The sequence below is a fragment of the Aquarana catesbeiana genome, linkage group LG10 (genome assembly GCF_042186555.1).
Source record: "Aquarana catesbeiana isolate 2022-GZ linkage group LG10, ASM4218655v1, whole genome shotgun sequence".
NCBI classification, from domain to species: domain Eukaryota; kingdom Metazoa; phylum Chordata; class Amphibia; order Anura; family Ranidae; genus Aquarana; species Aquarana catesbeiana.
In genome coordinates, this window is record NC_133333.1 from 207492710 (window position 1) to 207563034 (window position 70325).

A 70325-nucleotide genomic window follows, 5' to 3' on the forward strand; every position below is an offset into this window, starting at 1 on the left:
TGGGGCGGGTGCCTTCTCATCAATTTATAGCTATGTGGTCCTATCAGGTTGTGGGGGCGGAGTCACAACCCAAAGTGTATGCTGCCATGAAGATGCGACAGGAAAGGAAAATTACGGAAAGGTGAGTATACAATTTTCCGTTTTTGGTTACTTTATTGCCATCACAAGGAGGCTAAAAAGCCCCCCATGTAATAGAAGGAAAAAGTGACAGGTACTCTTTATGAAAACTTTGATTATCTATTAGATGTCCTCCAATTCTACACTAGCTATGAAATGACAGCTGTGACTGCGGAAGTAATTTAATATACATTGCTTCTGTGGTTATTGCTTGCAGGAGGTCTCCGGGAATACTGTATATGTTCAGTGAGTTCCATTATACATACTGCTACCTACACTCCCAGGCACACTGGTGGCATAGGGGAGCCTGGGAAAAACTGCGGGAGCCACCTGATCACTTTTATTGGAAATCTGTTTACCAGCTTTTAAAGCCAGTATCAAGGACAGAGATGCAGAAGCAGCTGTGAGCTTGATTTAACCACTTGTCTACCATGGTGTTCATAAATGCACCTTGGTAGACACGTGGTTAATGTGTGGCACTTCATTGGATAAAGTCCCACATGGAGAATTCTGAGTGGGATGATCTCTCCATTATTTCCCAGAAGGGTCCCACCACCAATGGCTAAAAAATGTAGTTTGTACAAAATAAAGGGACTTCCAAGCAGTGTTCAGCTGTTAGGAAAGGGTTAAAATGCTGTGTATATTGTCTGTCCTAGAGATCAGCTTCACCGTGTATATCTGATCTATATATACAATATATACATTGTTCTAATCTCCATCATGTGTGCTCAGTATACGGCTATATACACTCATCTTCTTTCTATCACAGATATATCTCAGAATTCTCCAGCAATCTCCAGCACAGAGTACAGAGTTCCAGCTGTCACTCAGAAGTTCCTGGCCCCGCCTCGTATTATTCATGATGTGTCCCCCAGGCCCCTCCCCCTGGCTCCATATATGGAGAGCACATGGAGGGGTCCAGAAGTGACTCAGGCAGTATAAAAGGAGCCGGGCTGGGAGAGGTTGCAGTAGAGCGAGCAGCAGAGAGCAGACGCTGACACACAGGCAGACGGCCTCCAGCTGAACTGTGACAAGAAGCTCCAGGAAAAGCAGCAGCAGAGCGACATGTTCCCTCTCAGCCTCCTCCAGTCCTCGCACAGTCCTGTGTATGTCTACCACCAGCCCGAGCTCCCCCACTGGACCGCCACACACCTCATCCTCCGCCAGCTGGAAGACGACATGCTGAGCGTGAGCAGCGACATGGAGAGGAGAATGCAGCGCCTCCACCAGACTTACCATCTCCTGGCCAATGACCCGGACATGAGGAGGGGGAGGGGGGCTCAGAGCGGACACCCCACCGCCCCCCAAGACAAATCCCCCACCGAGGGCAAGGACGGGAAGGAGAACTTTGAGCTCTCCCTGGACGTGAGTCCGTTTTCTCCAGAAGAACTGACAGTGAGGACGGAAGGAAGGAGACTGATCGTGGCGGGAAAATCCGACAAGAAAAGGGAGACGGAGAATGGCGGCTTCTTCCAGGAATACAGAGAGTGGCGCAGAGAAGCCGAGCTCCCGGAAGACGTGAATCCCAAGGACGTGCTGTGCTCCATGTCCAAGGACGGGCGGCTCCACTTCTGGGCACCTCGCCTGGCACTGCCCGCTGCCCAACAGAGATCCATCACCAATGAGCAGAGCCCAGGAGAAGGTCAGGAGTCCAACCCGGAGAACCAGAACCACCGGGGACAGCAGGAGCAAGACCTCCCCCAGAATTCATCCTGATGACATGATGGGACTGAGATTTGGTACAATATTAATAGATTTTCTGTCACTATTTCTATCAGGATGAGAAGATGTCAGGAAGATCACTTCTACTTTCCCATGTTAGAATTTATGTTATTGTTCCAGTTTCCTGATTTTTATATTGCTTGAATCACTGTTTCTATATACTGTATATATAGTTTTCTAAATAAATAATGTCATTTTATAACTATCTTCTGTTTTGTTTGCATGGACCAGGAAATGTTTTCTGAAATAAGAAATCTCTTAATATTTGGTTTATAGAATGAATAGGAATGTTTTATATAAACTGAAGCTGAGTCCTTATCATCCAATCAGATTTTTGGATTCCTTTGTAATGTTAACACAAAAATATCCAATACTGTATGATGCAGTCTGATAATAGCACAGGGGTGCTTACAATGATCAGCTTTTATTCATTTATGTAAAACCTTTATCCCAAACATAAAAAAGAAGCTGTAACTGTTCAAATAGTGTTATCTGGAGTTCTGCTTTAATTAGTTAGTTGCTTATGTAAAGTCCATTAAATCTACTCATCTATAAATTACTACCCAGCCTTCTATTCCAGACTGAACAGGGTTAACATCAATGAAGCTAAGATCCGCCCTCCAGCCATGTGCTCTCGGTGTATCTCTAGTGAAGGGGAGGAGCCTGTATATACATCATGAATAATACAGGAGGAGGGAGGAACAAGCAGGTTGGCAAAGTTGGATTTGGCGGAGGAACGTCCCAGTGGGCGTGACCAAGGGCCAGCTAGAGTCTTCCTGGATTTTTCTGTTTTGCTTTTAATAGTCATGTTATGGAAGAGTCCCGCAGTCAATAAACAGACAAAAATGAATAGGGAGATCTCTCCGAATGATGAGCAATTATTGTTAAATGTGTGTATTAAGGATGAGCCTGAAATACGGCTCCCACTGTGGAACTACAAGTCTCAGCATGCCCTACAAACTTGTCTTTGTAGTGCCCTGGATTTAACCCCTTCATCTCCCCTTATCCTATGCATTAACCCCTTCATCTCCATCCTCACACTGTATGGGACCTGAACATTAACCCCTTCACCTCCTTCTGTGTATGTACTTGTACATTCATGATACGCTGTATCCAGTGCACCCCTCATTAAGCTCTGTATTTTAACCCTCTCATAGTCATTACCAGGATGTATTTAGATTTCAATTATAGCAAAAAATTTAGATCACTTTGTGGTGCCTACTTTCCAAAAAGCCATCATTTGGGGTGTCTGTACTGTCCTGCCAATTTTATATAAGGGTAACCAAAAATAAACCTTTTTTTTTCAAAAATGTATACAGTAAAAAATTTTTTAAAAGTTTATTACGTATCACCAAAAGAAATCTCTATGTTTCTAAAAATATATATAAAATATTCCTTTTGGTACAGTCCTGCATCACCTAGTAATTGTGAGTCAAACTATCACAACACTGAAAACCGAAAAGTGGCCTGGCAATAAAGAGGTGTATACAGGCTGCTACACACATGATTAAAGTGGAACTCTAGATAAAACCTTTTTATTATTTTGAGGAAGGTTTGGAAATTTTCAGGTATTTTCAGCTGTCTGTGTCCCCTCACTTTCTATCCTGGAGACAGATGTCCCTAGGGAGGAAAGAGAGGAGAAACTTGACTAATATAATCAAATGAGGCAACAAAAACCTTACATATTTTCCCCATTACACAACATAAAAGATATGGCTGGAGTTCCTCTTTAATATTTACCATTTGTATTCATAGTCAGTACTATCCTCCTCTAGTCAGGACCATTTCCCTAACACCTCTACATAGAATACAAACATCTCATATCCCATCATATGGCTTCATTCAAATCAAAACAGACAATGTCATTAGAATCTAAATATTTATTTAAAAAAATAATATGTTACACAACAAAAGCTGAGATTGTATTAAATAAATAAGAGATCAAAATAAGTGTAAATCATGAAGTTACATCTCAGGGTGGGAATAGATAGTAATAGAATAGAAAGAGATCGAAGAATGTGATCTGTGATGAAGCCAAATCTCAGTCCCATCATGTCATCAGGATGAATTCTGGGGGAGGTCTTGCTCCTGCTGTCCCCGGTGGTTCTGGTTCTCTGGGTTGGACTCCTGACCTTCTCCTGGGCTCTGCTCCATGGTGATGGTGATGGTTCTCTGTTGGGCAGCGGGCAGTGCCAGGCGAGGTGCCCAGAAGTGGAGCCGCCCGTCCTTGGACATGGAGCACAGCACGTCCTCGGGATTCACATCTTCCGGGAGCTCGGCTTCTCTGCGCCACTCTCTGTATTCCTGGAAGAAGCCGCCATTCTCCGTCTCCCTTTTCTTGTCGGATTTTCCCGCCACGATCAGTCTCCTTCCTTCCGTCCTCACTGTCAGTTCTTCTGGAGAAAACGGACTCACGTCCAGGGAGAGCTCAAAGTTCTCCTTCCCGTCTTTGCCCTCGGTGGGGGATTTGTCTTGGGGGGCGGTGGGGTGTCCGCTCTGAGCCCCCCTCCCCCTCCTCATGTCCGGGTCATTGGCCAGGAGATGGTAAGCCTGGTGGAGGCGCTGCATTCTCCTCTCCATGTCGCTGCTCACGCTCAGCATGTCGTCTTCCAGCTGGCGGAGGATGAGGTGTGTGGTGGTCCAGTGGGGGAGCTCGGGCTGGCGGTAGACATACACAGGACTGTGCGAGGACTGGAGGAGGCTGAGAGGGAACATGTCGCTCTGCTGCTGCTTTTCCTGGAGCTTCTTGTCACAGTTCAGCTGGAGGCCGTCTGCCTGTGTGTCAGCGTCTGCTCTCTGCTGCTCGCTCTACTGCAACCTCTCCCAGCCCGACTCCTTTTATACTGCCTGAGACACTTCTGGACCCCTCCATGTTCTCTCCATATATGGAGCCAGGGGGAGGGGCCTGGGGGACACATCATGAATAATACGAGGCGGAGCCAGGAACTTCTGAGTGACGGCTGGAACTCTGTACTCTGTGCTGGAGATTGCTGGAGAATTCTGAGATAGGAGGAGGAGGGGGAGGGGCCAACCTAAACCTGGAGGATTACAACACTAGTGGGCGGGAGCAAGGTGACAGCTGGAGATTGCCAGAAAATTCTTTATACTACCTAGATCTTCTCTCTATTCATCCGTACTTTATGGTTTTCTTATATCATCCCAGTCTCCTCTGTAGTTGTATATTTCTGGAAGACACACTCAACCAAACATTATATAACTACCATATCAAAATGTAGTTTTACTTTGCTACCTTTGAATTTGTGTTTAATTAAAAGTGTCTGAATCAAAAAAAAACAAAAAACAGTAACATATTGCAGTTTACCTAATAATGCGGACAGGGGAATTGGATCCTTTTTTTTTTCATTCAACCTGCTGGTTGAACAAAAAAATGATTAATGTGTGGCCAGCTTTATAGCGTACATACTGGTAGTTGGAGCGCTTCTGTGTTCTTTTGGTTGTGGACAGTGAGAGTGAACAATAGTGCCTGACAGCCACAGACCAGCATAGGATCAGCCTAAAGTTATTTTCACAATTATACTTTAACCACTTGTCTATTCAGGCAATTTTTCAAATTTTCTGCACAGATTAAAATCTGCATTTTTTGGCTAGAATTTACCCTCAAGAAGTATATATTTTCTGAAAGCAGAGACCCTGGAGAATAAAATGGTGACAGTTACAATTTTTATATTACATGAAATTTGTGCAGTTATTTATCAAACTTTTATCTTGAGAAAATAATATGCTAAAATAAATAAATATTATACCAACTTTTTGGCAAGATATAAAAGATGGGGTTCTGTCAAGTAAATGGATACCAAACGTGTCAAGTCTTGCGTATGCTTGTTGAATCACAAAAAACGATTGTACTGAAAATTCTCTATAGGTGACGCTGACTTGCAGTAAAATGCAGGGAAAATGAATACACATTTCCATCCATTTTATGTGCATGTTAATGTGTGTTGATGTACATTGATGTGTGTTTTGACGTGCATTGATGCATGTTTTAACGTGCATTAAAATGCTATGCGTTTTAGACGTTAATTTTTGGAGTGTTTTTTTGGTAACAGGTTATCCAGCACAACTCAGTCATTGTGATTGCTCTAGCTACAGACCCTGCTTACACTTATCTTTGTAATCCTTTTGTTGGGGGTCGTACAGGATTTGCAACAAATTCATCAACGGTATTAAATGCTGACATGGCTGGTATAGGAGCTTGTAAGGGTCAAAATAAATCACAAAGCGAACTTATTTTACTTTACTTGCATTGCATTGACCATTTTACATGTGTTGACCTGTGTTGCGTTGTGCTAAAATGCTAAAATATAAGTTGCATTTTAACACAATGCAATGCAGGTCAATGCCATGTTGTAGTGCGAACAGGACACATATAAACAATTGTTTCAAATCAGGGACAGTCCCTCAAAATCAGGGACAGTTGGGAGCTATGTTACAGCTGTGCTAAAATGCAGATGAATGCACTAGTGTGAATTAGCCCTTACAAATTACATAAGTTTAGAGTGAACTATGACTCCAGAATTTTTGCTCTCACTCTGATTCCCAACAATAACTCTCATTTAATGAAATTGACATTTACAAACACATGCTCACCCTACGTTGTGTTTTTTATATGGGGTGTGTGCAGAGGTGACAAGGGTGCTCTCATTTTTTAATAGTTTTTATTTATTTTATATCATTTTTTCATTATATATTTTTTTGTTACTTTATTGCCATCACAAGGAGGCTAAAAAGCCCACCATATAATAGAAGGAAAAAGTGACAGGTACTCTTTATGAAAACTTTGAGTATCTATTATATGTCCTCCAATGCTACACTAGCTATGAAATGACAGCTGTGACTGCGGAAGTAATTTAATATACATTGCTTCTGTGATTATTGCTTGCAGGAGGTCTCCGGGAATACTGTATATGTTCAGTGAGCTCCATTATACATACTGCTACCTACACTCCCAGGCACACTGGTGGCATAGGGGAGCCTGGGAAAAACTGCGGGAGCCACCTGATCACTTTTATTGGAAATCTGTTTGCCAGCTTTTAAAGTCAGTATCAAGGACAGAGATGCAGAAGCAGCTGTGAGCTTGATTTAACCACTTGTCTACCATGGTGTTCATAAATGCACCTTGGTAGACACGTGGTTAATGTGTGGCACTTCATTGGATAAAGTCCCACATGGAGAATTCTGAGTGGGATGATCTCTCCATTATTTCCCAGGATGGTCTCACCATCAATGGCTAAAAAATGTTGTTTGTACAAAATAAATGGACTTCCCAGCAGTGTTCAGCTGTTAGGAAAGGGTTAAAATGCTGTGTATATTGTCTGTCCTAGAGATCAGCTTCACCGTGTGTATCTGATCTATATATAATATATACATTGTTCTAATCTCCATGATGGGTGCTCAGTATACGGCTATGTACACTCCTCTAGTACATTCTTTTCTTCTTTCTATCACAGATATTTCTCAGAATTCTCCAGCAATCTCCAGCACAGAGTACAGAGTTCCAGCCGTCACTCAGAAGTTCCTGGCCCCGCCTCGTATTATTCATGATGTGTCCCCCAGGCCCCTCCCCCTGGCTCCATATATGGAGAGCACATGGAGGGGTCCAGAAGTGGCTCAGGCAGTATAAAAGGAGTCGGGCTGGGAGAGGTTGCAGTAGAGCGAGCAGCAGAGAGCAGACGCTGACACACAGGCAGACGGCCTCCAGCTGAACTGTGACAAGAAGCTCCAGGAAAAGCAGCAGCAGAGCGACATGTTCCCTCTCAGCCTCCTCCAGTCCTCGCACAGTCCTGTGTATGTCTACCGCCAGCCCGAGCTCCCCCACTGGACCGCCACACACCTCATCCTCCGCCAGCTGGAAGACGACATGCTGAGCGTGAGCAGCGACATGGAGAGGAGAATGCAGCGCCTCCACCAGACTTACTATCTCCTGGCCAATGACCCGGACATGAGGAGGGGGAGGGGGGCTCAGAGCGGACACCCCACCGCCCCCCAAGACAAATCCCCCACCGAGGGCAAAGACGGGAAGGAGAACTTTGATCTCTCCCTGGACGTGAGTCCGTTTTCTCCAGAAGAACTGACAGTGAGGACGGAAGGAAGGAGACTGATCGTGGCGGGAAAATCCGACAAGAAAAGGGAGACGGAGAATGGCGGCTTCTTCCAGGAATACAGAGAGTGGCGCAGAGAAGCCGAGCTCCCGGAAGACGTGAATCCCGAGGACGTGCTGTGCTCCATGTCCAAGGACGGGCGGCTCCACTTCCGGGCACCTCGCCTGGCACTGCCCACTGCCCAACAGAGAACCATCACCATCACCATGGAGCAGAGCCCAGGAGAAGGTCAGGAGTCCAACCCGGAGAACCAGAACCACCGGGGACAGCAGGAGCAAGACCTCCCCCAGAATTCATCCTGATGACATGATGGGACTGAGATTTGGTACAATATTAATAGATTTTCTGTCACTATTTCTATCAGGATGAGAAGATGTCAGGAAGATCACTTCTACTTTCCCATGTTAGAATTTATGTTATTGTTCCAGTTTCCTGATTTTTATATTGCTTGAATCACTGTTTCTATATACTGTATATATAGTTTTCTAAATAAATAATTTCATTTTATAACCATCTTCTGTTTTGTTTGCATGGACCAGGAAATGTTTTCTGAAATAAGAAATCTCTTAATATTTGGTTTATAGAATGAATAGGAATGTTTTATATAAACTGAAGCTGAGCCCTTATCATCCGGTCAGATTTTTGGATTCCTTTGTAATGTTAACACAAAAATATCCAATACTGTATGATGCAGTCTGATAATAGCACAGGGGTGCTTACAATGATCAGCTTTTATTCATTTATGTAAAACCTTTATCCCAAACATAAAAAAGAAGCTGTAACTGTTCAAATAGTGTTATCTGGAGTTCTGCTTTAATTAGTTAGTTGCTTATGTAAAGTCCATTAAATCTACTCATCTATAAATTACTACCCAGCCTTCTATTCCAGACTGAACTGGGTTAACATCAATGAAGCTAAGATCCGCCCTCCAGCCATGTGCTCTCTGTGTATCTCTAGTGAAGGGGAGGAGCCTGTATATACATCATGAATAATACAGGAGGAGGGAGGAACAAGCAGGTTGGCAAAGTTGGATTTGGCGGAGGAACTTCCCAGTGGGCGTGACCAAGGGCCAGCTAGAGTCTTCCTGGATTTTTCTGTTTTGCTTTTAATAGTAATGTTATGGAAGAGTCCCGCATTCAATAAACAGACAAAAATGAATAGGGAGATCTCTCCGAATGATGAGCAATTATTGTTAAATGTGTGTATTAAGGATGAGCCTGAAATACGGCTCCCACTGTGGAACTACAAGTCTCAGCATGCCCTACAAACTTGTCTTTGTAGTGCCCTGGATTTAACCCCTTCATCTCCCCTTATCCTATGCATTAACCCCTTCATCTCCATCCTCACACTGTATGTGACCTGAACATTAACCCCTTCACCTCCTTCTGTGTATGTACTTGTACATTCATGATACGCTGTATCCAGTGCACCCCTCATTAAGCTCTGTATTTTAACCCTCTCATAGTCATTACCAGGATGTATTTAGATTTCAATTATAGCAAAAAATTGAGATCACTTTGTGGTGTCTCCTTTCCAAAAAGCCATCATTTGGGGTGTCTGTACTGTCCTGCCAATTTTATATAAGGGTAACCAAAAATAAACCTTTTTTTTTTCAAAAATGTATACAGTAAAAAATTTTTTAAAAGTTTATTACGTATCACCAAAAGAAATCTCTATGTTTCTAAAAATATATATAAAATATTCCTTTTGGTACAGTCCTGCATCACCTAGTAATTGTGAGTCAAACTATCACAACACTGAAAACCGAAAAGTGGCCTGGCAATAAAGAGGTGTATACAGGCTGCTACACACATGATTAAAGTGGAACTCTAGATAAAACCTTTTTATTATTTTGAGGAAGGTTTGGAAATTTTCAGGTATTTTCAGCTGTCTGTGTCCCCTCACTTTCTATCCTGGAGACAGATGTCCCTAGGGAGGAAAGAGAGGAGAAACTTGACTAATATAATCAAATGAGGCAACAAAAACCTTACATATTTTCCCCATTACACAACATAAAAGATATGGCTGGAGTTCCTCTTTAATATTTACCATTTGTATTCATAGTCAGTACTATCCTCCTCTAGTCAGGACCATTTCCCTAACACCTCTACATAGAATACAAACATCTCATATCCCATCATATGGCTTCATTCAAATCAAAACAGACAATGTCATTAGAATCTAAATATTTATTTAAAAAAATAATATGTTACACAACAAAAGCTGAGATTGTATTAAATAAATAAGAGATCAAAATAAGTGTAAATCATGAAGTTACATCTCAGGGTGGGAATAGATAGTAATAGAATAGAAAGAGATCGAAGAATGTGATCTGTGATGAAGCCAAATCTCAGTCCCATCATGTCATCAGGATGAATTCTGGGGGAGGTCTTGCTCCTGCTGTCCCCGGTGGTTCTGGTTCTCCGGGTTGGACTCCTGACCTTCTCCTGGGCTCTGCTCATTGGTGATGGTGATGGATCTCTGTTGGGCAGCGGGCAGTGCCAGGCGAGGTGCCCGGAAGTGGAGCCGCCCGTCCTTGGACATGGAGCACAGCACATCCTCGGGATTCACGTCTTCCGGGAGCTCGGCTTCTCTGCGCCACTCTCTGTATTCCTGGAAGAAGTCGCCATTCTCCGTCTCCCTTTTCTTGTCGGATTTTCCCGCCACGATCAGTCTCCTTCCTTCCGTCCTCACTGTCAGTTCTTCTGGAGAAAATGGACTCACATCCAGGGAGAGCTCAAAGTTCTCCTTCCCGTCTTTGCCCTTGGTGGGGGATTTGTCTTGGGGGGTGGTGGGGTGTCCGCTCTGAGCCCCCCTCCCCCTCCTCATGTCCGGGTCATTGGCCAGGAGATGGTAAGCCTGGTGGAGGCGCTGCATTCTCCTCTCCATGTCGCTGCTCACGCTCAGCATGTCGTCTTCCAGCTGGCGGAGGATGAGGTGTGTGGCGGTCCAGTGGGGGAGCTCGGGCTGGCGGTAGACATACACAGGACTGTGCGAGGACTGGAGGAGGCTGAGAGGGAACATGTCGCTCTGCTGCTGCTTTTCCTGGAGCTTCTTGTCACAGTTCAGCTGGAGGCCGTCTGCCTGTGTGTCAGCGTCTGCTCTCTGCTGCTCGCTCTACTGCAACCTCTCCCAGCCCGGCTCCTTTTATACTGCCTGAGCCACTTCTGGACCCCTCCATGTGCTCTCCATATATGGAGCCAGGGGGAGGGGCCTGGGGGACACATCATGAATAATACGAGGCGGGGCCAGGAACTTCTGAGTGACGGCTGGAACTCTGTACTCTGTGCTGGAGATTGCTGGAGAATTCTGAGATAGGAGGGGGAGGGGCCAACCTAAACCTGGAGGATTACAACACTAGTGGGCGGGAGCAAGGTGACAGCTGGAGATTGCCAGAGAATTCTTTATACTACCTAGATCTTCTCTCTATTCATCCGTACTTTATGGTTTTCTTATATCATCCCAGTCTCCTCTGTAGTTGTATATTTCTGGAAGACACACTCAACCAAACATTATATAACTACCATATCAAAATGTAGTTTTACTTTGCTACCTTTGAATTTGTGTTTAATTAAAAGTGTCTGAATCAAAAAAAAAACAAAAAACAGTAACATATTGCAGTTTACCTAATAATGCGGACAGGGGAATTAGATCCTTTTTTTTTTCATTCAACCTGCTGGTTGAACAAAAAATCATTAATGTATGGCCAGCTTTATAGCGTACATACTGGTAGTTGGAGCGCTTCTGTGTTCTTTTGGTTGTGGACAGTGAGAGTGAACAATAGTGCCTGACAGCCACAGACCAGCATAGGATCAGCCTAAAGTTATTTTCACAATTATACTTTAACCACTTGTCTACTCAGGCAATTTTTTAAATTTTCTGCACAGATTAAAATCTGCATTTTTTGGCTAGAATTTACCCTCAAGAAGTATATATTTTCTGAAAGCAGAGACCCTGGAGAATAAAATGGTGACAGTTACAATTTTTATATTACATGAAATTTGTGCAGTTATTTATCAAACTTTTATCTTGAGAAAATAATATGCTAAAATAAATAAATATTATACCAACTTTTTGGCAAGATATAAAAGATGGGGTTCTGTCAAGTAAATGGATACCAAACGTGTCAAGTCTTGCGTATGCTTGTTGAATCACAAAAAACGATTGTACTGAAAATTCTCTATAGGTGACGCTGACTTGCAGTAAAATGCAGGGAAAATGAATACACATTTCCATCCATTTTATGTGCATGTTAATGTGTGTTGATGTACATTGATGTGTGTTTTGACGTGCGTTGATGCATGTTTTAACGTGCATTAAAATGCTATGCGTTTTAGACGTTAATTTTTGGAGTGTTTTTTTGGTAACAGGTTGTCCAGCACAACTCGATCATTGTGATTGCTCTAGCTACAGACCCTGCTTACACATATCTTTGTAATCCTTTTGTTGGGGGTCGTACAGGATTTGCAACAAATTCATCAACGGTATTAAATGCTGACATGGCTGGTATAGGAGCTTGTAAGGGTCAAAATAAATCACAAAGCAAACTTATTTTACTTTACTTGCATTGCATTGACCATTTTACATGTGTTGACCTGTGTTGCGTTGTGCTAAAATGCTAAAATATAAGTTGCATTTTAACACAATGCAATGCAGGTCAATGCAGTGTTGTAGTGCGAACAGGACACATATAAACAATTGTTTCAAATCAGGGACAGTCCCTCAAAATCAGGGACAGTTGGGAGCTATGTTACAGCTGTGCTAAAATGCAGATGAATGCACTAGTGTGAATTAGCCCTTATAAATTACATAAGTTTAGAGTGAACTATGACTCCAGAATTTTTGCTCTCACTCTGATTCCCAACAATAACTCTCATTTAATGAAATTGACATTTACAAACACATGCTCACGCTACGTTGTGTTTTTTATATGGGGTGTGTGCAGAGGTGACAAGGGTGCTCTCATTTTTTAATAGTTTTTATTTATTTTATATCGTTTTTTCACTATATATTTTTTTGTTACTTTATTGCCATCACAAGGAGGCTAAAAAGCCCCCCATATAATAGAAGGAAAAAGTGACAGGTACTCTTTATGAAAACTTTGATTACGGTATCTATTAGATGTCCTCCAATGCTACACTAGCTATGAAATGACAGCTGTGACTGCGGAAGTAATTTAATATACATTGCTTCTGTGGTTATTGCTTGCAGGAGGTCTCCGGGAATACTGTATATGTTCAGTGAGTTCCATTATACATACAGCTACCTACACTCCCAGGCACACTGGTGGCATAGGGGAGCCTGGGAAAAACTGCGGGAGCCACCTGATCACTTTTATTGGAAATCTGTTTACCAGCTTTTAAAGTCAGTATCAAGGACAGAGATGCAGAAGCAGCTGTGAGCTTGATTTAACCACTTGTCTACCATGGTGTTCATAAATGCACCTTGGTAGACACGTGGTTAATGTGTGGCACTTCATTGGATAAAGTCCCACATGGAGAATTCTGGTGGGATGATCTCTCCATTATTTCCCAGAAGGGTCCCACCATCAATGGCTAAAAAATGTAGTTTGTACAAAATAAAGGGACTTCCAAGCAGTGTTCAGCTGTTAGGAAAGGGTTAAAATGCTGTGTATATTGTCTGTCCTAGAGATCAGCTTCACCGTGTGTATCTGATCTATATATAATATATACATTGTTCTAATCTCCATGATGGGTGCTCAGTATACGGCTATGTACACTCCTCTAGTACATTCTTTTCTTCTTTCTATCACAGATATATCTCAGAATTCTCCAGCAATCTCCAGCACAGAGTACAGAGTTCCAGCCGTCACTCAGAAGTTCCTGGCCCCGCCTCGTATTATTCATGATGTGTCCCCCAGGCCCCTCCCCCTGGCTCCATATATGGAGAGCACATGGAGGGGTGCAGAAGTGGCTCAGGCAGTATAAAAGGAGTCGGGCTGGGAGAGGTTGCAGTAGAGCGAGCAGCAGAGAGCAGACGCTGACACACAGGCAGACGGCCTCCAGCTGAACTGTGACAAGAAGCTCCAGGAAAAGCAGCAGCAGAGCGACATGTTCCCTCTCAGCCTCCTCCAGTCCTCGCACAGTCCTGTGTATGTCTACCGCCAGCCCGAGCTTCCCCACTGGACCGCCACACACCTCATCCTCCGCCAGCTGGAAGACGACATGCTGAGCGTGAGCAGTGACATGGAGAGGAGAATGCAGCGCCTCCACCAGGCTTACCATCTCCTGGCCAATGACCCGGACATGAGGAGGGGGAGGGGGGCTCAGAGCGGACACCCCACCGCCCCCCAAGACAAATCCCCCACCGAGGGCAAAGACGGGAAGGAGAACTTTGAGCTCTCCCTGGACGTGAGTCCGTTTTCTCCAGAAGAACTGACAGTGAGGACGGAAGGAAGGAGACTGATCGTGGCGGGAAAATCCGACAAGAAAAGGGAGACGGAGAATGGCGGCTTCTTCCAGGAATACAGAGAGTGGCGCAGAGAAGCCGAGCTCCCGGAAGACGTGAATCCCGAGGACGTGCTGTGCTCCATGTCCAAGGACGGGCGGCTCCACTTCTGGGCACCTCGCCTGGCACTGCCCGCTGCCCAACAGAGATCCATCACCATCACCATGGAGCAGAGCCCAGGAGAAGGTCAGGAGTCCAACCCAGAGAACCAGAACCACCGGGGACAGCAGGAGCAAGACCTCCCCCAGAATTCATCCTGATGACATGATGGGACTGAGATTTGGTACAATATTAATAGATTTTCTGTCACTATTTCTATCAGGATGAGAAGATGTCAGGAAGATCACTTCTACTTTCCCATGTTAGAATTTATCTTATTGTTCCAGTTTCCTGATTTTTATATTGCTTGAATCACTGTTTCTATATACTGTATATATAGTTTTCTAAATAAATAATTTCATTTTATAACCATCTTCTGTTTTGTTTGCATGGACCAGGAAATGTTTTCTGAAATAAGAAATCTCTTAATATTTGGTTTATAGAATGAACAGAAATGTTTTATATAAACCGAAGCCGAGTCCTTATCATCCAATCAGATTTTTGGATTCCTTTGTAATGTTAACACAAAAATATCCAATACTGTATGATGCAGTCTGATAATAGCACAGGGGTGCTTACAATGATCAGCTTTTATTCATTTATGTAAAACCTTTATCCCAAACATAAAAAAGAAGCTGTAACTGTTCAAATAGTGTTATCTGGAGTTCTGCTTTAATTAGTTAGTTGCTTATGTAAAGTCCATTAAATCTACTCATCTATAAATTACTACCCAGCCTTCTATTCCAGACTGAACAGGGTTAACATCAATGAAGCTAAGATCCGCCCTCCAGCCATGTGCTCTCGGTGTATCTCTAGTGAAGGGGAGGAGCCTGTATATACATCATGAATAATGCAGGAGGAGGGAGGAACAAGCAGGTTGGCAAAGTTGGATTTGGCGGAGGAACTTCCCAGTGGGCGTGACCAAGGGCCAGCTAGAGTCTTCCTGGATTTTTCTGTTTTGCTTTTAATAGTAATGTTATGGAAGAGTCCCGCAGTCAATAAACAGACAAAAATGAATAGTGAGATCTCTCCGAATGATGAGCAATTATTGTTAAATGTGTGTATTAAGGATGAGCCTTAAATACGGCTCCCCACTGTGGAACTACAAGTCTCAGCATGCCCTACAAACTTGTCTTTGTAGTGCCCTGGATTTAACCCCTTCATCTCCCCTTATCCTATGCATTAACCCCTTCATCTCCATCCTCACACTGTATGTGACCTGAACATTAACCCCTTCACCTCCTTCTGTGTATGTACTTGTACATTCATGATACGCTGTATCCAGTGCACCCCTCATTAAGCTCTGTATTTTAACCCCCTCATAGTCATTACCAGGATGTATTTTGATTTCAATTATAGCAAAAAATTGAGATCACTTTGTGGTGTCTACTTTCCAAAAAGCCATCATTTGGGGTGTCTGTACTGTCCTGCCAATTTTATATAAGGGTAACCAAAAATAAACCTTTTTTTTTCAAAAATGTATACAGTAAAAAAATTTTTAAAAGTTTATTACGTATCACCAAAAGAAATCTCTATGTTTCTAAAAATATATATAAAATATTCCTTTTGGTACAGTCCTGCATCACCTAGTAATTGTGAGTCAAACTATCACAACACTGAAAACCGAAAAGTGGCCTGGCAATAAAGAGGTGTATACAGGCTGCTACACACATGATTAAAGTGGAACTCTAGATAAAACCTTTTTATTATTTTGAGGAAGGTTTGGACATTTTCAGGTATTTTCAGCTGTCTGTGTCCCCTCACTTTCTATCCTGGAGACAGATGTTCCTAGGGAGGAAAGAGAGGAGAAACTTGACTAATATAATCAAATGAGGCAACAAAAACCTTACATATTTTCCCCATTACACAACATAAAATATATGGCTGGAGTTCCTCTTTAATATTTACCATTTGTATTCATAGTCAGTACTATCCTCCTCTAGTCAGGACCATTTCCCTAACAACTCTACCTAGAATACAAACATCTCATATCCCATCATTCAAATCAAATCAAAACATCATTCAAATCAAAACAGACAATGTCATTAGAATCTAAATATTTATTTAAAAAAATAATATGTTACACAACAAAAGCTGAGATTGTATTAAATAAATAAGAGATCAAAATAAGTGTAAATCATGAAGTTACATCTCAGGGTGGGAATAGATAGTAATAGAATAGAAAGAGATCGAAGAATGTGATCTGTGATGAAGCCAAATCTCAGTCCCATCATGTCATCAGGATGAATTCTGGGGGAGGTCTTGCTCCTGCTGTCCCCGGTGGTTCTGGTTCTCTGGGTTGGACTCCTGACCTTCTCCTGGGCTCTGCTCCATGGTGATGGTGATGGTTCTCTGTTGGGCAGCGGGCAGTGCCAGGCGAGGTGCCCAGAAGTGGAGCCGCCCGTCCTTGGACATGGAGCACAGCACGTCCTCGGGATTCACGTCTTCCGGGAGCTCGGCTTCTCTGCGCCACTCTCTGTATTCCTGGAAGAAGCCGCCATTCTCCGTCTCCCTTTTCTTGTCGGATTTTCCCGCCACGATCAGTCTCCTTCCTTCCGTCCTCACTGTCAGTTCTTCTGGAGAAAACGGACTCACGTCCAGGGAGAGCTCAAAGTTCTCCTTCCCGTCTTTGCCCTTGGTGGGGGATTTGTCTTGGGGGGCGGTGGGGTGTCGGCTCTGAGCCCCCCTCCCCCTCCTCATGTCCGGGTCATTGGCCAGGAGATGGTAAGTCTGGTGGAGGCGCTGCATTCTCCTCTCCATGTCGCTGCTCACGCTCAGCATGTCGTCTTCCAGCTGGCGGAGGATGAGGTGTGTGGCGGTCCAGTGGGGGAGCTCGGGCTGGCGGTAGACATACACAGGACTGTGCGAGGACTGGAGGAGGCTGAGAGGGAACATGTCGCTCTGCTGCTGCTTTTCCTGGAGCTTCTTGTCACAGTTCAGCTGGAGGCCGTCTGCCTGTGTGTCAGCGTCTGCTCTCTGCTGCTCGCTCTACTGCAACCTCTCCCAGCCCGACTCCTTTTATACTGCCTGAGCCACTTCTGGACCCCTCCATGTGCTCTCCATATATGGAGCCAGGGGGAGGGGCCTGGGGACACATCATGAATAATACGAGGCGGGGCCAGGAACTTCTGAGTGACGGCTGGAACTCTGTACTCTGTGCTGGAGATTACTGGAGAATTCTGAGATAGGAGGGGGAGGGGCCAACCTAAACCTGGAGGATTACAACACTAGTGGGCGGGAGCAAGGTGACAGCTGGAGATTGCCAGAAAATTCTTTATACTACGTAGATCTTCTCTCTATTCATCCGTACTTTATGGTTTTCTTATATCATCCCAGTCTCCTCTGTAGTTGTATATTTCTGGAAGACACACTCAACCAAACATTGTATAACTACCATATCAAAATGTAGTTTTACTTTGCTACCTTTGAATTTGTGTTTAATTAAAAGTGTCTGAATCAAAAAAAAAACAAAAAACAGTAACATATTGCAGTTTACCTAATAATGCGGACAGGGGAATTGGATCCTTTTTTTTTCATTCAACCTGCTGGTTGAACAAAAAAATGATTAATGTATGGCCAGCTTTATAGCGTACATACTGGTAGTTGGAGCGCTTCTGTGTACTTTTGGTTGTGGACAGTGAGAGTGAACAATAGTGCCTGACAGCCACAGACCAGCATAGGATCAGCCTAAAGTTATTTTCACAATTATACTTTAACCACTTGTCTATTCAGGCAATTTTTTAAATTTTCTGCACAGATTAAAATCTGCATTTTTTGGCTAGAATTTACCCTCAAGAAGTATATATTTTCTGAAAGCAGAGACCCTGGAGAATAAAATGGTGACAGTTACAATTTTTATATTACATGAAATTTGTGCAGTTATTTATCAAACTTTTATCTTGAGAAAATAATATGCTAAAATAAATAAATATTATACCAACTTTTTGGCAAGATATAAAAGATGGGGTTCTGTCAAGTAAATGGATACCAAACGTGTCAAGTCTTGCGTATGCTTGTTGAATCACAAAAAACGATTGTACTGAAAATTCTCTATAGGTGACGCTGACTTGCAGTAAAATGCAGGGAAAATGAATACACATTTCCATCCATTTTATGTGCATGTTAATGTGTGTTGATGTACATTGATGTGTGTTTTGACGTGCGTTGATGCATGTTTTAACGTGCATTAAAATGCTATGCGTTTTAGACGTTAATTTTTGGAGTGTTTTTTTGGTAACAGGTTGTCCAGCACAACTCGATCATTGTGATTGCTCTAGCTACAGACCCTGCTTACACATATCTTTGTAATCCTTTTGTTGGGGGTCGTACAGGATTTGCAACAAATTCATCAACGGTATTAAATGCTGACATGGCTGGTATAGGAGCTTGTAAGGGTCAAAATAAATCACAAAGCAAACTTATTTTACTTTACTTGCATTGCATTGACCATTTTACATGTGTTGACCTGTGTTGCGTTGTGCTAAAATGCTAAAATATAAGTTGCATTTTAACACAATGCAATGCAGGTCAATGCAGTGTTGTAGTGCGAACAGGACACATATAAACAATTGTTTCAAATCAGGGACAGTCCCTCAAAATCAGGGACAGTTGGGAGCTATGTTACAGCTGTGCTAAAATGCAGATGAATGCACTAGTGTGAATTAGCCCTTATAAATTACATAAGTTTAGAGTGAACTATGACTCCAGAATTTTTGCTCTCACTCTGATTCCCAACAATAACTCTCATTTAATGAAATTGACATTTACAAACACATGCTCACGCTACGTTGTGTTTTTTATATGGGGTGTGTGCAGAGGTGACAAGGGTGCTCTCATTTTTTAATAGTTTTTATTTATTTTATATCGTTTTTTCACTATATATTTTTTTGTTACTTTATTGCCATCACAAGGAGGCTAAAAAGCCCCCCATATAATAGAAGGAAAAAGTGACAGGTACTCTTTATGAAAACTTTGATTACGGTATCTATTAGATGTCCTCCAATGCTACACTAGCTATGAAATGACAGCTGTGACTGCGGAAGTAATTTAATATACATTGCTTCTGTGGTTATTGCTTGCAGGAGGTCTCCGGGAATACTGTATATGTTCAGTGAGTTCCATTATACATACAGCTACCTACACTCCCAGGCACACTGGTGGCATAGGGGAGCCTGGGAAAAACTGCGGGAGCCACCTGATCACTTTTATTGGAAATCTGTTTACCAGCTTTTAAAGTCAGTATCAAGGACAGAGATGCAGAAGCAGCTGTGAGCTTGATTTAACCACTTGTCTACCATGGTGTTCATAAATGCACCTTGGTAGACACGTGGTTAATGTGTGGCACTTCATTGGATAAAGTCCCACATGGAGAATTCTGGTGGGATGATCTCTCCATTATTTCCCAGAAGGGTCCCACCATCAATGGCTAAAAAATGTAGTTTGTACAAAATAAAGGGACTTCCAAGCAGTGTTCAGCTGTTAGGAAAGGGTTAAAATGCTGTGTATATTGTCTGTCCTAGAGATCAGCTTCACCGTGTGTATCTGATCTATATATAATATATACATTGTTCTAATCTCCATGATGGGTGCTCAGTATACGGCTATGTACACTCCTCTAGTACATTCTTTTCTTCTTTCTATCACAGATATATCTCAGAATTCTCCAGCAATCTCCAGCACAGAGTACAGAGTTCCAGCCGTCACTCAGAAGTTCCTGGCCCCGCCTCGTATTATTCATGATGTGTCCCCCAGGCCCCTCCCCCTGGCTCCATATATGGAGAGCACATGGAGGGGTGCAGAAGTGGCTCAGGCAGTATAAAAGGAGTCGGGCTGGGAGAGGTTGCAGTAGAGCGAGCAGCAGAGAGCAGACGCTGACACACAGGCAGACGGCCTCCAGCTGAACTGTGACAAGAAGCTCCAGGAAAAGCAGCAGCAGAGCGACATGTTCCCTCTCAGCCTCCTCCAGTCCTCGCACAGTCCTGTGTATGTCTACCGCCAGCCCGAGCTTCCCCACTGGACCGCCACACACCTCATCCTCCGCCAGCTGGAAGACGACATGCTGAGCGTGAGCAGTGACATGGAGAGGAGAATGCAGCGCCTCCACCAGGCTTACCATCTCCTGGCCAATGACCCGGACATGAGGAGGGGGAGGGGGGCTCAGAGCGGACACCCCACCGCCCCCCAAGACAAATCCCCCACCGAGGGCAAAGACGGGAAGGAGAACTTTGAGCTCTCCCTGGACGTGAGTCCGTTTTCTCCAGAAGAACTGACAGTGAGGACGGAAGGAAGGAGACTGATCGTGGCGGGAAAATCCGACAAGAAAAGGGAGACGGAGAATGGCGGCTTCTTCCAGGAATACAGAGAGTGGCGCAGAGAAGCCGAGCTCCCGGAAGACGTGAATCCCGAGGACGTGCTGTGCTCCATGTCCAAGGACGGGCGGCTCCACTTCTGGGCACCTCGCCTGGCACTGCCCGCTGCCCAACAGAGATCCATCACCATCACCATGGAGCAGAGCCCAGGAGAAGGTCAGGAGTCCAACCCAGAGAACCAGAACCACCGGGGACAGCAGGAGCAAGACCTCCCCCAGAATTCATCCTGATGACATGATGGGACTGAGATTTGGTACAATATTAATAGATTTTCTGTCACTATTTCTATCAGGATGAGAAGATGTCAGGAAGATCACTTCTACTTTCCCATGTTAGAATTTATCTTATTGTTCCAGTTTCCTGATTTTTATATTGCTTGAATCACTGTTTCTATATACTGTATATATAGTTTTCTAAATAAATAATTTCATTTTATAACCATCTTCTGTTTTGTTTGCATGGACCAGGAAATGTTTTCTGAAATAAGAAATCTCTTAATATTTGGTTTATAGAATGAACAGAAATGTTTTATATAAACCGAAGCCGAGTCCTTATCATCCAATCAGATTTTTGGATTCCTTTGTAATGCTAACACAAAAATATCCAATACTGTATGATGCAGTCTGATAATAGCACAGGGGTGCTTACAATGATCAGCTTTTATTCATTTATGTAAAACCTTTATCCCAAACATAAAAAAGAAGCTGTAACTGTTCAAATAGTGTTATCTGGAGTTCTGCTTTAATTAGTTAGTTGCTTATGTAAAGTCCATTAAATCTACTCATCTATAAATTACTACCCAGCCTTCTATTCCAGACTGAACAGGGTTAACATCAATGAAGCTAAGATCCGCCCTCCAGCCATGTGCTCTCGGTGTATCTCTAGTGAAGGGGAGGAGCCTGTATATACATCATGAATAATGCAGGAGGAGGGAGGAACAAGCAGGTTGGCAAAGTTGGATTTGGCGGAGGAACTTCCCAGTGGGCGTGACCAAGGGCCAGCTAGAGTCTTCCTGGATTTTTCTGTTTTGCTTTTAATAGTAATGTTATGGAAGAGTCCCGCAGTCAATAAACAGACAAAAATGAATAGTGAGATCTCTCCGAATGATGAGCAATTATTGTTAAATGTGTGTATTAAGGATGAGCCTTAAATACGGCTCCCCACTGTGGAACTACAAGTCTCAGCATGCCCTACAAACTTGTCTTTGTAGTGCCCTGGATTTAACCCCTTCATCTCCCCTTATCCTATGCATTAACCCCTTCATCTCCATCCTCACACTGTATGTGACCTGAACATTAACCCCTTCACCTCCTTCTGTGTATGTACTTGTACATTCATGATACGCTGTATCCAGTGCACCCCTCATTAAGCTCTGTATTTTAACCCCCTCATAGTCATTACCAGGATGTATTTTGATTTCAATTATAGCAAAAAATTGAGATCACTTTGTGGTGTCTACTTTCCAAAAAGCCATCATTTGGGGTGTCTGTACTGTCCTGCCAATTTTATATAAGGGTAACCAAAAATAAACCTTTTTTTTTCAAAAATGTATACAGTAAAAAAATTTTTAAAAGTTTATTACGTATCACCAAAAGAAATCTCTATGTTTCTAAAAATATATATAAAATATTCCTTTTGGTACAGTCCTGCATCACCTAGTAATTGTGAGTCAAACTATCACAACACTGAAAACCGAAAAGTGGCCTGGCAATAAAGAGGTGTATACAGGCTGCTACACACATGATTAAAGTGGAACTCTAGATAAAACCTTTTTATTATTTTGAGGAAGGTTTGGACATTTTCAGGTATTTTCAGCTGTCTGTGTCCCCTCACTTTCTATCCTGGAGACAGATGTTCCTAGGGAGGAAAGAGAGGAGAAACTTGACTAATATAATCAAATGAGGCAACAAAAACCTTACATATTTTCCCCATTACACAACATAAAATATATGGCTGGAGTTCCTCTTTAATATTTACCATTTGTATTCATAGTCAGTACTATCCTCCTCTAGTCAGGACCATTTCCCTAACAACTCTACCTAGAATACAAACATCTCATATCCCATCATTCAAATCAAATCAAAACATCATTCAAATCAAAACAGACAATGTCATTAGAATCTAAATATTTATTTAAAAAAATAATATGTTACACAACAAAAGCTGAGATTGTATTAAATAAATAAGAGATCAAAATAAGTGTAAATCATGAAGTTACATCTCAGGGTGGGAATAGATAGTAATAGAATAGAAAGAGATCGAAGAATGTGATCTGTGATGAAGCCAAATCTCAGTCCCATCATGTCATCAGGATGAATTCTGGGGGAGGTCTTGCTCCTGCTGTCCCCGGTGGTTCTGGTTCTCTGGGTTGGACTCCTGACCTTCTCCTGGGCTCTGCTCCATGGTGATGGTGATGGTTCTCTGTTGGGCAGCGGGCAGTGCCAGGCGAGGTGCCCAGAAGTGGAGCCGCCCGTCCTTGGACATGGAGCACAGCACGTCCTCGGGATTCACGTCTTCCGGGAGCTCGGCTTCTCTGCGCCACTCTCTGTATTCCTGGAAGAAGCCGCCATTCTCCGTCTCCCTTTTCTTGTCGGATTTTCCCGCCACGATCAGTCTCCTTCCTTCCGTCCTCACTGTCAGTTCTTCTGGAGAAAACGGACTCACGTCCAGGGAGAGCTCAAAGTTCTCCTTCCCGTCTTTGCCCTTGGTGGGGGATTTGTCTTGGGGGGCGGTGGGGTGTCCGCTCTGAGCCCCCCTCCCCCTCCTCATGTCCGGGTCATTGGCCAGGAGATGGTAAGTCTGGTGGAGGCGCTGCATTCTCCTCTCCATGTCGCTGCTCACGCTCAGCATGTCGTCTTCCAGCTGGCGGAGGATGAGGTGTGTGGCGGTCCAGTGGGGGAGCTCGGGCTGGCGGTAGACATACACAGGACTGTGCGAGGACTGGAGGAGGCTGAGAGGGAACATGTCGCTCTGCTGCTGCTTTTCCTGGAGCTTCTTGTCACAGTTCAGCTGGAGGCCGTCTGCCTGTGTGTCAGCGTCTGCTCTCTGCTGCTCGCTCTACTGCAACCTCTCCCAGCCCGACTCCTTTTATACTGCCTGAGCCACTTCTGGACCCCTCCATGTGCTCTCCATATATGGAGCCAGGGGGAGGGGCCTGGGGACACATCATGAATAATACGAGGCGGGGCCAGGAACTTCTGAGTGACGGCTGGAACTCTGTACTCTGTGCTGGAGATTACTGGAGAATTCTGAGATAGGAGGGGGAGGGGCCAACCTAAACCTGGAGGATTACAACACTAGTGGGCGGGAGCAAGGTGACAGCTGGAGATTGCCAGAAAATTCTTTATACTACGTAGATCTTCTCTCTATTCATCCGTACTTTATGGTTTTCTTATATCATCCCAGTCTCCTCTGTAGTTGTATATTTCTGGAAGACACACTCAACCAAACATTGTATAACTACCATATCAAAATGTAGTTTTACTTTGCTACCTTTGAATTTGTGTTTAATTAAAAGTGTCTGAATCAAAAAAAAAACAAAAAACAGTAACATATTGCAGTTTACCTAATAATGCGGACAGGGGAATTGGATCCTTTTTTTTTCATTCAACCTGCTGGTTGAACAAAAAAATGATTAATGTATGGCCAGCTTTATAGCGTACATACTGGTAGTTGGAGCGCTTCTGTGTACTTTTGGTTGTGGACAGTGAGAGTGAACAATAGTGCCTGACAGCCACAGACCAGCATAGGATCAGCCTAAAGTTATTTTCACAATTATACTTTAACCACTTGTCTATTCAGGCAATTTTTTAAATTTTCTGCACAGATTAAAATCTGCATTTTTTGGCTAGAATTTACCCTCAAGAAGTATATATTTTCTGAAAGCAGAGACCCTGGAGAATAAAATGGTGACAGTTACAATTTTTATATTACATGAAATTTGTGCAGTTATTTATCAAACTTTTATCTTGAGAAAATGAATACACATTTCCATCCATTTTATGTGCATGTTAATGTGTGTTGATGTACATTGATGTGTGTTTTGACGTGCGTTGATGCATGTTTTAACGTGCATTAAAATGCTATGCGTTTTAGACGTTAATTTTTGGAGTGTTTTTTTGGTAACAGGTTGTCCAGCACAACTCAATCATTGTGATTGCTCTAGCTAAAGACCCTGCTTACACTTATCTTTGTAATCCTTTTGTTGGGGGTCGTACAGGATTTGCAACAAATTCATCAACGGTATTAAATGCTGACATGACTGGTATAGGAGCTTGTAAGGGTCAAAATAAATCACAAAGCAAACTTATTTTACTTTACTTGCATTGCATTGACCATTTTACATGTGTTGACCTGTGTTGCGTTGTGCTAAAATGCTAAAATATAAGTTGCATTTTAACACAATGCAATGCAGGTCAATGCAGTGTTGTAGTGCGAACAGGACACATATAAACAATTGTTTCAAATCAGGGACAGTCCCTCAAAATCAGGGACAGTTGGGAGCTATGTTACAGCTGTGCTAAAATGCAGATGAATGCACTAGTGTGAATTAACCCTTACAAATTACATACGTTTAGAGTGAACTATGACTCCAGAATTTTTGCTCTCACTCTGATTCCCAACAATAACTCTCATTTAATGAAATTGACATTTACAAACACATGCTCACCCTACGTTGTGTTTTTTATATGGGGTGTGTGCAGAGGTGACAAGGGTGCTCTCATTTTTTAATAGTTTTTATTTATTTTATATCGTTTTTTCACTATATATTTTTTTGTTACTTTATTGCCATCACAAGGAGGCTAAAAAGCCCACCATATAATAGAAGGAAAAAGTGACAGGTACTCTTTATGAAAACTTTGAGTATCTATTATATGTCCTCCAATGCTACACTAGCTATGAAATGACAGCTGTGACTGCGGAAGTAATTTAATATACATTGCTTCTGTGATTATTGCTTGCAGGAGGTCTCCGGGAATACTGTATATGTTCAGTGAGCTCCATTATACATACAGCTACCTATACTCCCAGGCACACTGGTGGCATAGGGGAGCCTGGGAAAAACTGCGGGAGCCACCTGATCACTTTTATTGGAAATCTGTTTGCCAGCTTTTAAAGTCAGTATCAAGGACAGAGATGCAGAAGCAGCTGTGAGCTTGATTTAACCACTTGTCTACCATGGTGTTCATAAATGCACCTTGGTAGACACGTGGTTAATGTGTGGCACTTCATTGGATAAAGTCCCACATGGAGAATTCTGAGTGGGATGATCTCTCCATTATTTCCCAGGAAGGTCTCACCATCAATGGCTAAAAAATGTTGTTTGTACAAAATAAAGGGACTTCCCAGCAGTGTTCAGCTGTTAGGAAAGGGTTAAAATGCTGTGTATATTGTCTGTCCTAGAGATCAGCTTCACCGTGTGTATCTGATCTATATATAATATATACATTGTTCTAATCTCCATGATGGGTGCTCAGTATACGGCTATGTACACTCCTCTAGTACATTCTTTTCTTCTTTCTATCACAGATATATCTCAGAATTCTCCAGCAATCTCCAGCACAGAGTAGAGTTCCAGCCATCACTCAGAAGTTCCTGGCCCCGCCTCGTATTATTCATGATGTGTCCCCCAGGCCCCTCCCCCTGGCTCCATATATGGAGAGCACATGGAGGGGTCCAGAAGTTGCTCAGGCAGTATAAAAGGAGCCGGGCTGGGAGAGGTTGCAGTAGAGCGAGCAGCAGAGAGCAGACGCTGACACACAGGCAGACGGCCTCCAGCTGAACTGTGACAAGAAGCTCCAGGAAAAGCAGCAGCAGAGCGACATGTTCCCTCTCAGCCTCCTCCAGTCCTCGCACAGTCCTGTGTATGTCTACCGCCAGCCCGAGCTCCCCCACTGGACCGCCACACACCTCATCCTCCGCCAGCTGGAAGACGACATGCTGAGCGTGAGCAGCGACATGGAGAGGAGAATGCAGCGCCTCCACCAGACTTACCATCTCCTGGCCAATGACCCGGACATGAGGAGGGGGAGGGGGGCTCAGAGCCGACACCCCACCGCCCCCCAAGACAAATCCCCCACCGAGGGCAAAGACGGGAAGGAGAACTTTGAGCTCTCCCTGGACGTGAGTCCGTTTTCTCCAGAAGAACTGACAGTGAGGACGGAAGGAAGGAGACTGATCGTGGCGGGAAAATCCGACAAGAAAAGGGAAACGGAGAATGGCGGCTTCTTCCAGGAATACAGAGAGTGGCGCAGAGAAGCCGAGCTCCCGGAAGACGTGAATCCCGAGGACGTGCTGTGCTCCATGTCCAAGGACGGGCGGCTCCACTTCTGGGCACCTCGCCTGGCACTGCCCGCTGCCCAACAGAGATCCATCACCATCACCAATGAGCAGAGCCCAGGAGAAGGTCAGGAGTCCAACCCGGAGAACCAGAACCACCGGGGACAGCAGGAGCAAGACCTCCCCCAGAATTCATCCTGATGACATGATGGGACTGAGATTTGGTACAATATTAATAGATTTTCTGTCACTATTTCTATCAGGATGAGAAGATGTCAGGAAGATCACTTCTACTTTCCCATGTTAGAATTTATGTTATTGTTCCAGTTTCCTGATTTTTATATTGCTTGAATCACTGTTTCTATATACTGTATATATAGTTTTCTAAATAAATATTTTCATTTTATAACTATCTTCTGTTTTTGTTTGCATGATTCAGAAAGTATTTTTTGAAATAAGAAATCTCTTAATATTTGGTTTATAGGGTGAACAGAAATGTTTTATATAAAATGAAGCTGAGTCCTTATCATCCGGTCAGATTTCAGGATTCCTTTGTAATATGAACTCTGATTGGTTGAGTTTGGAGGCATGTTGTTCCAGTTTTCATAAAACAGTTCTGATATTCTTCATGTCTTTATAGATAACATACATTATATACGGGGAGAGAGTGAAAGGGGAACTGAATGGTAATTAGTGTATGATGTGTAGACTCTGTCAATAGCAGTCTGTCTGTCAATGATCAGCTTTCATTCATTTATATAAAACCTTTATCCCAAAACTCAAAGAAAAAAAAAACAAATGTTACTATAACTGCTCAAAAAGTGTTATCTGGAGTTCTGCTTTAATTTGTTAGTCCATCTAAATCTACTCATTTATAAATCACTACCCAGCCTTCTATTCCAGACTTTACAGGGTTAACATCAATGCAGCTAAAATAGCTTAGATCTGCCTTCCAGCCATGTGCTCTCTGTTTATCTCTAGTGAAGGGGAGGGGCCTGTATATACATAATGAATAAAACAGGAGGAGCAGGCAGGGCTGGCAAAGTTGAAGTTGGTGGAGGACCTCCCCAGTGGGCGGGGCCAAGAACTAGCTCCCCGTAGAGCCCCCCAGTCAATGATAAAAAAAAAATGAACAGTGAGATAATATCTCCGAATGATGAGCAATTATTCCAGTTTAGAAATAATTTAAAGTTGGGTAAATGTGTATATATTAGGGATGGGCCTGATATACAGCTCCCTGCTGGGGAACCACAAGTCTCAGCATGGCCATCAAACTTTTCTCTATAATGACCTGTATATTAACCCCTTCACCTCCTTTATCCTGTGCATTATCCCCCTCATCTCCACCCTCACACTGTATGTGACCTGTACATTAACCCCTTCACCTCCCCCCTCTTGTGTATGACTTGTATATTAATCATACACTTTATCTAGTGCACCCTTTTTAAGCCTTACCAGCATGTTTCTTTATTCCTCTCCAAAAAAGTGGCGAAAAATGTAAATATTATAGGGTGTCCACTTCCTTGTGGGGTGTTCATACTGCTCTGGCATTTTTATTAGATATTTTTTGGCATGTAAAAGGAAATGAAAAAGAAACATTTCTTTATTAACATTCTTTACAGTTTTGGCCTCATGCACACGAGACGCTGGTGCAAAGTCTGCTGAACACAGGTTTTTAAAAGCTGAAACCGGCGTTTAGAAATGCCCATTTTGCCGAGTTTGCATGTCGCGTTTAGCCGCGTCTGCGTCTGTGTGCTAACACAGCACTACAACATATCCATTTGAGGTTCCCAGCACTAAGTGGCCCCGAGATATGGGGCCGCAAATTCGGGTCGCAAAATGTCAAGCACTTCTGCAGCAGAGAATGGCATTTTGTGGCCCAAATTTGGGGCCCCATATCTCGGGGCTACTTGGTTCTAGAAACCCCAAATTTGGATATGTTATATTGTTAGTCCAACTGTGTTAGCACCCAAAATTTGGGGTTCCTAGCACCAAGTGGCCCCGGGATATGGGGCCCAAAAATTCGGGTCGCAAAATGTCAAGCACTTTTCTGCAGCAGAGAATGACATTTTGTGACCCGACTTTGGGGCCCCATATCTTGGGGCCACTTGGTGCTAGGAACCCCATATTTGGATATGTTATATTGTTAGTCCAACTGTGTTAGCACCCAAAATTTGGGGTTCCTAGCACCAAGTGGTCCCGAGATATGGGGCCCCAAAGTCGGGTTGTAAAAAACACTTATAAACGCAAACGCGGCTAAACGCGGTATCCGCGTTTAGCCGCGTTTGGCGTCTGAAATGTGGAAAACTTTTGCGTCTGAACCCATTTTTTTGCTTCTGGAAAAACAAGGTTAAATGCAACTGCCTAAAAATGCCAAAAAACAAGACTGTGTACATGGACACTTAGGATAACATTGAATGGGTTCAGGGGCAGTTGAAAAAAGTGTCCAACTGCCTCTGAACATGAGTTTAACAGCGTCTCGTGTGCATGAGGCCTTAACATATTAACAAATTAACAACCCAGTGTATATAATAAATATGACCAAATAAATTATATACAATTAAATTTGGGTACAGGCTGTTGCTGGTGAAGCAGTCTGTCCACCTTTGTAGACCCTGCTGACCATAGAGGCCATGATGCCTTGTGTTGCTGGTGTAGCAGTCTGTCCACCTCTGTAGACCCTGCTGACCATAGAGGCCATGATGCCTTGTGTTGCTGGTGTAGCAGTCTGTCCACCTCTGTAGACCCTGCTGACCATAGAGGCCATGATGCCCTGTGTTGCTGGTGTAGCAGTCTGTCCACCTCTGTAGACCCTGCTGACCATAGAGGCCATGATGCCTTGTGTTTCTGATGTAGCAGTCTGTCCACCTCTGTAGACCCTGCTGACCATAGAGGCCATGATGCCTTGTGTTGCTGATGTAGCAGTCTGTCCACCTCTGTAGACCCTGCTGACCATAGAGGCCATGATGCCTTGTGTTGCTGATGTAGCAGTCTGTCCACCTCTGTAGACCCTGCTGACCATAGAGGCCATGATGCCTTGTGTTGCTGGTGTAGCAGTCTGTCCACCTCTGTAGACCCTGCTGACCATAGAGGCCATGATGCCTTGTGTTGCTGGTGTAGCAGTCTGTCCACCTCTGTAGACCCTGCTGACCATAGAGGCCATGATGCCTTGTGTTGCTGGTGTAGCAGTCTGTCCACCTCTGTAGACCCTGCTGACCATAGAGGCCATGATGCCTTGTGTTGCTGGTGTAGCAGTCTGTCCACCTCTGTAGACCCTGCTGACCATAGCGGCCATGATGCCTTGTGCTGCTAGTGCATAGTTGCCAATAGTCCCGAATTTCCCAGGACATTCACAAATTTTGGAGCCTCGTCCCGATCCTAATGTTTCCCGCTATTTGGCCCGAATTTTTCCGCTTGTCCCGAGCATCGGGAATATCGTTAATATCGCCGCAGCCTCGTATCCTCCCCCTACAACAGAGCGTCCCCCCTTGCCTCATTTTGTCCTCCTTGTCTTCTATTGGACAAGGAGGACACATGCTCTTTCTCCTTGCCTTGATTTGCCAAGTATGGCAAGCGGGGGCGTGGCTACTTAAGTTACCACGCCAGCCCGCCCAGACCCGCGCAGTCGGAACACATGGATGGATGGTGGAGGAGGTGCGCTGCTGTGTCACGCTGACTGCTGTGGCTGCTGTGTCAGTGCCAGGAAGCCAGGACTCGGAGGAGGTTCGCCTCCTCCTGTTTACACTGCTGCCTTAGGCTCAGGGGGGCACAAAGAGTTCAGTTTTTTGGGGGGGTGTGATAGGAAGCAACAGTGAGCACAGCCTTGATGGGTATTTAAAAAATTAACAGGTTCACCCAACGCCACTTCCCATCTACCCCCCCCTCACTGTCGCTTCCTATCACACCCCCCCAAAATTGAAAAAGAAAAGGAGGGGTCCACCTTCAGCCATCCAAAACCATAAAGGCCACCCACTGCCACTTCCTATTACCGCCCCCATCCCCTAATTTTTATTTAATTTTTTTTAATACACAAAAATATATGGGGTGGGGGGCGGTAAAAGGAAGTGGCAGTGGGTGACCTTTATGGGGTTGGATGGCTGAAGGTGGACCCCTCCTTTTTCTTCTTTTTTTCACATTTTGGGTGGGTATGATAGGAAGCATTGATGGGGTTTTTTTTGGGGGGGGGAGATAGGAAGTGGCAGTGGGTGACCCCCTTATGAGGACAAATAGCTGAAGGTGGCTCGGTTAGATTTTTATGTATCTATAAAATTAACAGGGTCACCCACCGCCACTTACCATCTACCCCCCCATCAAGGCCGTGCTCACTGTCGCTTCCTATCACACCCCCCAAAATGTGAAAAAAAAGAGGGGAGGCGTCCATCTTCAGCCATCCTACCCCATAAAGGCCACCCACTGCGGCTTCCTATTACCGCCCCCCACCCCCTAGATTGTTGTGTATTTAAAAAAAATTAAATAAAAATTAGGGGGTGGGGGGCGGTAATAGGAAGCGGCAGTGGGTGGCTTTTATGGTATTGGGTGGCTGAAGGTGGACCCCTCCTTTTCTTTTTCCTTTTTTTAAATTTTTTTTTCTTTTTTTCCATTTTGGGGGCGTGTGATAGGAAGCGACAGTGAGCATGGCCTTAATAGGGTTTTTTTTTTTTGGGGGGGGTGGGGGAGATAGGAAGTGGCGGTGGGTGACCCCCCCTTATGAGGACAAATAGCTGATGGTGGCCCGGTTAGATTTTTTAAATGCACAAAAATCTAACTGGGCCACCATCAGCTATATGTCCCCATAAGGGGGTCACCCACCGCCACTTCCTATTCCCACCCCCCCCCCCAAAAAGAAATAAACCCATCAAGGCCGTGCTCACTGTCGCTTCCTATCACACCCACCCCCCAAAATGGGAAGGGGGGAGAAAAGGAGGGGGTCCACCTTCAGCCATCCATCCCCATAAAGGCCACCCACTGCCACTTCCTATTACCGCCCCCCACCCCCTAATTTTTATTTATTTTTTTTAACTTTCTCAGCTGGCCCTCCGCTTTAAAAAATAAAAAGTTAACAGGGTCACCCATCGCCACTTCCCATCTACCCCCCCCCCATCAAGGCCGTGTTTACTGTTCACAAACCCCCAAAATGTGGAAAAAAAAAAAGGAGGAAAGGAGAGGGTCCACCTTCAGCCAAAAAAAAAAAAAAAACCATCAAGGCTGTGCTCACTGTCGCTTCCTATCACACCCCCCCAATATGGAAAAAGAAAAGGAGGGGTCCACCTTCAGCCATCTAACCCCATAAAGGCCACCCACTGCCGCTTCCTATTACCGCCCCCTGGATTTTTATTTCATTTTTTTAAATACACAAAAATCTAGGGGGTGGGGGGCGGTAATAGGAAGCAGCAGTGGGTGGCCTTTATGAGGTTGGATGGTTGAAGGTGGACCCCCTCACGCACGGCCTTGATGGGGTTTTTTTTTGGGGGGGGGAGATAGGAAGTGGCAGTGGGTGACCCCCTTATGAGGACAAATAGCTGATGGTGGCCTGGATAGATTTTTGTGTATTTAAAAAATTAACCCCCCCCCAAAAAAATAAACCCATCAAGGTCGTGCTCACTGTCTCTTTCTATCACACCCAATGTCGGTTCTTTCTTTCTCTTTCTTTCTCTTTCTCTCTCAGCTATATGTCCCCATAAGGGGGTCACCCACCGCCACTTCCTATTCCCCCCTCCCCCCCAAAAAAATAAACCCATCAAGGCCGTGCTCACTGTCGCTTCCTATCACACCCACCCCCCAAAATGGGGAGGGGGGGGAGAAAAGGAGGGGGTCCACCTTCAGCCATCCATCCCCATAAAGGCCACCCACTGCCGCTTCCTATTACCGCCCCCCCACCCCCTAATTTTTATTTTTTTATTAATTTATTTTCTCAGCTGGCCCACCGCTTTAAAAAATAAAAAGTTAACAGGGTCACCCATCGCCACTTACCATCTACCCCCCCCCAAATGTGAAAAAAAAGGAGGGGTCCACCTTCAGCCAAAGAAAAAAAAAAAACCCATCAAGGTTGTGCTTACTGTCGCTTCCTATCACACCCCCCCAAAATGAAAAAAGAAAAGGAGGGGTCCACCTTCAGCCATCCAACCCCATAAAGGCCACCCACTGCGGCTTCCTATTACCGCCCCCCACCCCCTGGATTTTTATTTTATTTTTTTAAATACACAAAAATCTAGGGGGTGGGGGGCGGTAATAGGAAGCAGCAGTGGGTGGCCTTTATGGGGTTGGATGGCTGAAGGTGGACCCCCTCACGCACGCCTTGATGGGGTTTTTTTTGGTGGGGGGATAGGAAGTGGCAGTGGGTGACCCCCTTATGAGGACAAATAGCTGATGGTGGCCTGGTTAGATTTTTGTGTATTTAAAAAATTAACAGGGTCACCCACCGCCACCTCCCATCTACCCCCCCCCCCATCAAGGCCGTGCTCACTGTCGCTTCCTATCACCCCCAAAATGTGAAAAAAAAAGAAAAGAGAGGAGGGGGTCCACCTTCAGCCATCCTACCTCATAAAGGCCACCCACTGCCGCTTCCTATTACTGCCCCCACCCCCTCATTTTTATTTTATTTTTTTAAATACACAAAAATCTAGGGGCTGGGGGGCGGTAATAGGAAGTGGCAGTGGGTGGCCTTTATGCGGTTGGATGGCTGAAGGTGAACCCCCTCTTTTTTCTTTTTTTCACATTTTGGAGGGGGTGTGACAGCAAGCGACAGTGAGCACGGCCTTGATAGGGTTTTTTTTTGGGGGGGGGGATAGGAAGTGGCAGTGGGTGACCCCCTTATGGTGACAATAAGCTGATGGTGGCCCGGTTAGATTTTTGTGTATTTAAAAAATTAACCGGGCCACCATCAGCTATTTGTCTCCATAAGGGGGTTACCCACCGCCACTTCCTATCTCCCCCCCCTCAAAAAAATAAACCCATCAAGGCCGTGCTCACTGTCTCTTCCTATCACACCCAATGTCGGTTCTTTCTTTCTCTTTCTTTCTCTCTTTCTCTCTCGCTGTCCTTTCTTTCTTTCTGTCCTTTCTTTTCTTTCTGTTCTCCCTCCGTCCTTCCTTCCCTTACTCTTTCTTTTTGTCCTCCCTCTTTTCCTTCTTCCTTCTTTCTTTCTCTGTCCTTTATTTTTTTTCTTTCTTTCTCTGTCTTTGATTTCTTCTTTTCTTCTTTTTCTCTGTCCTTTCTTTCCGTCCTCTTTCTTTCTTTCTTTCTTTCTTTCTTTCTTTCTCTGTCCTCCCTCTTTCTTCTTTTCTTCCTTTCTTTCTGTCCTTTCTTTCTGTCCTTCTGTCCTTCTTTCTGTCCTTCTTTCTCTCTCTCTCTCCTTTCTGTCCTCCCTCTCCTTTCTCTCTTTCTTTTCTTTCTTTCTTTCTTTCTCTCTTTTCTCTCTGTCCTTTCTTTCTTTCCTTTCTTTCTCTCTGTCCTTTCTTTCACTTTCTTTCTTTCTTTCTGTCCTTTCTTTCTCTCTGTCCTTTCTTTCTTTCTCTCTGTCCTTTATTTATTTCTGTCCTCCCTCTTTCTTTCTTTCTTTCTTTCTTTCTTTCTTTCTTTCTTTCTTTCTTTCTTTCTTTCTTTCTTTCTTTCTCTGTCCTCCCTCTTTCTTCTTTTCTTCCTTTCTCTCTGTCCTTTCTTTCTGTCCTTTCGTTCTGTCCTTCTGTCCTTCTTTCTTTCTCTCTCTCTCTCCTTTCTGTCCTCCCTCTTTACTTTTATTTCTTTCTTTCTTTCTCTGTCATTTCTCTCTTTCTTTTCTTTCTTCCTCTTTCTTTCTTTCTCTCTTTTCTCTCTGTCCTCTCTTTCCTTTCTTTCTCTCTGTCCTTTCTTTCACTTTCTTTCTTTCTCTCTGTCCTATTTCCTTTCTCTCTGTCCTTTCTCTCTGTCCTTCTTTCTTTTTCTCTGTCCTTTCTTTCTTTCTCTCTCTCTCTCTCCTTTCTCTCTTTCTTTTCTTTCTTTCTTTCTTTCTTTCTTTCTTTCTTTCTTTCTTTCTTTCTTTCTTTCTTTCTTTCTTTCTTTCTTTCTTTCTTTCTCTGTCCTCCCTCTTTCTTCTTTTCTTCCTTTCTTTCTGTCCTTCTTTCTGTCCTTCTTTGTTTCTCTCTCTCCTTTCTGTCCTCCCTCTTTACTTTTATTTCTTTCTTTCTTTCTCTGTCCTTTCTCTATTACCTTTCTCTCTGTCCTTCTTTCTTTTTCTCTGTCCTTTCTTTCTTTCTCTCTTTCTTTTCTTTCTTTCTTTCTTTCTTTCTTTCTTTCTTTCTTTCTTTCTTTCTTTCTTTCTTTCTTTCTTTTTCTTTGCAATGTAATAGAAATAATTTTTTCCCTGGGACAATCTCGATTTTGGGACCCTCGTCCCGAGCAGAGCTTTTAGGAAAAAACATTCCCCTTGTGTTCGGTGGGGAGGGGCAGCCAATTGGCTGCTTCCCTCGCAACTGAACACACGAGAAAGCCGGGAACTGTAGCTGTCGCACTGCTGGGGGACACAGATCACTCTGTAAGGAGGGCTCAGCTGCTGCTGCCAGGGACACTGAAGTAAGGTGGGCTCTGTTGCTTGGGGGTACAGATTGCTCTAAGGAGGGCTGCCAGCTGCTGGTGACACTGAAGTAAGGAGGGCATTGTTGCTCGGGGCCACAGATCTGTAAGGAGGTCTCCGCTGCCAGGGACACCAGATGTAAAGGAGGGCTCTGCTACTGGGGACACCAGATGTAAGGAGGGGCTCTGCTGCCAGGGACACAGATCTGTAAGGAGGACCTCTGCTTCTAGGGGTACCTGATGTAAAGTCAGACTCTGCTGGGGGCACTTAATGTAAGGACAGACTCTGCTGGGGGCACCTGATGCAAGGACGGACTCTGCTGGGGGCACCTGGTGGCAGGCGACGTGGCAGGTGACACACTCAGGGGTCCCACTGATTCTGCATTTTATGGTGAGTTGAATGATTTCATTCTATATTACAATGTAATAGAAATAATGCGCTTCAATCATCCTGACACCATAACAACCATGATGCTGGGATGATTGAAGCGCTAACACCAGGTGTTTGGAGTATCTTTAGCTGCTGATTGTTAAACTCTGGATTACACATTTCTATTGTGGTGTAGGATCTGGGGCTGCTGTCCCTCCATCCCTCTCCCCCCCCTTCCCGCTCCATCCCTCATTCATCTCACTGTAACCACACACCCTTTGAGCCATGCCCAGTTAAGCCACGCCCACAATTCATGTGAACCACGCCCATTTTTCGGCGCGGCGCGATACGCCGCATCTTTACTTTCCTATGCCACACCTACTAACGCATGCCCCGCCCCCTGATTATAATGTGACTCCGCCTACAGCCAAAAAAAGTGTCCCTAAAAATGTTTTTACAATGTTGGCAACTATGATTCCCACAGCGGTTCGCCCCCCCACCTCAGAGGTGTCTTAGTGTAGTAGTGTCCACCGGCTGCATGACTAGAACCCCCGCCCCTTTCCATAACAGACTGGCAGCGGGGCGGAGGGTAGGCGGGGCGAGGCGGAGTGGGGCGGAGGGTGGGCGGCGACGCGGGAGCTCCGTCTAGCCCCCCCAGCCGTCTTCCTGATCTTCTTTAAAATGGCGGCCGGCCATGGACCTCTAGCGGCGTCGGCGAAAATCGTGAAGAACCGGATTTCTCTGGACATTTACCGGGACACCACAAATTCGGGAATGGAGTCTAAGTCCCGGGAATGTCAACTGTGGGGAATCTGATGTAAGGGGGGCTCCACTGGGGACACCTGATGTAAGGGGGGCTCCACTGGGGACACCTGATGTGAGGGGGGGCTCCGCCGGGGACACCTGATGTGAGGGGGGCTCCACTGGGGACACCTAATGTGAGGGGGGCTCCACTGGGGACACCTAATGTGAGGGGGGGCTCCACTGGGGAAACCTGATGTGAGGGGGGCTCCACTGGGGACACCTGATGTGAGGGGGGGCTCTGCCGGGGACACCTGATGTGAGGGGGAGCTCCACTGGGGACATCTAATGTGAGGGGGGGCTCCACTGGGGACACCTAATGTGAGGGGGGCTCCACTGGGGACACCTGATGTAAGGGGGGCTCCACTGGGGACACCTGATGTGAGGGGGGGCTCTGCCGGGGACACCTGATGTGAGGGGGAGCTCTGCTGGGGACTCCTGATGTGAGGGGGGCTCCACCGGGGATACCTGATGTGAGGGGGGGCTCCGCTGGGGACTCCTGATGTGAGGGGGGCTCTGCCGGGGACACCTGATGTGAGGAGGAGCTCCGCTGGGGACACCTGATGTGAGGGGGCGCCGCTGGGGACTCCTGATGTGAGGGGGAGCTCCGCCGGGGGCACCTGATGTGAGAGGGGCTCCGCCGGGGACTCCTGGTGTGAGGGGGGCTACGCCGAGGACTCCTGGTGTGAGTGGGGCTCCGCCGGGGACTCCTGGTGTGAGGGGGGCTCCGTCGGGGACTCCTGGTGTGAGGGGGGCTCCGTTTGGGACTCCTGGTGTGAGGGGGGGCTCCGCTGGGGACTCCTGGTGTGAGGGGGGGCTCCGCTGGGGACATCTGATGTAAGGGGGGCTCCGCTGGGGGCACCTGATGCAAGGACGGACTCTGCTGGGACACCTGATGCAAGGACGGACTCTGCTGGGACATCTGATGCAAGGACGGACTCTGCTGGGACATCCCACTGATTCTACATTATGGTGAGTTGAATGATTTCATTTTATATTACAATGTAATAATAGAAATAATGCACTTCAATAATCCTGACACCATAACAACCATGGTGCCGAGATGATTGAAGTGCTAACACCAAGTGCTTGGAGTATCTTTATCTGCTGATTGTTAAACTTTCTAGAATACACATATTTTTATTGTGTAGGATCTGGGGCTGCTGTCACGTCATTTCCCTCTCCCCCCCTTTCCCCCTCTCCCCCTCTCCCCCTTTCCCCCTCTCCCCCTTTCCCTCTCCATCCCTCATTCATCTCAGACTCCAACCACACCCTCTTGAGCCACGCCCATTTAAGCCACGCCCACTATGTAGCGTAAACCACGTCCATTGTTCGCCGTCGCGCGCAAAGCGTGCCGCACTTATATATTTTTCCTAAACCACGCCTACAAATGAATGCCCCGCCCCCTAATTATTAAGCAGCTCCGCCTACAGCCACAAAAGTGTCCCACATTTTTTTTTTACAATGTTGGCAACTACGCCAGTGCCTAAGGCCCAATTTTTCAGCCCCTGATCAACAGGGGCATGTAATTGCAATTCTTGATCTAATATTTCACAGCAGGGCCCTGTGAGGGCTTACAGTGTTGAGGCCACAACAACACCTAAGGCCCAAATTTCTGCTGAGTATATAGGGCAGGCCCCTACTTTCAAACATCCAACTTGCAAAAGACTCCTACTTGCAAACGGAAGGAGACAACAGAAATTGAGATGAAATCTACCCCTAGGAAGGGAAATTCTCTCCTGTAAGAGTTAATATGGGAAAAACTTTTCTCCTTTCCACTGATGCTTTATCACCAATCCTTGTTTCACAAAAAAAAACAAATTTTCAAAAAACATTTGTCATTGGGACAAAAAGTGAGGTGAAATCTTCTGAAGAGGAGCACAGACAGCAAAACAAATGTCACAGGGGTGATAACCCTTCCCTAGGTTTTCCAAAAAGCTTAAAATAGATTTTTTGGCTGGAGCTAAACACGTTAAAAATGTACCCGTTCAAAATTACAAACAGATTCTACTTAACAACAAACCTACGGTCCCTGTCTTGTTTGCACCGCCTGTATACTGCTGTTCAGAGTATATAGGGCCTGGTGGCTCCACGCCTTTTCTTTTTTTAACTTGGGTGCGGGATTCCCCTTAATATCCATACAAGACCCAAAGGGCCTGGTAATGGTCTGGGGGGTACCCATGCCATTTGTCTCACTGATTTTCATCCATATTGCCAGGACCCGACATTACATTTTTTTCCTTTAAAAATGACATTTTGCACAGGGACTGTTCTAAGCACGGGAAACACGCGCCACTTTACAGGCATACTATAGACACCCCCCCAGGTATGATATTTAAAGGAATATTTCACTTTTTTTTTTTTTTACTTTAAGCATCATTAAAATCACTGCTCCCGAAAAAAACGGCCGTTTTTAAAAGTTTTTTTTGCATTGATACATGTCCCCTGGGGCAGGACCCGGGTCCCCAAACCCTTTTTAGGAAAATACCACGCAAATTAGCCTTTAAAATGAGCACCTTTGATTTGGAACGTTCGAGTCCCTAAGACGTCAATGGGGTTCTAACGTTTGTGCGAATTTTCGGTCCGTTCGCAGGTTCTGGTGCGAACCGAACCGGGGGGTGTTCGGCTCATCCCTAATCTCCATCTGTGGGCAAGTAGGCTGACATCACCACTGGATTGTGCTTGGGACAGTTGGGTGTTTTTAGCATATGGTTATCCATTGAACCAACCAGTTACAATATCATTGTTTTTTATAGCCAAATGTGGTTTGTCTATGTGACCTTGGAGGTCCAATAACATTTTTTTTTATATTTTCAGTCCTTCTGTGTGAACTGGTGATAATTCATCTAAGACATTGCTCAAATAAGATACAATATCATAGTGTTATTTCAGGCACAGCCTACGTCCTAAGTGCTTTAAAGATAATTCTGGGGGGAGTAGCCATGAAAAACACATCCAGAATTTTCCGTAAAGTGCTTAGGACATAGGCTGTACCTACAATAACACTATGATATATCTGATTTGAGCAATTTCATGGATGAATTATCACCAGTTCACACAGAATGATTGAAAATATTAAAAAAAAACTTTTATTGGACCTCTAGGGTCACAAAGACAAACCACAATTGGTATGTCTGCCGTGGGTGGCAGCTGCAACAGCAGCTGAGGGCCATCACAACCTATTCCATCAGTGATTCCTGACTTTTGCGGTGAACTTTTCCACATCAGAGGATTATTAAGGCCAAACTGTTTTACTGCATTTCTTAAAGCGGTATATACTGCTTTGTGAATGGAGCCCACTGTCTCCTTCTCCTTGTTTCTGTAGTCCAGGACTTGGCTACATAAACAAAACACACAAGACATTTTGGGCACAGAAAAAACTTTTATTCTATACTTGTAATGTAATATTTTGTTTGAGAGGATCAAACCTCTTCTACCCCCAAAACTAGCAAAAAAAAAAGCTGATTTACTTTGTTGGCTGATCACAATGCAGTCACCTGATTCTCTGCTACCAAAGTATGATGACTTGAGTCACAATGTACTAATATTGGGAGACGTACAAAGTCAACAACAAAGTCATATTAATATTTAAAAAGTTGAATTCCCACACATCAGAAAATAGGATACAGACTGGAAGATTGCTGTAGTGAAGATAACAATATTATAGGATGGAGCCCGTCTCTAATAAACTCTACCATGTACACGGCTTCCACTCCCGTAATTTGCTAGACACATACTTTTCCAGTAAACCAGAAATGCCCTTTACTCATGAGGCTTTTATGTATCCTATGGAGAAATTTCACAATGCATTTTCCTCAGGTAGGTAAAGCTCTTTTTGATAATAAATTCTTTGTGCATGAAGTATATATTAGGAGAAATTAAGCATAACTATTGATTTGCAGAAAGGTCTTGTACAAGTGAAGATATGACTGAAACAGAGGGTGAATAAATCATATATTTAGATAAACCAGGTAGAGACAAAGTAGAATTTCTGCTGATCCATTCTTTAAGAAAATCAAAAAGCCCTCTAGCGGCACACTGTCACTGCTGCGAGGGCTTCCATCTTCACACAATCTTCTTTCTGGGTTCACCGGCTCTGTCCGTTTGAATGGCCGAGCCACAATGATGCGCACAGGAGTCACGGTCTCAGCACAGAGCTCTGAATGGACAGCACTGCATGCACCAGTGTCATCACTGGCTACTACTAAACTAAATATCTCCTAAACGGTGCACACTTAGGAGATATTTACTGTACATATAGGTAAGTCTTATAGGTCTGTAGGTATAAATCAAAAAGTGGACTTTACTACCGCTTTACCTTGCTGTTGGAGTATAAGAATAAACTGTACAAAGGGAGGTTGAACATTAGCAAGAGATCATACACCCAAATGTGTTAAAAGATCAATCATCTCCACTATAGGGAGTCCTGGTTGTCTAACCCTGGCAGAGTCCCTGGCTATATGTGTGGAATGTTCCTACAATGGGATCTTCCTGCCATAATTCTCTCTGGTTATGTACTCCTGGAAGTTTTAGCTGCCCCCACCCATCTCTGTGTGTTCTAACTCTTCCTATTACATTCTCTATAATATATAACAAATCATGCTGTAAAGGATGGTGAAAGCCCATTGTAATGGACACAGCAGGTGTACAGAGCCGGGACCTCAGCATAGAGATAGAAGAAACTGGTTTAACTGTCCGACACCTACCAATAACTGAAATATCAGTTTTTAATGAAATGACCTATAAAAAATATGCCCTCTTCTTGAATGTCCTATATTGATATTTAGATGTGACACAGTTGTGCTTTAACTATCCTGAATTCATATGCATTATATAAAGACTATTCCACAGCTCTCCTTGAAGGTTGTTTTGAATCTTTTACTGCAGGTGACTTTAGGGGAGATGTGTTGATTGATATTAGTACTGGTCCCATCATACACCATCTCTATGCAGCGCTGAAATATTTCAGAGAGATCATCCTTCTCAAGCCTTCTGATCACTGTATTGTAGAACTGAAAAAATGGACAGACAGCCGAACCGGAGCATTTGATTGGTCACACACCAGTATACTTGCTACAGAATTGGCAGGAGAGAGGTGAAGTATCTGCCAGTTTTTTGTCCTAGTCAGACTGAATACCCTGTGTGATGAACTAGTAGCGTTGGGAGGAGGACCAAACATACTTTTTAAAACATTTGTAATTTAATTTTTGTATTTAATTATTAATAATATTAATACTTATTTAATAATTGTATTTTTAATCAGTCTTTTCAACTTGTGAGGAGATTTGTAAATCTGGTGATAATATTACGAGGGAAAAAGTTATGTTAACCCCTTCACGCCTAGGGTAAAACAAATGTAAATGTCTAAGCGCTATTTTGCAATTTTGACAGTTAGTAAAGTTAGTAAAACCGTACATATCATCAATACTTTGTGCATGCAGATGGCTTATACCTTGATTTTTTCAGAACAAATTGGGCTTTCATTTGGTGGTAAATGGTAATGGATATCTCCTGATATGTTTTTTTTAATTATTATTATCAAAGGAAAACTAGCCCAAAATAGTAAAAAAAAACCTAATTTTTAAATGTAACTGTATATTTCTTGCTACTACCATAACTTACCACCAAAGAACTACCCAAAATAAATTCTCCTGACGATCCCAGCGATACCACATATGTATATTTTATGTTATTTGTACCCATAGTACAGCCCAGAAACAATAGTGCGCATTTTGCTTTTTTTTTTTTTTTTTTAATCCTACCTAAAACACATCGACACTAACTGACACTAATACTAATTTTAAAAAAATCCTGTCCAAAAAATACTGACCCTGACCTTGACCCAAACACTAACTCTGGCACTGACCTACTAGATCAAACCTTGATCCAGGTATTTATGTTAATTTTTTTTTTTTTTATAATTTTTTTTTATTTTCGTCACACTTTTTTTTTTCTATCTCTGCAAGGACAGAGAATGATACAATGTATCTCTCTTGTCCATTCACAGAGACAGAAAACATGGGGGCAGGCTTCACAGTGACTGAACACTGATAGATAGCCAATTAGAGGCTATCACAGTGATCAGGTGACCCAGAATTTGCCATTCTGGGTCCCGATCGTTAGAACAGGACCCTAGTCTCTGTGCTGGGAGCGCGCCTTGCGATGCACTTCCAGCACGAAGGGTGATACGCAAATAAGCGGAAAAAAGCCCAGTCCAGTGGGGCCGTATATTTGCATACGGTTGGCATGAAGGGGTTACTAATGCATTAATGCTCCACTAACATCAAATGTAATACTGCTAGAAGAACCTTTTTTTTGGGGTATGCAGCATATGATCCCCAGCAAAAGAGGTAGAGGGAATTGATGTTTAGTGGCTAGCTTTATTGCCGTGTACACACGAGCGGACTTTCGGCAGACTGAACTCCGAAGGACTTTTTGACGGACTTTCGAAGGAGTTCCGATGGAGTTCTGACGCAACGGACTTGCCTACACACGATCACATCAAGGTCCGCCTTATTCGTGATGACGTATGACCAGACTAGAATAAGGAAGTTCATAGCCAGTAGCCAATAGCTGCCCTTGCGTCATTGTTTGTCCGTCGGACTAGCATACAGACTAACAGATTTTTCGACCGGACTCAAGTCCGTCGGAAAGATTTGAAACATGTTCTATTTCTAAAGTCTGTCTAATTTTTCGACAGCAAAGGTCCGATGAAGCCCACACACGATCCAATTGTCCGGCGGATTCTTTCCGTCGGAACTTTGCTGTCGAAAAGTCCGGTCGTGTGTACACGGCATTAGTGCTTCATCTCTATGGTAAATGGTTGGAGTCGACACTCCTCTTCCACTGATATCTGAAAGTCTTTTCTACAGCTCAGAAATGTTAACAGTATTCAACAGCTCAAACCCAAAATACTCAATGCCTCTCAGAATATCAGTTAAATGCTTTATGTGACCGGGGATTTGCCTCTTCCTTCCAGTGACCAATGTGAGGAGAAGGAAATCGGACTCAGGGCGGCAATTAAACATGTTGTAAAATTCAATCTCAACCAGGAAAATCTCACAGGCTCAATTGGGCTACCACAAGCCGACTGCCTTGTGTTCTGTTTTATTCTGGGATCCACCAGCAAAGACCTTGAAGAATTTGGGAGAAACTTCAAGAAATTCTCAAAGCTTCTCAAACCTGGCGGGCGCATTATGTATTATGGAATTTTAAATTGCACATTCTATATGGTTGGGGGAGAGAAGTTCAATCATTGTAAGTATAATGAAAGTGACTTTAGAAGTGTGCTTAGTAATGAGGGGTTTGTTATCACCCATTTGGAGGTTTCCCAAAGAAAGGCTGAGAGCGATCTGATAGATTTTGATTCGGTTATGTTCTGTACAGCTTATAAAGAACAGAAGATTTAGGCCTCATTCGCCCCATTGTGTTAGAAAGTGCACATTAATTTCATGAAAGAACATAGTGTGTTTTTAGTGCAATTTTAATGTGTAACGTTAAAATGTAATACAAGGCAAAATGTGGGTGGGAGCTTTGCGTGCATTTTCCATGAATTTCTGCCTGGGAAATGCACCATGTGATTTAAAAAATGCAGTAATTTAAAAAAAATTATGAATTTTCTATGCATCACCATATGTTGCTTTGACTATAAAGCAAAACACATTTTACCAAAAACTCACAAATGATGCAGAAAGCAGGATTTCTGGAAAACAAAATGCACTGCCATCTTACACAACACATTGATGTGAACAGCTTCATAGATCAGTGTTTCTCAACCTGTTTTCTGTCATGGCGCCCTTTAAAATATCATACATATCTTGAGGCACCCCATTCTAAATTGAAAAAAAAAATCTAAACTAATAGTTTTACATAAAAACAGTGAGCAGAGACATCTGCACAAGTAGGACACCCAACATTAGAGATTATTTATTCTTAAAAATGCACACTGGTACTGACTAGCATTCCAGCTTTTCTCTTCTGCCCCAGTTTCTCTCCCTCAATCAGCGGACGTGACCCCAGTGTTGACAAAGAGGGGTAGATAAAGGGGCAAACAAGGATGTCCTCAGGTGCCTGGCGTCCTTCTTCTCAACCTACGCCATCATCAGTTGTTGGGAAACCAGCAACTGGCCAACACAATGCCCAATGCACAATGTAATGCTGCACATTAAAATCCTGTGGCTTTGTGTGACAAAAAAGGCAGGCATGATACACCCTCTGGTTTGTTGACAATCTTTGGGAAATTTTTAGGCATTTTGCCAAGGCATCCCTAAAGAGCCCAGATAGCACCCCAGTGTGCCATGGCACCCTGGTTGAAAAACACTGTCATAGATTATAATGGCAACTAGTTTTCATGAGCTTTTATTATACTGTGATAGTGGGTTGTAGTGCATATAATAAAACAAGGGTACAAATGTTTCCTTAGGCTGGGTTTACATATATGCAAATTGGATTGCGTTTTGGATTGGATTGCATAACATGTGAGTGTGACCGGCTTCGCACCTGAATCTCACCTGAACCGGTGATCAGAAACGCACAGGGCAAACCACACCGCAGGTATGTGAACCCAGCCTTAGGTAGCTAACAAACCCCAGAATTGTATTTCAGCAAGTCACCTATGTACTGGTAGAGCACCTCAAATGTTGAGGCAGTCCTCTGAATATAAAGATCACCAACCACAAACCTGCTTCCAAACCCTGAACACCAACTTTTCACACTGACAGAAATAGGCTGTGGCCATTGATATCTAGGCAGGCTGCCAAAGATACAGAAGCATTGAAGAAGGCATCCTAAGACTTTAGAAAATGTTAGCATCTTTGATTGATGTTTGAGCTAATAAAACAATAAAAATATTCTGATTCCAGAACGTTTATTTGTGGTGTTTATAAACCTTGACTTACCCACTATTTAGCCTGTTATTAACTCTCAGTAACCCTAATATACAGTATTTTCATTAAACCTTTCTTCCCTTATTTGCTTCTCTGTTTTTTTAAACTGATTTTCTTTTTACTGTTCATTTATTTTTTATTTTTGTCTGTTTGTCTCATTCATTTTTGTAGCTTCTCCTCTCATAAATACCTAAAAAAAAAAATTTTTAAATCTTTTAGTTATTCATAAATAATCTCATCATGCTTTGTACCAGAACCATATGCTATGTGCAGACAACGTTTACATACAGTGGTATTGTGTTCTATTTGTCCGGAGATTGGTTGGTGGCTATAAGCTTGATGTATCAACATTCAGCATGTTCCTTCTGTAGCAATAACTCTCGGTGGAGCTGCTGGTTTAAGCGGGCTTGTTACCTTCACTCTCGACACCCCTGCTTCACCGGCACCGGATCTAGGGTTCCGTTGAGTTTACCTCTGGACGATAAAAGCGCCAACACTTGAATACGTTTTCAATGCTTTATTGAACCAAGTAACAAATGAAGTAGCAGGAAAGAGGCAGGAGGGAAGCTACAGGGAAGCTCAAATACCTTTTCTTTAGGATTCTTGAGAACGTCCTTTAAAGTTGAATATTGTAATCGGATGCAATCCCCTTGTGGGACACAATCTTTGCTCGCCTGGATAGGCCTCTCTCACTTGCCTAGCAGCCAGTACGTAGCACGAACAAAAGTCTCTGCCACAGAAATAAATCCGTACAATCCTCTGCCACAGGATGTATTAAACTTTGCGGTGAATGTCAGACACAGTAGTTGGACCTCTAAGCCAACCCGGCAGTACTATGCTGTAAAACTACTTTAGGATACGTCCTCCAACCGAGTCACCAGGCCCCTCTCCAGACTAGCACTCTGCGTGATCCTTCCATGACGGGTCCTCCCCTGGGATCTTCTCGGTTGTCCAGCTTCTTCACTCTGGATAGACAGCTCAGGACCATTCCTCAGTTGCTGTGGTAGGCCCCAGACATGCTTCTGGGCCCACCCACGCGCCGCAGCGGTGCGGGCCTCTGGAACAGAGGACCACGAGGTAGCACTCTAACACATACCTGTCGGCCAGGAGGGCCAGCAGGTGGCTGAAAAAACGAACCCCAAAACATGGCGTCTGTCCCATAAATACCCTCTCCCAGAATGCAACTCGGAGGACCACCTCCACCGAGTTGTCTCCGGGACAGAGGAGCACCCATACTCTTCGACGCATTGCCTTTCCAACACTAGCCAATGGTAACAGCGACACCCACCGGCTCAGTGTGGAACCACACGCAACGTCAGCCAAGCTGGAACAGAGGCAAATGTAACTCCCCTAACGAGCAATTTACTAAATTTACCTATCAGTTGGTAGATCATAAATCTACCAGCGCTACATACTCCCCCCCACTACAATAGACGTTGTCCCCAACGTCTGTCCAAAAATAATGATAATAACTCCCAAGCCTGGGAGTAGGTATTTGAGCTTAGAACTTGGATTAGATAGAGAAGAAGGAAAGACAGTGGAAAGACATTATGAGATTAACATCTATAAAACAATATGTTCACGTCCGTAAACAAAACCATCCTATGACTGTACACAACCTCACTATCTATGTAGCTGAAAAGCCTCACAGCTTGATAGGAGATCAAATGGTTCCTGAAAAGGAAAACACGTTAAACACACACATATATACTGTACAACTTCAGGAGCAAAGCCTCGTTTAAAAATGAAACTCTCTTCCCATAATCTATTATCAAAAATAATCTTTAGGAGTCCATCCCTGTATAAAATTTTTCTTCACGTGAAAGAAATCCGGCTAGCAAAAAGAAGTCCTTGGATTCAAAACACTGAGATGAACATCCAGACCTTGACCACGAAGATCTCTTTATACTGACACTAACTATCTAACTTCAAAGTTCTGTTGTCCATAGTTACCAATAAAACCGGGGATCTGGCAAGGTCAGTGTCTTTCCCAGTTTATCCACTGTGGTAATGAAATATACAGTGTCATCTTTTCCGGGCCTGCAGATGACCACTTTGTCAGTGCCGACCGAAGTTCCAGTGCATAAAACATCCACTAAAACGTTCATCCATTTTAACAGAACATCCAGTCTTTCGGAAAGGCTTAGGCACGGACAAGTAGTCCCAAACAGCTTCACTGTACCAAAGTTCCCGGTTAACTTCAATCACTTGCATTACATCCTGGGGGACATAGGGGAACTCCAAGCCATACTCTGTAGCTACACGCTTGTTTAACATTCTCTGCAAACGAGCAAGCTTGGGCAAAGATCTGTTCTTTCCCATGCCAGGAGGCACACAGGAATCCAATGATTTCCTCACCATAGACCCAGCCGGTGTCTGTAGTGAATTAACAACTCTCGACAAAGTCTCATTTACAGTGCTGTGTGACTCCACACAGATGTCTTCCCAGAACTCAGGGCTGTCCATTCAGGGAAAGTCATAGCAGAGGCGACATCCTTGCCTTGTGACCATAATAGTTCTTGTGACATAGTCCCAAACAGTTTATCATCACCGGAAAGATCCGGCATGGATTCTATTTCCGAATCTCCCAACTCTTCCGCTGGCAGATATTTATTTACAGTCCCAGATACATTCCCCATCAGCTGCTCTCCCATGCCTGTTGTGGACTTTTCTGGATCCGGTTCGGGTAACCTCGGGGGTAGGCCTCGGCCACGGGAAGCCTTCACATATCCTATCTTCCTCTGTACAGGTACAACAGAGACAGGCATGGTGGACTCAGAACTCAAAGCAATGTCCACTGATGAGACGGAAACAGCAGTGTCTCTTTCCGGAACATTCTCAGCAACAACAGGCAAAGTGACGGCCTGCCGCTCTCTCTTCGTAGTAATAGCAGCTTCTACTGTGGCAATACCTGTTGCCCAATCCATCCGATAAGCACGGGGCGACATGGTAGGCTACTCCACCACAAACAAATACTCTCCACACTGCGGACATTGGCCAAATAGACGGAGATGTATGGCCAGTCCTTCACATTTATGGCAAATGCCCAGTCCCTCAATATCTCCTGAGGTATACAGAACAAACCTCCCCTGCGGCTTTAAATGAACACCGGTATCCGTAAGCAGGGTTCTGGTCAGCACAGTATTCAACGCGGTGCTTGCAGGGAACATCCTCGGTCCCATAATTGTCTGCATCGCCGAAAAAGACATGGCCACACTCTGATCTTCTCAGCACGATCACGAGGCCTCTCTTCTTCTCTGGCGCCAAACACATACACGCGTCCCACGCGGTATCAAGTAGGGTAGGCTCCTCCCACTTGTTCTTCTGATCACGTAGCTCCTGGGATTTTACTGGCGCCCGCCGCCTACGCATTCAGAAATAAAGTCCTGCAACTTTTAACCTCTTCTCTTCCTGAAAAATGACAAAGTCCAGCTTTCACCGTAAACTCCCGGTGAAACACCTCTCTGGGTTACGAGAATTGATGGTCAACAAATCCTGTACGAGCCCCCACATGTAGCAATAACTCTCGGTGGAGCTGCTGGTTTAAGCGGGCTTGTTACCTTCACTCTCGACACCCCTGCTTCACCGGCACCGGGTCTAGGGTTCCGTTGAGTTTACCTCTGGACGATAAAAGCGCCAACACTTAAATACGTTTTCAATGCTTTATTGAACCAAGTAACGAAGGAAGTAGCAGGAAAGAGGCAGGAGGGAAGCTACAGGGAAGCTCAAATACCTTTTCTTTAGGATTCTTGAGAACGTCCTTTAAAGTTGAATATTGTAATCGGATGCAATCCCCTTGTGGGACACAATCTTTGCTCGCCTGGATAGGCCTCTCTCACTTACCTAGCAGCCAGTACGTAGCACGAACAAAAGTCTCTGCCACAGACTTGCTTGAAATAAATCCGTACAATCCTCTGCCACAGGATGTATTAAACTTTGCGGTGAATGTCAGACACAGTAGTTGGATCTCTAAGCCAACCCGGCAGTACTATGCTGTAAAACTACTTTAGGATACGTCCTCCAACCGAGTCACCAGGCCCCTCTCCAGACCAGCACTCTGTGTGATCCTTCCATGATGGGTCCTCCCCTGGGATCTTCTCGGTTGTCCAGCTTCTTCACTCTGGATAGACAGCTCAGGACCATTCCTCGGCTGCTGTGGTAGGCCCCAGACATGCTTCTGGGCCCACCCACGCACCGCAGCGGCGCTGGCCTCCGGAACGGAGGACCACGAGGTAGCACTCTAATGCCCCGTACACGCGGTCGGACTTTGTTTGGACATTCCGACAACGAAATCCTAGGATTTTTTCCGACGGATGTTGGCTCAAACTTGTCTTGCATACACACGGTCACACAAAGTTGTTGGAAAATCTGATCGTTCTGAATGCGGTGACGTAAAACACGTATGTCGGGACTATAAATGGGGCAGTGGCCAATAGCTTTCATCTCTTTATTTATTCTGAGCATGCGTGGCACTTTGTCTGTCGGATTTGTATACACACGATCGGAATTTCCGACAACGGATTTTGTTGTCGGAAAATTTTATATCCTGCTCTCAAACTTTGTGTGTCGGAAAATCCGATGGAAAATGTGTGATGGAGCCTACACACGGTCAGAATTTCCGACAACAAGGTCCTATCACACATTTTCCATCGGAAAATCCGACCGTGTATACGGGGCATTACACATACCTGTCGGCCAGGAGGGCCAGCAGGTGGCTGAAAGAACGAACCCCAAAACATGGCGTGTGTCCCATAAATACCCTCTCCCAGAATGCAACTCGGAGGACCACCTCCACCAAGTTGTCTCCGGGACAGAGGAGCACCCATACGCTTCGACACGTTGCCTTTCCAACACTAGCCAATGGTAACAGCGACACCCACCAGCTCAGTGTGGAACCACACGCAACATCAGCCAAGCTGGAACAGAGGCAAATCTAACTCCCCTAATGCGCAATTTACTAAATTTACTTATCAGTTGGCAGATCATAAATCTACCAGAGCTACACTTCTATGCCTTCTTTGCCTTCCATAAGGCAAGTTCATTGTTGGCTGAGAAGAGGTAACTTCAATTTAATTTAAAAACATATTGATACAGAAGACTATGATATACCAACTGTCCAGACATTTTTGATTTCATTCAGTTTCCTTTCGGGTGTCAAGACTTCGGCAATTAAAAATGCATATTTAGTCACACCAACAACTCCAGATGTATGTAAGTTGTCCAGAAATTCTCCACACCTTAACCTGTCCCATAATAATGCTGCAAATTTCATTAGTGATAGGCTTGTACTGCAGATAATGGTCACTCATTCATAAAGACTTTCCTTGGTTATTTAAAGGTTGCAGAGCTGCAAAAAGCAGATACCATGGAGTGAAGGAGAGGTTTAGGAAAAGTAGTGATCAGCACATTTTGATTAGGGTGAAATGATGAAAGGTCTTTAAACACTTGCCCAAGCACTAATTTTCAGAACATGTCAGCTAGCAAAGTTGTACCTTTTCATTTTATACATTTGCCAACGCCCCAGTGATGGGGACACATTGGCTTTAGAATAAAAACAGTTTGGACCTGAAATCTTGTGACATGGGACATTTATCCACCCCTTGATCCTTAGGTGGGAACAATTGTACTCTGTGAGGGGAGGAAATAGCTGGAGGTGATCAGGCAAGAGTTTATGACAAAAACTGGGGAAAATGGGAAAACAGTATCAAACAATTTTGTGTAAGGAGTAACAAGATAAAAAAAAGAGGACATGCACTGCCTAATGGGGAAGAAGGGGTAAGTTATATAAATATCTCAAGGGGGTGTAGCCCAGTCTGCACGTGTGGAGGTACAGCTTGGTGCGGCGGCAGTAAACACTCAGAGCATCCAGATGCAGGCAACAGAACTTGTGTTAACGTTAAAGCTCATGATTCACAACAAGCCTTGCAGGAAGGCACCCGACCCAGGACACTCACAGGATGTAACAGCGATGTGTGGCAGAGCAGGTCTCAGATGTGCCAACAGCATCTGTCTCAAGGAGCCAAATGCAGTCTGGCCAGTCCATATCCTATTGGGGAGGCTTCCAGGAAAGATGGCATTTCCATATCCTTTAAAAGACAAGAAAAAACTCACACGCTGCCAGATGACAATCAACTAAGAAAGAGCTGCCACAAGCACCCCGATGTGTTCCCACACTTCTAATAAAACAGAAAATTATGCTGCACTACTGCCTAAGCAATAAAAAGTGATAATAAACACACTACAGAAGTGGTGCCCCCCCCCAAGTGAAATAAACAAAACCAATTACCATCCTCACAGGTAAATGGATAATTAAATAAAATAACAAACTGACCAACAATCAAACACTGGCAGTGAAGGGGTTAACCGCTAGGTGGCAGTGTAGGGGTTAAGTGTGTCCTAGGGGCGTGTTTCTAACTGTAGGGGGGAGGGGCTGTGTATGACACGTCACTGATCTCTGCTCCGATGACAGGGAGCAGAGATCAGTGACACTGTCACTAGGCTGAACAGGAAGATGCTTGTTTACATCAGCATCTCCCTGTTCTTCCTCCCCGTGAGACGATCGCGGGTATCCCCGCATCGATCGAGTCCGCGGGACCCGCGACCCGATTCACGGAGCTTGCCATGGGCTGCTGGCCGCCTCTTAAAGGGGAACGTACAGGTACGTGATTCTGCCTGTATGAGCCCTTCTGCCGCAGTATATCTGCGTGAGGCGGTCGGCAAGTGGTTAAAAATATCAATAAACACGAATAGGCTTAAATAATAAAAAATAAATGTCCATAAAAAACCTTAAAATGGTGCTTCATTTAAACAAATGAAGCTTCATTTAAACAAATTGTGCTTCATTTAAACAAACTGTGACTGTGATCCTCCACCAGCCCCCATTGTTGTGGAAATTTTATATTAATGTATTGTCATAAGAGTCTCCCAGTGTCTGTTCTCTCGCAGCCCACTCTAAAGAGCTGACTGGGGCAGACTGACGCTGGTTGAGACCTGTTATGTAGTGGAAAACTTCCTGGTGTTTGGAGAGAGGTGTTTGCGGAGAGAGGACATGTCCGCCAGCAAAGGGCCCCCGTGCAATGCACAGAACGATCGTCTGGTGGGGGTGTGTTCGCTCTGCAAAGACATTATCCGTTTAGCGGTTGTTTGCTCTTGTCACCCCGGTATGCCTGATCAACATATTTGGGGTGCCATGACGTACACCTGCAGATAAGCTCCCATCAGCAGGAACGGTAGTCATTGGTTGTTGTATTTTCCTGTGTTGAAAGTCGTATCTTTATTTGGTCATGTCTTTATGTGTTCATTTCCTGTGAGGTCACAAGCTTTGTAAGAGGTGTTTGGCTGTTGGAAGCCCAACCCTCGAGTTTTGGGACTTCCTGTTATGTTAATAAAGGGACTCACTCACAGCTGAGGGCGGGCTTGCTGGCAGAGTGATGCTGGAGCTGAGAATGTAAGGATGTGTTGATGTCTGTTTGTGGGTAATGGGGCACACACCAGAGGATGGGCTACAGCAGAGGATGGCATGCATTCAGAAGGTGAGATGCATTTATATCATTAGACAAAATTGTTATTATTATTAGAAACAGGAGATTTGGCTGTGTGCTCTGTGTGCAGCCAAATTTCAATAACAAAATGGCAAGTCAGAACGTAGGAGTGAACAGAACCTCCTTCAGAATCGGATCATTAAGATGTGTTGTGGAGGGTCTGCTTCGCGAAAAGAACACATTTTTCGTCTTTTGAAATAATGCTGGAAGTTTGATCGTATGTCTGGTGTGTGCGTGTGTGTGTGTGATTTGTATCTCAAATGTTTGTGTAACGAGACTGTGTGCTGTGTGTATGTGTAAGTAACTGTATGTTGTGTAATAAGTATATGAGAAATAGAAATGTATTAATTGGGATTATTTGCAGCCTGCAATGTGGGTGTGCCTGATGCTGTGTAAGTTTGTAATGCATGTGAGAAATGGATGAATTGTAATTATTACTTATGTATGGGGCAAGTAAATTGCATGAGTTTTGAAGAGTGTTTCATTGTCTCAAGACACAGATGGTTAGTGGATTTTGATAGTTGAATATAGGAAAGCTTATTGGTTGGAAGATGACTGCTGCAATTTCAAATGGCCATGCGGCCTGGGGGAGGGGTGTCCAAGCATTTTACAATGGTGAAAGTTGGCTGCTCCCTGTGGACAATAGAAAGGTTTTGTTTTGAGATGAAAAGAACATGCAAGCATTCACTGTCTGTATCTCTCAATGTCTTGTTCCTGTGAAAGCTGATGTGAACTGAGTTTGAGAAGAGAGTGTATGTTTCAGCCGTGTGATAGTGGGCTATGTGGTTTTGTTGTTTCATTGGATAGCATGTGTTCCTAAGTTGTGCTTTTTCGTAACTTTAACACTTTTAAATTTTTGTCTAAGTGTTCATTTAGTATCTCAAATGTGTAATTTTGTGGGGAGAAATTTTTGGCTTTGGCGGGAAAATGCGCCATTTTGTTGTGGTCTGGCTTTTGTTGTAGCCACCATGTGGATCGGCGGCCATTTTGAAGACCTGTAGGCCTTCCTACAGGGGAAGCTGCTCCAATTTTCCTTTGTGTGTGCAAAGCCATGTGGTATAAGCTGCCATCTTGTTTCTAGACTCCTTTGTGTGTGCAAAGCCATGTGCTATAAGCTACCATCTGGCTTATAGGCACCATTTTGTTTTCCTTTTAAGTGAATTCTATTTTTGTACTGTTTACATACTTTTCAAGGAAGCTATTGAATCTTCTGTATTGAATATTGGTTTTAAGTTGAAATGCCTGTTGCATATCCAAGTCCCCATGCATTGTTGGGACATCACAATAGGAGCTGTTTACACCCTGTGGGGGGGTTCTCAGGTTTCTAGGTAATAGCATGGGGGGAGTTCTGTTGACTTTCTAACTCTCAGAGTCAAATATTGTGTTGTATTTGTGACAAGAGTGTATTGTTTAAGACATTTTATTTCATGTTTTATGTAACTTTGGCATTTTGGATATATTACATAATCGCATGGTTGGTGGGGTTGGGTGGAAACACCAGTCCATCCAGTTCAGCCTGAGTGAGTGTGGGTATTTGTCTGCTGTTGTCCCTGTCCCTGTGCATTGTGTCTCATTGAGATGCTCATATTTGTTTAAAGGTACCTATGTAGCGCCATCGGTTTGCGCAGGGCTCCACACGTGCATCACATGCTCACGTCGGTCCCTGCCCTCGGGGAGCCCGCAGTCCGGGGTCCCCGGTTTGCATTCATGTACTAGGGCCAATTTTGGATGGAGGCCAATTGGCCTGCCAGCATGTCTTTGGAGTGTGGGAGGAAACCGGAGTGCCCGGAGGAGACCCACGCAGGCGCAGGGAGAACATGCAGAGACCGGGCGGGTGGTGTCGTGGTTGGGATTCAAGCCAGCAGCCCTTTTTGCTGCTGGGCGGGGATGCTAACCACTACACCACTGTGCCACCCAATATTGTTTAGTTAAATATGCCTATGTTTCAGTATAGGCCCTAATTGACATAAAGTTTTTGTCTAGGGATAAGTGTTAAAATTGGTGTCTCAATTGTATAGTCAGTTTTGGTAGGGAGAAATTCTGGTTTGTCTTGTCATTTGTTAATGTCGGCCATTTTTCTGTAGTCCGGGTTTCATTCACCATTTTGCCGTGGACCGATTTTCGATTGCTGCAACTGCCTTTTTGTTTCTGCTGATTTTAGTCTCAAGCGAAATATCTCTGGTTTTGTACTGAATTCCATTTCCAGTAGAATCATTTAGGTTTTTATTCCAGTTGTTTTAAAGAAGTTTATGTTTCTAGTGAAGTAATCTAGATTTTGGCGGGATCAACAACTAAATTTCATCAGTGGCGTCTCCAGCTTTCATATTTAGGGGGGGCACATGGGGGGACATGGACAAAAGTAGGGGGGCAACTATAAAATGCATATATCTATATATAGATATATATCTATAGCTATATATAGCTATAGATATATCTATATCTTTATATAGCTATAGATATATATAAATATATACTGGGGCCCTTTACTACGACCCCACAACGGCCCTTTCACATGTTCTGCAGTGAGCTCCCTTCCTACTTTATTGGGGCCCCCCAGGGTGGCAGAAAACAAGAAATATATGTCACCAGCATACCAAGAAAATATAAGGATCCAAAGCAGTGGGAGAACTATCAGGGTTGCAAAGGTTGTCTTGCCTCCGGGCCCTGGTGTTCCGCCACTGTGGGGTTCCCCAGCCTCCTCTTGCTGTCCTGCCCCTGCTATTGACTGCGCTGGTCTGGCATCTCTTGGAATTTACAGGCTGGTTCTCCTGTCCTAAGGATGGGAGAAATCAGTCTGTTTTTTCAGTAACTGAGAGTCCTGGTGGAGTCCTTCTCGCAACTCGCTCTTCTCCCTGCCAATGAGGATGCAGGGGAAGGAGCAGATCGGGCGGCCGTGGTTGTGTGTGCGCTCACATTATGCAGTGTCAGCAAGCAGAGGGAGGGGGGAGGAATCACCCGCAGGAGCTGACTGGGAACTCTCCCTCTTAGACACTGTTTTTTTGTAAAAAAAAAAAAAAAAAAATTTTATTGGGGGGGGGGGGGGGGGGCACATGGTGGGGCACAGCATAATGTTGGGGGGGGTCAGGGCCCCCCCCTAGGGACGCCATTGAATTTCGTGTGTTAATGGCGCCATTTTGTTTGTGGCTTGCAGTGGAAGGGAAAAAACTTTGGTTGAACTCCTTCAGCCGTCTTTTTGCAGGAGTTTCAGTTTTTGGCTTTTGTTACACTGTTGTGTGGTATTTCGGTCTCAAAACATGTGGTTTGACTTCCCAGGGGATATGTGAGTCAAGGGGGATTCTCTCCCATTTGCAATATGGGGGCTTATTCCACCCACTCCTGGACAAAAGTTTTTATTTGTTGATGTTAGCCATAGATTTTTCTAATGTCTTGATAGACAAAATATGAAGCTATTCAAGGCTTCCCCTCCCCCTCCCTCTTCCTACTCAGGTGTACAACAGGAAGTTGGTGGGAGGGGCTTGGGGTCTTTTGACTTGTGTTTGGAAGGACAAAATCATTTTTATTTTAAAATGAAATTAAGGTTTATACTGTAATACAGTTTTGGGTAGAGAGCAAACATTAGGCATCCAAGTTATTGTTGTAATATCTAGGTACAGATAGAAGGCATAATATTGTTTTGAATAGTGGAGGATTTCATGGTGCTTTGTAGTTTGTCTGACAACACATTTATAGGGCTGCCGATAACTGGTTGTAGAGCATGTAAATGTGAGGAGTAATACGCTAACAGCCCCACTCAGGCCGTGTATGATAATTGGAATGCGGGGGTCGATTATGGTGATAAAGGCGCAAACCATAATCACTCCGAAAATATAGCGCAGGGTTCTCTGGAAGCAGAGTTTGCCAAAAAAGCGATTTGAATCATCATTGGTAATGTGCCGCCCATGCGTTGGAGGAAAAAATGAGGCTCCACACCAGTCAGACAGCTGCACTTCACATGAGATCTGGGTTTGGGGCTCCGGACATGAGACCCCTTAAAGATTGGCAGATATGGTCAGAGGGTACAGTAAGGTGTATTCCTTTGGAAGGTACTTTTGATGTCTGGAGGTACGAGACCCCAGAATAAAAATACCTTGGAAGTAGTTCAGCTGTGACTTCAGAAATCTGTAATGTTGAGTGAGTTGATGGATGCTTAGTACACGTTTGTGTGATTAAAAATACACAGGCCTGTTTTTGAACTTTGTGTGGCTGGTCCATGCAAAGATTTCGAAATGCTCTCGTGCTTTTCAAATTGTATTCTTTTTCTATCGCTAAAAGAGTGAAGGCAGCATTCCATCTGGTCATTTTAATTTTTTTCATTTTCGTTTTTGGGAACTATGAAATATCTCCCCCACATTTGTATCTAAATGTTTGTCTCTTTTCAATATTTGTATGTAGTAACATGTTTGAACCTACCGTGACAGCCCTCTTGCGTGTCGCGGCTGTTGTATTTTAAGTAAAAATGTGAAAGTAAGACTTACAGAGAGTTTAGTTATTATCGGTTTTGTGGAATGTCAGTGACAATTTACCAATGTACACGAATGTTGTATTGTTTACCATTCTTTGAAGGATAGAGTAATAACTTTTGTTTATAAGTATCTTTTCAGGTCCAAAGAGTTTCTGGAAGTGTGTGTACAGGTGTATAAGAAGGTAAAAGTATCATAGGCTATTTCACTGTTTTATTCTGCACCATTCTAAACCCTGCATGTCTTCCTCCAGTTTGTAATGAGGAGGGAAGAAAATGGGGGATGATAGTGGTGAGAATGACACATTTTCAAACCAACAATACTAACCGCTCTAATTCTAACCAAGTTTGTGCCAAGACTGTCTTTCTTTGATGGAATTTGAATCAGCAAGCAGCAGTCTGGTGAAGTAGGCTCCCATCCCAGATGCTAAGAACCTTTTTGTCACTGGTTCCAGGTATTACACCCCAGATGGTAAGCCACACACACGTTATGCAGTGACCACAGTCCGATGTCTGGGTTATTGTCATATGAGGTTTGTTTGGAGGTCAACCAAAAACAGAATTGTACTTTCCTCATTAGCTGTCACCTACATTCTCAGCTGATGAGGCAGGTGCAATCACTGTAACATGAACTTCAAAAAGTCCACCACAGGGTTCACGAGTCCATCCTGGACCCTGACATGACAACCAGTTTACATTCTTTCCAACCAGGTGACTGGGTCATTGTAAAGAAGCTTGAGGGATGAGACCACGCCAGCCACTGCAAGAAGCGGATCAACCACAAAGAGTAGAGGAGTATCTTCATTTATTTATATTTTTTTGTTTAATAAATTTTAGCAAGGGTAACGATGAAAAGCATCCCAACTAGCTAAGAAAGAGAACAGGACACATGGTCGGGTATTAGTGCCCCAGCGATGACGGCGGTACATGCTATATGTGACGTTCATATTGGTGTGAGGAGTTTTGACAGACTAGTAAAATCCAAACAGACACCTGTCAATAGAACTTAACAGAACATTTCTAGAGGGTAAAATTAATTATAATTTTAACAATAGCTCTGGTTCTTGCCAGCTTTGGTATCGGGATAACTAGGTAGCCCACAAGTGTGCTTCAACTGTAGTTTGGTATTAATGCGGATCTACAGCTTATTATTATTATTTTATTTCAGGTACTTATATAGCGCCGTCAATTTACGCAGCGCTTTACATATACATTGTACATTCATATCAGTCCCTACCCTCAAGGAGCTTACAATCTATAAGGTAATTCCCCTAAGGCAAGAGGTTCATGTGTGCTGGTGAAACTTGTCCCAGCATCTTATGTCGCGGCCGATCGTGAGGATCTGATGGCACGAGAGAAGGTAAAGAAAAAAGGAAACCGTGCTAAAGAGCTGTAAAACACCTCAAACTGCAGCTGCAACAAAAAAACACTAATATCGGTGTAATAAACTAAGAGGAATAGACTAAGTGCGCTTGCAATCCAGTGAAAAAATGTGAGTGAAATAACTGAGTGAAGTGAAGTGAAGTGAGTGAAATAAATAGTTGATTCAGTGTATAGTGAGTATACTAATTACCAATCAATTTTAAAAAAATGCTTATAAATAAATTGTAAAAATAAGTATAAATGAATGTGCATTCAGTGATCTTACACAAAAAATAATTACTAAATAATAACAAGATTATTTTCAAAATTCATACATAACCAATAAGTCATTGACAGAAAAAGGTGATAAAAGTAAATTCAAAAAAAGTTCAAAAAAGGTTAAAAAAATGTTCAGTGAAGATACACCAATTACATGGAGGGGGATCACACATGCACAATTCGTTTAAACACAGCCCATATAGGTGAAGAGGGAGGAAAGAAGTATGAAGAAGAATCCCAGCAACCGGTGACTTCAGAGGACAATAAGGATGGACCCTTACTGGACAAGGTGGACCTCCTTAATAGCAAGGTCTTATAGGCATGCAGATACAGCCCTCTGCAGGGACAGATGGATGGCGGCGTCTGGATCCTCTTTCTGACAGGAAGCAGTTCCAGCGTGTCAGTCTGGGGAAAAGCACTCGCTAGGTCCCAAGAGCCGTAGGTACAAGAGGGGGCAAAAAACAAGCTCCAATGGTGTAGTATAATTAAAAAAGATTTATTGCTACCAGTGGCGGAACTACTGCCATAGCAACCCACGCGGTTGCTATGGGGCTCGCGATCGCTATTGGGCCCCAGCCCGCTGCCGAGTGGGGCCCTCCAGCCGGGCCCTCGGCATTGGCAAGCTCCTGCGCAGGGACAGAATAACCGGCCCCATCCCCGTCCCAACGGCGTGACGTCACTCGGCCGGAGCCGCGATGGGAGGAGAGGCGAGAACTACTGCAGCCTGCAAGCACAGGCAGCGCCGCCGAGGAGGAACCTCATACACCGGTCCGTGACCCACTATTGCAGAGAGCCAGAGACAGTCAGCGAAGCCATCGCTCACATTTCCAGGTAGGGAAGCAGCACAACTAAATTAAGCTGATGCAGCCACCCAGTGATGCCATGCAGTCTGAAGAATACGAACTGTCTTTAGACTGTGACTTTGATTTTTGTAATATGCAGCATGGCGGGGGAGGGGGGTAAATGTCCTGCACTGTAACTGACTGCTGTATTAATGTCCTGCAGGCTGCACTGGTCACAGTCACTAATGAATGATTTTACTGGTCACTGATGAATGAATTTACTGGTCACTGAGGAATTAATTTACTGGTCACTGAGGAATTAATTTACTGGTCACTGAGGAATGAATTTACTGGTCACTGAGGAATGAATTTACTGGTCGCAGTCACTGATGAATTAATTTACTGGTCACGGTCATAGATGAATGAATTTACTGGTCACAGTCATAGATGAATGAATTTACTGGTCACAGTCACTGATGAATGAATCTACTGGTCACGGTCACTGAGGAATTAATTTACTGGCCACGGTCATAGATGAATGAATCTTCTGGTCACAGTCACTGATGAATGAATTTACTGGTCACAGTCATAGATGAATGAATTTACTGGTCACGGTCATAGATCAATGAATTTACTGGTCACAGTCACTGATGAATGAATTTACTGGCCACTGATGAATGAATTTACTGGTCACGGTCACTGATGAATGAATTTACTGGTCACTGATGAATGAATTTACTGGTCACGGTCACTGATGAATGAATTTACTGGTCACTGATGAATTTACTGGTCACGGTCACTGATGAATGAATTTACTGGTCACTGATAAATGAATTTACTGGTTACGGTCACTGATGAATGAATTTACTGGTCACTGATGAATGAATTTACTGGTCACTGATGAATGATTCTACTGGTCACGGTTACTGATGAATGAATTTACTGGTCACAGACACTGATGAATTAGAAGTACTGTGCCACATGAGTGTGATAATCTGTTGTTCAATGGAATTAGTTTTTGTTTGGGGGGGGGTCTGTTTGCAGGGGGGGCCCCATACAACATTTTGCTATGGGGCCCTGTGATTTCTAGTTACGCCCCTGATTGCTACAAAAAAGCAGAGAACATATCTCTGCAGACAGTATAGATACAAATGTTTTAAAAAAGCCGGCATATAAAAGCGAACACCCGTGTACTACAACATGGGGCGGACAGCGTGATGGCGTACAATGCTTAGCCACACCCTACATGTACATAGATGATGTCTTCAAAGGGGCAGGGGCGACACATTGAACCATCACCTATATAGCACTGAATGGGAACCAGACCTCGTTTTCGTCTGGGGCGCCATTAAGCACTCAAATAAGAAAATACTGGAGAACACCAAGCCTCGATCTGGTGAATACCACGCAACGAACAGTCAGCAACATATGTAACAAAAAGAAAAAAGAAAAAAACAGGGGATGCCACTATATAGATTGACAACAATGTGTACACCTCCAAAAAAAGTTAACCAGAGTGGTATAAAAATAAAAATAGATAGTAATATTATCACCACCAACAGATTATGCAAAAGGTGATAAATAAATAGCTGGTTGCCGTTATAAAGGATGAAAATCACATTACCTCAGGGGTATCTGAAAGGACACCATAAAGGCAAAAATAAGTGGATAAATAAAATATAATATCATATAACTTCAAAGGGGGAACCCCAGATTCCCAAAATGCACAAAAAACTTATTAAAATTTCGTAACTAATAAATATAAAAACGTGAAAAATGTACAATAAAAGCGGATTCTACGGGGTGCATACAGATAGAAGTGCACCCCTATCCCGTTGGTCAGCCAAGCGGTAAATCGTAATAATGAATGGACCTGTTAAATCTGAGTGGGGGACACCAGATCGCCAAAGTGCTCTCCTCATAACATTATATAAATAAAATTAAGAATGAAAATAAAAATAAAAAATAGGAAATATAGAAAAATACAAATTTATAGAAAAAAACGCCAATACTCCTATCTCAAGCAATGTCTATGTACGCATTTATTTCAATATCTACGTTTAACCCACGGGGTCTGAGACAGTTCATTTTGTAGATCCATTCTTTTTCTAGTTTGGAAATGGCACGCCATTTGGGGCTGCCTCTCCATGGTAATTTGAGTCTATCTATACCCACAAAAGAGGTCCCTTTGAGGTCCTGTCTATGTACCTCTAGGTAGTGTTTGGAGACTGGATGGCCTTTAAAGCCCCTTCTGATATTCCCAATGTGCTCATTAAGTCTCACTTGCAGGGATCGCACCGTGCGTCCCACATAGTGGAGCCCACAGGGGGAGGTGAGAAGATATACGACATTAACCGTAGAGCAGGTAATGAAGGATTTGATAGAAAAATCCTGAGAGTTGCTATTGGTATGGAATTGGCTGACCTTCCTATCTTTAATGGCATTTACAGAGCATACCGCACAATTCCTGCATCTGTAGTAGCCCACCAAATTTTGAAAAAACATAGGTTTTCTCGTGGGGGGAGAAGGTAAGAATGGCAGAGACAGCTGGAAGGGAATTGCTTGTACACGGTGGGGGCTTGAGCTTATGAAACGCTTGAACAATTTCACATCCATTGAGGATGGGATGTCTTCATGTAACCGTTGAAGCTACAAGGAAGTTCCCACAGTCCAAGGGGGTTTCTGGCAATTCATAAGTAAAGATTGTTATATCTGGATCAGGGATAGTAGTGACAAAGTTCAGGCCCATATGGATAAGGCTTAGATCCCTGCAAGGCAAAGCCAGAGCTATAGCTAGTGAAGGTTGGAATCCTTTTTAAGGGTTTGGGAATCGTTGGGGATTTAATTTTTATTTTGCAGCGGATCATAGTGAAGGAAGTAAGGGTATATATGCTCATGTTGTTTTTGTTTCTATTCCTTCTTTATGCCATGATGAGGTGCTCCTATTGCCTGATTGGACGCGGGACCAGAGCCTGAGCAGATGACCACATCTTCCCTGATGAGATGCCCCGAAGCCCGACCCACGTACAAGGCACAGAGGATCCCAGACTGACCGGCGATTACTACAGCTCACCACGTCATCTCCAACAGAGTCTACATGTCAAGCCGTGTTTTATTTTATTATTTATGGACTAAGAAGAAGATCAGGATTCATCGAGGGACACATGGGATCATATGACAAGAGGAGGGACTGTTGTGGAAAATTTTATATTAATGTATTGTCATAAGAGTCTCCCAGTGTCTGTTCTCTCGCAGCCCGCTCTAAAGAGCTGACTGGGGCAGACTGACGCTGGTTGAGACCTGTTAGGTAGTGGAAAACTTCCTGGTGTTTGGAGAGAGGTGTTTGCGGAGAGAGGACATGTCCGCCAGCAAAGGGCTCCTGTGCAATGCACGGAACGATTGTCTGGTGGGGGTGTGTTCGCTCTGCAAAGACATTATCGGTTTAGCGGTTGTTTGTACTTGTCACCCCGGTATGCCTGATCAACATATTTGGGGTGCCATGATGTACACCTGCAGATAAGCTCCCATCAGCAGGAACGGTATACATTGGTTGTTGTATTTTCCTGTGTTGAAAGTCGTGTCTTTATTTGGTCATGTCCTTATGTGTTCATTTCCTGTGAGGTCACAAGATTTGTAAGAGGTGTTCGGCTGTTGGAAGCCCAACCCTCGAGTTTTGGGACTTCCTGTTATGTTAATAAAGGGACTCACTCACAGCTGAGGGCGGGCTTGCTGGCAGAGTGATGCTGGAGCTGAGAACGTAAGGATGTGTTGATGTCTGTTTGTGGGTAATGGGGCACACACCAGAGGATGGGCTATGGCAGAGGATGGCATGCGATCAGAAGGTGAGATGCATTTATATCATTAGACGAAATTGTTATTATTATTAGAAACAGGAGATTTGGCTGTGTGTTCTGTGTGCAGCCAAATTTCGATAACACCATGCATGTTCACCTCCAGCAAAGACCCCAAGGGTCAGATGACACTTTACAATCAAACTCCAATGCTGCCCAGCGGTTCAGCGGGCATCGTGATTGACGATGAATCTACATCGGGGGACACTGTTTTCTTTTAAGAACCTGGTAAAAACTGTGTGTTTGTTTTTTTCTTTTTGATGAATGAGTAGGGGTACAATGCCCCATACTCATTCACATGGGAGGGGGCCGGGATCTGGGGGCCTCCTTGTTAAAGAGGGCATCGAGATTACGATAAGCCCCCCCGCCCACAGACCCCCACAACCACCGCCCAGGGTTGTGGGGAAGAGGCCCTTGTCCCCATCAACACGGGGACAAAGTGCTTTGGGGTGGGGGCAGAGCCCCCCCTGCCCAAAATCACCCCCCTATGATGAGGGGCATGTAACCTGGTAGGGTTCAAGAGGAGGTGGTGCTCGCTCACCCCCCTTTCCTGGCCTGCCAGACTGCATGCTCAGATAAGGGTCTGGTATGGATTTAGGGGGGGAACACCACACCATTTCTTTTTTTAGTTATGGCGTGGGGGTTCCCCTCAAAATCCATACCAGACCTAAGGGTCTAGTATGAATTTTTGGCGTGGGGTTCCCCTTAAAATCCATACCAGAACCAACGGGCCCCACACCGTTTTTTTTAAACATTTTTCTATTGCCAGCAAATTCGGCAATGTTTTTTTTTCATTCAGCTGTCAGCGGGGAAGCTCACTGACAGCTGATGACTCATCTGTGTGTAAGGACATGGCGGCAGGCTTCCCGGCCCGCTCCTTAACAACCTATTCACTCACACTGTGCGGGCGATGCTCGGGGCCAAACTCATGCTCAGCCCAAACCGCTCTCCTATCCCTACTGGTTAAGTAGTGAACACCTATGAACTCAGTTATTAGAATACTACCCACAACTGTCTTACAACTCCAATTACAAAAAAGTTGGGATGCTATGTAAAATCTACATAAAAACAGAATGCAATGATTCGCAAATCGCATAAACCCAAATTTTATTCACAATAAAAAATATTTGAAAAGTGTGCTAAAGTTTGTACACAAGGTACCTACTCCCCGAAATACTGTATAGGGAAAAATAGCACTGCAGCAATACGGATGTTTATGGTACCACCAGAGACATAACAACACTTTGTATTGATTAAAAACAGGATATTTTAATACAAAAAATATAAACTATTATAAACAATTGATCATGCCTGAAGAGATCACATTGATATCTCTCTCAAAACTGGACTATTATTATTGATTAATGGTGCTATGAAGTGCTACAGATCAGTTGGTGCAATCTTGGACACATTTAGCCAGTTCTTCTCAACATGTTTTGTGGAATTACTGCTTCCTCAGGAGTTTTTGAGAGAGTGGATTATCTACAGAAAACAATAAAAAATACAACATAACATACAAAAAAATATAGTATATCATGAAAACTCATTACTTTGAGTATTGTATAAATATGCCCCATAGCTGGAGAGGAGATTCAGCTTACTTAACACTCCCAAATGGACCAACATACAGGACAGCACCAAAAATCTCCCCGGCGAGTGTGGGAGCAAAGTACAAAGAAGAATGGTCTCTATAATGGTAGAAAACAAAAGAAAATGCATATACATTTCATAGACACTGCATACAAACGCACACGATACAGGTACCCATTCCACACAATGTACACACACCACAACAAGCCAAAATTTCTCAAACCATCAATATCAGGCGGTGGACAGAGGTAAATAGGGGGGACAGTATATTGGATCTCACATCTCCAGGGTGTAAAGCCATCACTATGCATCTCTACAACATATAGAAACATCAATATAAGGAGGTCTATCACATAGTTTAGATTAGACTTAAGACCATGAACACCCCAAGTGCATTTATGTTGCTCACCTTCATAATGTAACTAAGGATACATCTGTAGGCTACATTCAGGGTTTTACAGATTCCAGGGTATAGTGATCATCATCATATATGATAGATACGTGTGCTAATATAAATGTCCACAAGGGGTCGCTAGCATGGGACCTGCTCCAAAGATGCAGTCGGGAGATGGGAGAAAGTTGTAGAAAGTCAACTATCACTGCAGCCCTCCACCAGTCGGGGCTTTATGGCAGAGTGGCCCAACAGAAGCCTCTCCTCAGTGCAAGACACATGAAAGCCCGTATGGAGTTTGCTAAAAAAACAGCTGAAGGACACCAAGATGGTGAGAAATAAGATTCTCTGGTCTGATGAGACCAAGATAGAACTTTTTGGCCTTAATTCTAAGCGGTATGTGTGGAGAAAACCAGGCACTGCTCATCACCTGTCCAATACAGTCCCAACAGTGAAGCATGGTGGTGGCAGCATTATGCTGTGGGAGTGTTTTTTAGCTGCAGGGACAGGACGATTGGTTGCAATCGAGGGAAAGATGAATGCGGCCAAGTACAGGGATATCCTGGACGAAAACCTTCTCCAGAGTGCTCAGGACCTCAGACTGGGCCGAAAGTTTACCTTCCAACAAGACAATGACCCTAAACACACAGCTAAAATAACGAAGGAGTGCCTTCACAACAACTCCGTGACTGTTCTTGAATGGCCCAGCCAGAGCCCTGACTTAAACCCAATTGAGCATCTCTGGAGAGACCTAAAAATGGCTGTCCACCAACGTTTACCATCCAACCTGACAGAACTGGAGAGGATCTGCAAGAAGGAATGGCAGAGGATCCCCAAATCCAGGTGTGAAAAACTTGTTGCATCTTTCCCAAAAATACTCATGGCTGTATTAGAACAAAAGGGTGCTTCTACTAAATACTGAGCAAAGGGTCTGAATACTTAGGACCATGTGATATTTCAGTTTTTCTTTTTTAATAAATCTGCAAAAATGGCAACAATTCTGTGTTTTTCTGTCAATATGGGGTGCTGTGTGTACATTAATGAGGAAAAAAATTTACTTAAATGATTTTAGCAAATGGCTGCAATACAACAAAGAGTGAAAAATTTAAGGGGGTCTGAATACTTTCCGTCCCCACTGTATATAACAGCAAATGCCAGTTAAAAATGGAGCAAGTATCAAGGGGGACACCAAGGATTCTGGGAATGTGGGGGGGGGAGGACTCTGGTGACCAGAGGCCACCTTCCGCAGAAAGAAGGGAGAGATCAATGCAGCCTCATCAGTGCCCATCAAATGCAGCCTCACTGTGCCCATCAAATGCAGCCGCACTGTGTCCATCAATGCAGCCTCACTGTGCCCATCAATAAGCCTCACTGTGCCCGTCAATGCAGCCTAACTGTGCCTGTCCATGCAGCCTCACTGAGCCCATCAATGCAGCCTCACTGCCCATCAATGCAGCCTACCTGACTGTGCCTGTCCATCCAGCCTCACTGTGCCCGTCAATGCAGCCTCACTGTGCCCGTCCATGCAGCCACACTGTGCCCGTCAATGCATCTTTACTGTGCTTGTCATGCAGCCTCACTGTGCCCATCCATGCAGCTTTACTGTGCCCATTCATGCAGCCTCACTGTGCCCATCCATGCAACCTTACTGTGCCTGTCCATGCAGCTTTACTGTGCCCATCCATGCAGGCTCACTGTGCCCATTCATGCAACTTTACTGTGCCCATCCATGCAGCTTTACTGTGCTCGTCCATGCAGCATCACTGTGCCCTTCAATAAGCCTCACTGTGCCCGTACATGCAGCCTCATTGCCCATCAATGCAGCCTCACTCTGCCCATCAATGCAGCATCACTGTGCCCATCCATGCAGCCTCACTGTGCCCATCCATGCAGCCTCACGGTGCCCATTCATGCAGCCTCACTGTGCCCATAAATGCAGCCTCACTGCCCATCAATGCAGCCTCACTGTGCCCATCCATGCAGCTTTACTGTGCCCATCAATAAGCCTCACTGTGCCCACCCATACAGCTTTACTGTGCCCATCAGTAAACCTCACTGTGCCCATAAATGCAGCCTCACTGTGCCTGTCCATGCAGCCTCACTGTGCCCATCAATGCAGCGTCACTATGCCCATCCATGCAGCCTCACTGTGCCTGTCCCTGCAGCCTCTCTGTGCCCATCAATGCAGCTTTACTGTGCTCATCAATAAGCTTCACTGCGCCAATCAATAAGCCTCACTGTGCCCATCAATAAGCCTCACTGTGCCCATCAATAAGCCTCACTGTGCCTGTCAATACAGCCTCACCAGTCAATACCTGGATTACACACAGCGGTCTCTCCGCTGTGTCACGAAGCTGAGTCTGAAATGTACTTCGGCCGCGCTGTGACAAAGGTCTAGGCTCCTCCTAGACCAGTTTGTGTGATAGACAGAACACCGCATCTATTTCCTGCCATTAGATCAGTGTTTTTTCTATCACAGTGAATAAGAGGGGGAGGAGGGAGGGCAGGCACAGCTCAAAGCGGCCCCAGGGTAGGCAGCCTACCGGGAAAAGTCCCAGTATCCCGGTATGTGCACAAAAAGAAAAGCAGAAAAGTGTAGCGCTAATATGAGAAGTGAAATGTCAGCAACACATAATAAAAACTAGTGCATCATATGAAATGAGAACTAGTGCATCATTACAATTGAAAACAAAACAAAAAGAAGGACATCAAAAATAAATGAAATATTGTGAGTCCTATAAAAAACAACTTCATCCGTGAATCCTGACAATGTGCACGTGAAATCATGGAGTGAGAGAAGCACCACCACCAACACTATGGAGGCTTACCAGAACGTTTGAACCCAAAGGAACATACGTTCGATGGGTCAAACAAGCTTGTGTGGTAAAAAGGCCAATGTAATTCTATGGAAGTTGCGAGGAAGGCCTGCAATAATCCATGAACCAGTGTGTCCCTCAGGAGTGATCCCCCAATTGCATAGCGGTTAAATGGAAAGAAACAAAAGAGGCCACATAGTGTAATTCCATAAAAATTGTAAACAATTTATTAAAAAGGAAATAAACTCACATTTGAATGGATAAAAACAGCGCTGTATGAGTAAAATGGCGGCAGTGGGGTACTAACCGACGCGTTTCGGCTCTTTGGACATCGTCTGGGGGGACCCCCCACTGCAGCCAACAAAGTTTATAAAGGCAATGTGACCTCCTAGATGAAAGTCAACTCCCCAATGTGCTCGGCATGTAAACAGTATTACTTCCGGTAACTGGGCAAGATGCCTCACTATGGGGCCTATGTAATGCTGTCCCGGAAATGCTTCTGATAAAACGTACATTCCATGAACAAATTAATCATATGTGTTGCTAAAAATCATCACATTAGATATCTGAAAAGCAAATGAACGTTAGACAGGTACATTGAAAGAGAAATAAATCGCTCCCGAGCGTGAAAGTGCAATAACATAAATAAGTAAATAAACCAGGGGAAGTGATGTAATGCATCCAATCAGCATCCGTGGCTGCGTTTCAATGGGCCGTGATACGCCAATGTGGGAGGGCGTCATGCGTCTCACAAGCATCGACGTCATGTGCCCCAAGGGACCGTGATACGCTAATGTGGAGGGCGTCATGCGTACCACCCGCATCGACATCATGCGCTCCAAGATGCCATGATGATGTAATACGGTGCAACGACATGTGAAGCTAGCATTCACAAACCCGAAAATAGCTGCTAAAAGTGAAGAAGCACGGGATGGCAAAAACAAACACGCGTCCCATAAACAGGAACCGTCAAAAAATGACTGCGTAAAGAGAAGGGGATTACTTAAATAAATATGTAATAGTGAAAGATATGAAATCGAGAAAAATTAATTTAGTGAAAAATCCATATATATATTGTCCTACGAATAAAAAAGATATATAAAATACAGATGTGTCTATACATATAGAACATGTGTGTAACCTATGTGAATGTGTTGTTAAAGGACAAAAGGATAAATCATGAACCATATAACCCACATGTGGAATGGACTCTCATCAGGAAGCCACATGCAGGTAACCCCAATATATGAATAAGAATTTTTTTTTTTTTTTTTTATAAAGAATAAATGACATGAAATAAAAGAAAAATAGACTTTATCATATGGGATACATAATATCTGTGTGTAACAAAGCTCATATGTGGCATGTGTCTATAGTGATAAATATATTGATAAAGGACACAACAATAAGTTCTATCTTAATGACTACGCGTGAAGTAGAGCTATATAGGAAGGTCATATAAACCTTTGAAATATATTG

General features: G+C 44.1%; 10 protein-coding genes across 10 annotated transcripts; 6 read left to right on the forward strand and 4 right to left on the reverse strand.

The window, feature by feature from the left end:
• The first annotated feature begins 1046 nt into the window (after positions 1–1046).
• On the forward strand, positions 1047–1976 carry LOC141110130 (heat shock protein 30C-like). Its single transcript, XM_073601346.1, has one exon. The coding sequence runs from the start codon at positions 1183–1185 to the stop codon at positions 1831–1833; it is 651 nt and encodes a 216-aa protein (XP_073457447.1). The 5' UTR covers positions 1047–1182; the 3' UTR covers positions 1834–1976.
• Positions 1977–3713: 1737 nt separating this feature from the next.
• On the reverse strand, positions 3714–4677 carry LOC141110131 (heat shock protein 30C-like). The gene has a single exon (XM_073601347.1). The coding sequence runs from the start codon at positions 4552–4554 to the stop codon at positions 3898–3900; it is 657 nt and encodes a 218-aa protein (XP_073457448.1). The 5' UTR covers positions 4555–4677; the 3' UTR covers positions 3714–3897.
• Positions 4678–7437: 2760 nt separating this feature from the next.
• Positions 7438–8403, forward strand: LOC141110132 (heat shock protein 30C-like). Its single transcript, XM_073601348.1, has one exon. It carries the CDS (start codon positions 7604–7606, stop codon positions 8258–8260), a length of 657 nt encoding a protein of 218 aa, XP_073457449.1. The 5' UTR covers positions 7438–7603; the 3' UTR covers positions 8261–8403.
• Positions 8404–10224: 1821 nt separating this feature from the next.
• On the reverse strand, positions 10225–11135 carry LOC141110133 (heat shock protein 30C-like). Its single transcript, XM_073601350.1, has one exon. The coding sequence runs from the start codon at positions 10980–10982 to the stop codon at positions 10326–10328; it is 657 nt and encodes a 218-aa protein (XP_073457451.1). The 5' UTR covers positions 10983–11135; the 3' UTR covers positions 10225–10325.
• Positions 11136–13874: 2739 nt separating this feature from the next.
• On the forward strand, positions 13875–14765 carry LOC141110134 (heat shock protein 30C-like). Its single transcript, XM_073601351.1, has one exon. The coding sequence runs from the start codon at positions 14030–14032 to the stop codon at positions 14684–14686; it is 657 nt and encodes a 218-aa protein (XP_073457452.1). The 5' UTR covers positions 13875–14029; the 3' UTR covers positions 14687–14765.
• Positions 14766–16632: 1867 nt separating this feature from the next.
• Positions 16633–17592, reverse strand: LOC141110135 (heat shock protein 30C-like). The gene has a single exon (XM_073601352.1). It carries the CDS (start codon positions 17418–17420, stop codon positions 16764–16766), a length of 657 nt encoding a protein of 218 aa, XP_073457453.1. The 5' UTR covers positions 17421–17592; the 3' UTR covers positions 16633–16763.
• Positions 17593–20311: 2719 nt separating this feature from the next.
• LOC141110136 (heat shock protein 30C-like) lies at positions 20312–21202 on the forward strand. Its single transcript, XM_073601353.1, has one exon. The coding sequence runs from the start codon at positions 20467–20469 to the stop codon at positions 21121–21123; it is 657 nt and encodes a 218-aa protein (XP_073457454.1). The 5' UTR covers positions 20312–20466; the 3' UTR covers positions 21124–21202.
• Positions 21203–23016: 1814 nt separating this feature from the next.
• LOC141110137 (heat shock protein 30C-like) lies at positions 23017–24029 on the reverse strand. The gene has a single exon (XM_073601354.1). It carries the CDS (start codon positions 23855–23857, stop codon positions 23201–23203), a length of 657 nt encoding a protein of 218 aa, XP_073457455.1. The 5' UTR covers positions 23858–24029; the 3' UTR covers positions 23017–23200.
• A 2535-nt stretch (positions 24030–26564) lies between these two features.
• Positions 26565–27584, forward strand: LOC141110138 (heat shock protein 30C-like). Its single transcript, XM_073601355.1, has one exon. The coding sequence runs from the start codon at positions 26717–26719 to the stop codon at positions 27371–27373; it is 657 nt and encodes a 218-aa protein (XP_073457456.1). The 5' UTR covers positions 26565–26716; the 3' UTR covers positions 27374–27584.
• A 12726-nt stretch (positions 27585–40310) lies between these two features.
• LOC141111159 (nicotinamide N-methyltransferase-like) lies at positions 40311–45693 on the forward strand. Its single transcript, XM_073603203.1, has 3 exons — positions 40311–40709; positions 41778–41985; positions 43870–45693. The coding sequence occupies exons 1-3, from the start codon at positions 40559–40561 to the stop codon at positions 44297–44299; spliced, it is 789 nt and encodes a 262-aa protein (XP_073459304.1). The 5' UTR covers positions 40311–40558; the 3' UTR covers positions 44300–45693.
• The last annotated feature ends 24632 nt before the right edge of the window (positions 45694–70325 follow it).

Bases quoted from the DNA above. Each gene is read 5' to 3' on its own strand.
- LOC141110137 (XM_073601354.1), bottom strand. From the start codon at position 23,857: ATGTTCCCTCTCAGCCTCCTCCAGTCCTCGCACAGTCCTGTGTATGTC.
- LOC141110132 (XM_073601348.1), top strand. From the start codon at position 7,604: ATGTTCCCTCTCAGCCTCCTCCAGTCCTCGCACAGTCCTGTGTATGTC.
- LOC141110138 (XM_073601355.1), top strand. From the start codon at position 26,717: ATGTTCCCTCTCAGCCTCCTCCAGTCCTCGCACAGTCCTGTGTATGTC.
- LOC141110136 (XM_073601353.1), top strand. From the start codon at position 20,467: ATGTTCCCTCTCAGCCTCCTCCAGTCCTCGCACAGTCCTGTGTATGTC.
- LOC141110134 (XM_073601351.1), top strand. From the start codon at position 14,030: ATGTTCCCTCTCAGCCTCCTCCAGTCCTCGCACAGTCCTGTGTATGTC.
- LOC141110135 (XM_073601352.1), bottom strand. From the start codon at position 17,420: ATGTTCCCTCTCAGCCTCCTCCAGTCCTCGCACAGTCCTGTGTATGTC.
- LOC141110130 (XM_073601346.1), top strand. From the start codon at position 1,183: ATGTTCCCTCTCAGCCTCCTCCAGTCCTCGCACAGTCCTGTGTATGTC.
- LOC141110133 (XM_073601350.1), bottom strand. From the start codon at position 10,982: ATGTTCCCTCTCAGCCTCCTCCAGTCCTCGCACAGTCCTGTGTATGTC.
- LOC141110131 (XM_073601347.1), bottom strand. From the start codon at position 4,554: ATGTTCCCTCTCAGCCTCCTCCAGTCCTCGCACAGTCCTGTGTATGTC.
- LOC141111159 (XM_073603203.1), top strand. From the start codon at position 40,559: ATGGAGCCCGTCTCTAATAAACTCTACCATGTACACGGCTTCCACTCC. The intron at 40,710-41,777 runs GTAGGTAAAGCT...CTTTTACTGCAG, and splicing joins TCACAATGCATTTTCCTCAG to GTGACTTTAGGGGAGATGTG. The intron at 41,986-43,869 runs GTGAAGTATCTG...TCTTCCTTCCAG, and splicing joins ACAGAATTGGCAGGAGAGAG to TGACCAATGTGAGGAGAAGG.